The following is a 57,321-nucleotide window of genomic DNA, read 5'->3' on the forward strand; positions in this document are numbered from 1 at the left end:
GGCAAGTGCGCCTCTAGTGGATGCGGTTTGGATGAAACTAGAGGTCGTTTGTTTTAGTCGGCGCACCGTTGTTGGAATGTTTTACAACAAACGGCACGAGCGTGTCTTCTAATATGCCAGCAGCAGGGTGAACTATTCAAATTTTTCGGCTCTGTAGCCTAACAGAAGTTGTTGTCCTTTACACACCGCCCATGGAAGACTTGTTGAGCTCGAATCGAACAAGCGAAAGAAAAAATACTTCAAACATTTCAACATTCTGCTTCGGAATTTAGGTTGGGCTGTCTACGGTTTCAGCGCTAACAAAAAAATCCCGGTGTGCTATACAGTGACCGATGTTATGTAGTGGCCATCAACATGGGCAATAAAACCAACGTTCAGAACCGGACATCCAACAGAACCGGCCGGTGATGATTAACCACATTTTGTTTTCCAATTAGCCGGATTTAAATTTTCTTCTGCTCCTCATCAATTCTCATAGAGTCTTCGGGTCTTTCTTTGGATAGGATGAGACGGCAGTCTTCCCACAACAGACGGTGGATTGCAATAAAACCCGTACCACTCTTATGTGTGTATCGCTTTTGTGAGGGTATTTTGGTGTGTGTGTGTGCACATGCTTGCCAGGTTGGTGAGATGTGTGAACATATTCATCGTGAACGAGGGCATTGTGTGAACGCAGCGAAGAAGTTAGTTATGCGGCCCGTTCCGTTCTTCAGGCACTAAACCGTTTCTAATATGATTTATCTTTCCTATCGACCGCCTCCCACCTTGCAAACGCAGCCCAGTGTTTTGGCATGTGTGTAGAATTGGCGTGAGAAGTGGAGTAATTCCGTTTCGAATTTGATGCGAGTTGAACACGAACTTAAATTGATGGTATGCACGCAGTGCGAGAATGCCGCAAAAAGGCAGGAAATATCGGAAATACAAACAATATTGTACGCGATGTTTTTTTTTACCAAAAGCAACTCATAAACCACTCACAATGTTCCACTTCCTTTTTAAGCACACAATAAAAGAATTGTTCCAAACATCCAAAAATCAATCGACATCATTCCCCACGCATGATGGGATCGCGAATCGATTTCGGAATCCATTGTACACGCCTGTTAGGACGTTGTCTGACATTGATTTAACGTAAAATCTCATAAAAAGAACGGTAGCGTAAACGATTCACTTCTGAAAGTGTTTTCGGTGCGTTTTTTTTTTGTTGGAAATACTCGTACGTCGTACGTCGTGTGCGTTGCATGAATTATTGCATTAATGTTGGATTAATGTTTGACAAGCAGGATGAGACAGAGGAGTGAATGTGCTTAAGTGGATTTCACAGCCAAACGAAGAAAAAAGGTGTGACTTTGATGCTGATGGCGAAGGAATAAATTTGTTTCCCCGGTTCGCATATCCTGATGAGGCGACGTTCCGGCCAGCTTACCGGAATGGTGTGAAATTGTTTGTACGCCTGTTAATTCTCACACCTTACCGGTGCCCCAATCAATCCCGGTCGAGGTCCGTGAAGGAGAGTCATTCGGATCGTTTCTTTACGCCCGTAAAATTGTATCTGCATGTGGCTAACGACTCAACCCAACTCGACCATAATGATCATGCTTTTGTTTCATGCGGTGGGATGAGATGTGATGCTGCTGAACCAATGGACCAACACTGATGCGTCCTTACGTCAGCGGGCGAGGAAAGCACCCTCATTTAATTAATGATTTCCCAAACTTCCAACGCAAATCGTACGGACGTCGTTTCTTCCAAGTGTTCCTACCAACGAAATCACCTCCATCCTGCCGGGGGTATCGTTTCTTGCCTTCTTCATTTCGACTGTCAAACACTTGATCGTGGTGTGTACTAACGATCTTCAGTAAATCGTGTGGAGCGTTGTTTAAGCAACCGCACCAACAAAGGAATGGGGGATTTTGGTCGAATGAAAACTTTCGTTTTTCCCAGCGAAATGTTGTTGATTTTCTGTTTCCTTTCCATTTTTTGGGTTATTTTATTTGTTATCACCACATTCCCACATTCCCGCAGCATAGCTTAGGGCCACGACTTTTCACATTTTACGATGATTTACATTCGGTGGAAGTTTGTGTGCGCTGTTTTTCACTCACTCTCTCTCTCTCGCTCTCCGTCTTTCGCCCGATGCCGGTGAGCTTTTTCGGTGGCCACCGTTTAGCCTGCGGATGATTTTCGGTTTCATTTAATTGTTGGCTGGCAACATTCCGCATTCATTGTCAGGCAAATACATGCTATACATCCGGCCAGCGACGGGTAAGATAATGGTGAAGAGATAAACGACAGATTACGATTTACAGGTTGTGTTATCTAATAATTCACCTCTCTGAGCAACAGTACGGCACGAGGCTTGGGAAATTGCAATAAAATTTGAAGGTGTTTTAAGATACATTTCACTCGCTTTCTTAATGCGCTCGGAACGCTCGTTTGCCGGATTTTTTTCTTGTTAAGTGTTTTCTCCTTCTCTCGTGCATTTTACGATGGGATGCAATCGACTTAACGACCTGACCTGCTGCAGGTGATGCTCGTATAATTTCAGCTGCGAGCGCCGGGAAAATCGTCCTCTACCGGGGTCCCAGGGTGTACAGGTAGTAGATTTTCTCACTCACAAAGCGCATGACAACAATTACACGGTTGGGAATGAAATTGGGGCATAAAACCCGGACATAAATGGCATCAAATAAAGTCACAAAGTCAGTGCCGTCGGCGGAGGGCGTATTTCATATGACGGTGCCTAGCGATCGTTTAATTTCCTTGCGAGATTTTATTAGATCACTAACTCTTGTTAGCCCGTTATTGTTTTGGGTAAGAGTCCAAAACTCTTGCGATTTGCAACACCTCCTCTCATGGAATGGGTACTGTACACCGCCACACTAAGATCTTGATTTGCGCTTCCCATCGCAGGCATTCAACACGATCAACAGTGCTTCATTAGACGAAACGATAAAGAACCTGTTTACTTCGTGCAAACGGATCGTTAGCCGTGCGGACGCGACGCGTATTGATGGGCGTTTTGCGTGATGCGGCTGATCCGTGCGTGAGGAACTTTAGAACTCGCACAGACACACTCCGCTGGTGCTAAATTGAGGAATCGCATCGCAAACGCAGCGTATTTATGACTTCGCGACCAGCCATGCTCTCAGCGCCTTCCCAACTCAACGGCCTTGTTTTACGAGCTTGTTCGAATAAATTGAAAACTTATTAGGAAGGAAATAGCTAGGAACGGTGGGCAGTGACGGCACACAAACAACGAAAACTCATAACCCAAAGGCACCCCAATCAACGCGCCCGACGAGAGAGGGAGTTAAAGGGCTCGTGTTCAGGTTGGGGGATACTGACTAGACAAACTAGTGGCTAACGGCACATGATAATCAAATCCTTCCTATCGCGATACCCGATCGCCTAGAACGCGAGGAAGGCGTTCCGGGTACGGTCGGTGAGCCTTACCCATTGCCCGTCGTCATCCAATCAATTCCCAATCGAATTTATGAGCATCTAAAAACGAGCTAAAAGCTTTGACTGATTGGCTCGCGGGGGTGCTTTCGTCGTTCGTCTCATCACCGTCGCGTAAGTCTTTCCTGCAGCCGTGCCTTTCCTTGAACTCAAGGGTCAATGATTACCGCCTGAACCTTCTGATGGAGCCCTTGGGTGACCTTTAGATGGGGGGAAACACGATGGAATGGAATGAAGCAGACAAACAGTTAGTAAACTTAACCAGCGACACGTGAAATCGTTCGTCCCGCAGCAGAAATTGTGTTCAAATTGAAGAATTTTAGCTGTTTTTTTTAAAGCAACATCAACAGCCACAAAATGGTTCATTTAGTATTGCAGCTTGTTATTTATATATTTGCTGCTCAAACATTATATTATCATTTGGAAGGTAAATTGGGAAAGCTAATTAAGCTTGTTTTGTCTGATTTGGCTTTTTTTGCCTATCGCTCAACAGCTAACATCATTAACAAACTTCGTTTAGGCTTTATTAGCAGGCATCATCAATCTGTTTTAACTTATGTTGAGTATGACGAATTTAATGTTTGTACGTCCTTTGACTTCGTTTCAGCGCTAGATTAGTTACTTTCACTTTTGTGTGTGCTTTTTCTCCATCGATTAACCCCTGTCGTGTTTTGACCTTTAGTTACGTCGCACTGGATTTGGCCTCCCGAAAATATCAATCGAGTGTATTGCTAAATCGAACACGACCCCATACCCGACTGCATCTTGGCAAGAAGGTGAAGGGTTTGAAAGTAAAACAAAAACATAACCACACTTTTACTCTTTCACTGGGAAACTCAAAATCGAACGAACGCTTAAGCCATCCAACAGCACACAAAATGAAAGCTTAGTGAGACAGGAACAACACACACCGTGCAGATTAGCTTCCGGATCTGCGGCCGGCATTTCTTTCGTTCGGGTTTTATCCCGTGGGGAATCGGGTCGGAGCTTAATCAAACAAAATAAAAGCAAAAAAATGCAAACAAGCCCCCCCGCGCACGCAATCTTGCAATGCAAGATGCCGTTTCGGAGGATGCGAGCTTTGGTGCTTCTGGCGCTCGTTTTGTTGCGGGGTGAAAGTTGGGAATATGGACGGAAACTGGCGCCTTTTTCGTTGATGGATGATCGTTTCGAAAACGAGAGAACTGCCATGTGACCCGTGCGTTTCCCGGAAGCCACCGGCCGTCGGGTCATCATTTATCATGTCGACAGAAAAGGTTCATTTTTCACTCGCAAAATTTCGCCAACAATAGTATCTCGGTCAACGGTCTTGCGCAAGGCTTTCTCTTGGGTAAGACGGACAAAAGGGAGCATGTTGAATTGCAACGCCCAAACCCATGACAATATGCTGAGCCCGAACGTTACGAAGACAGCTATGCAATAATTCAAACTCAAACAATTATTGGAGATCATATCGTGGTGGTTATTGTGCCGCCCTTTCAATTGCCTTTCAAGAATAGAAATGGTCGTCGTCTGCTGCCTATCAAGCGATGTCTTCCGTCTGCTGTCAAATGACTGTCAAGCAACAGAAAAACCTTCCAGTGCGTCTCCAAATGCCGTGCCACAATCTGTTCAGCAATCCTGTTATTTGAATAGATTCAAGATTTGGCTAAGAAGAGATTGCGTTCACCACATTGACACGCGTATATGCGTTTTGTTATCGGTTTTGGTGCTGGAGCAACGAATCAAGGCTAAAGTTGCAAAGTCACCCAACGGTACGACCTGTTTGAAAAGCATACAAAAATCGATAGTACGAAGCATAAAACCACTTTTGTGTCGGTGTGCGTTTGAAATAGCTTCAGATGGAACTGGGACCATCTCGGACCAGAATCGATTGATTGATCTTGTATTCGCTCTTCCTCGCGCTCAATGGCAGAGGGTGATGGATGATGATGAAACCACGCAAAGATCCACACAAGACTAGCTGTATGGATGTGCGCACCGCAGAAGTAACCTTGAAGTTGCTGCAGAGTAGGATGTGTGTTTACCCTTCCTTCTTGCTGGTGTATGTGTGAGCAAAGATCTTCGACGTCATCCTGGCGGTAATGCGAAAAACTAGTTTTACGAATCGATTAATAATATATTTGGAAATCGAAGATCACAACGTCGGATTAAGATTGAATTAAGAAATGGATGATTGAAAAAAAAAAACTCAACCGATCTTCACTGTTAGTTCATGAGAAGATAGAGAGAGTTGGTATAGATTCTTCAGTTTCATTAAAAAAATTCCCATCGGTTTGGTCTATTATTATCTGAACTTTAGCTGCATGGGGTATGAAAGAGGGGGTAAGGGGCGGGAGGTGTTTACGCAATCAAACACACACCCGAAAGGCTGTGCACCAATTGGAGCTCGATCAAACCCCGATGCCGGAAGAAAAATGACCTTTTATCAGCGGTAAAACAAAAACTTGGCACCAAACAATAAATCATGCATTTGCCAACACGTAAACCTGTGAAACCGATGGGATGGCAATGTGCCAACGGGCCGTGGTGGTCATAAAACGGAAAGCGTTCCACGCTGAACGACAAATGACACAACGCGAAACGTATCTAACGCGCGCGCATAAAATCAAGATGTCCGCGGCTGCTGGTGTTCCTGATCGAACCGCACGATAGTAATGGGCTGTTTTTCTGCCCATCAAAGTGCCCATTGCGAGCGATATTGCGCCGGATGCGGCTTGTCAATCTGCAGAAGTAGGATAACAAACCTACCTATCTTAACTGCAACTATAAAACCTCGTCTACAAACGCCAAGTTAAAGGAGGTTTGTACGGCTAGGTAATTTGCATTTTAGATTGACGAGAGACACGGGGCAACGGGCGAACGGTTCATAAATATAGCGGACAAGCTGTAGGACGCAGGGATCCCCAGTGTTCATACCATTCCGGCGGGGAGAGATTGAAGAAAAGAGACATCAAATCGCCCACTTTCGCAGTGAAACCTACGAACAGATTGATGATAGTTGATCGCTCGGTCGTCTCCCAATGAAAGCGATCAATTAACAAAACGATCGAACGAAATTCCTCGGATGGGTTCGAGGGAGTGGATGATCAAACTCAAACCGTGGACCTTAGAGCGCCAGTGAGGTGATACAGACAAAATTCAAGGGATGGCCGTCATTCCCAGGGGAACCTTTGTCCATTCCGGACGGAGTTCTTTTACGAGCTGTTTTATGGGTTAATCTTAATTTGTTTCCCAACTGTCGGTTGGAGGAAGTTGGCGGTTATGTGCGATCGTCTCCATTCTTCGGCCCCAAAACGCAATGTGCCACCATCATTCTTTATCGCCCCGACCAATTTGAGTGCTACCGGGAGCTCCAAATGGTGTTTGATCGGGGGCAATATGCAAATGAAGGAAGACCTCGTTTCGTTGGAGAGCTCTCGATCTCAGCGGTAACTCTCGTGAGAAGTGAGCAGATTGAAGCTCAAATCGTCAGATGAAATACAGACACATCGTGTAGATTTTTGGTAGATTGCTTGAAATACCCTCCCGACCTCTTATTCGCCAATTAGCATTCTGGTCCAGTTGCTCCACTCGAGCGGCTTCTAATCGTGTGCGATGTATCTGCGTGTTGTTTGCGATTGCATAAAACAAGGATTTCTTCGTTGAGGATCATCAATTATAGAGCAGTCCTTTGCTTTTTTTTTGGAGGAATTTCATCACCAATGAAACAGTTAGGCATTTATGTTCACGGGAGTCACTCTATGAAACTATCGAAAATGGTTTTAGCATTCCACCTTCTGGAACTCTCGCAGAATAGTTCGGAGGGGGATCAGTGATAATCGGCAGCATGATTGATGATAAATATTTAAAAACTCTCGTAGCGGTATGCGACCGGTTTGAGGAAGGAGCTTGGCAGAAGGGCAGTTTGGGGTGAATATTTGTATTTCTTTATCGTAATGACCGCTCGAAATTATTCAAATGCTTATAGCGATATCAAATTTGACTGTTAAACAATCGAAGAGACGCTCTTAACTCTCCTTCGGAGGCGCACACACACACACACGAGCGCGTTCACATTCTTCGATCACGTGCTTTACTCGAGAGGTTTCCCGTTTCGTTTCGTTAATGGAATTTAAATCAACAACTTAGAGTTCCGTTGAACCTTCCGTACAGATAAAGCGCTTCACTAAGAACAAACAGAGTGGATAGCAGTTTTAAAACGCAGCGAAGAACCCAGCGGCAACACACGGGAAAACGTAAAAGCTTACATAAGTTAGAATTCGTTCGAGAAACAAGACACAACCAAAAACCAAGTGAAGTGACAAATTTGAGCAATATCTTACCCATAGTGCCGAGGGAGAAGGCGTAGAACGTGATGATTTCATGAGAGTGTTGATCGTATCGTACCGTGTTCGAAATAGCAGACCGCTGGAGCAAAATGACGGCAGGCGAAAGTCCCACGAAGTCAACGGTGCGGTTAGCGACATCAAACGCCTCACATCACAATGGTAATTCCGCTGGCGCGGCAAGTGCTCCGGTTGGCGGCGGTGGAGGTGGAACCGCCATCACAAAGCAATGGTGGAAGGTTTGCTTTCTGTACGGAGGCAACCAGGAGAAATACTATCGCCAGATCTATGGTAAAGCCGCGTCGGAACGATTGGCCGCTGCCAGTGCCAAGCACATGGCCACCACATCCGAAGTCGCAATGGGAGGTGATGCATGTAGCGCAAAAGTTCTTACCACCGGTAAAAGCATTCCGGCACTTCCTCCGACCAAGAAACAATCGCCATCGAGTCGGTTCCGGGCATCACCATCAGCGACCAGCTCAGCATCTCCAGCGTTGGAGGATAGCTTTCGGTTCCGTAAGGAGTCGCCGGTTATAAAGTCGGCTTCCTCCCGATCAAGTCTCGCCATGCCAACCGTACCGGTGCCCGGTGAGCGTTCACCACGACCGAATCTTCCCGCCGGCATCCTTCGGAAACGGGTGACAGTACTGGACGATTCGTTTCTTCTGGGCAATAGCGTAGAACTTCTCGGCTCTGAGTTGGAGGCGGAAGTGGACGAACAACGGTCAGACAGTGGCATCAATGTGGATGCCAGGCAACCATCGCCCCAGGTGGCCGCCGATGAGCAGCACCGCCTCGAATGCCATCGGCCAGGTATGCGACGCACGTTCCACCTGAGCGGCGAGGAACTGCGTCTGCTCAACTTTGACCACGAGCAAGACATTGCGGGCTCCCTGGCCTATGCCGCTTCCAACGGTACCTCGTCGACGGCAGCGCCGCCTGCCCACAAGCAACAAATTAGTGCCGCAAGCAATCCATCAACATCATCATCATCATCGTCATCATCGTCATCACCGTCAGCAGCAGCAACGACAGCAGCATCGTCATCGTCGTCGAAGATTTCCACCGGGAACTTGATGCGGCGCTCGGTACTAAATGCCGCTGGGAACGCTGGCGGATCGTTAGCGGGAACACCGATTACAACGGCAGCTTCCGTCGCAGTGTCAAGCAACAATGAGTGAGTAAATATTTGTGGTCACCAGCGAGTGCCGGCAGCGGCTGCTAAGCGGCTAATGAGCCAGACATGGGCCGGCTAGAACTCGTTCGCTTTCGGAAGAAGTGTCTCGTTGTCTCGTTGTGTTTTACGCTACCTCCATCAAACATCATCTCGTATGGCGTTTTTTTTGTGGCAGAAATTATGTATGCAAATCGTTTGTGGGGTGGGGCCGTTCCATTATTTATGTGTTTGTTTCGCTGTGATTGGACTTGGGGAAAGCTTTTCCCTGTACGCAAAGCGTTTCGCAAATAGTCAACCGTTTGAGGTAAAGATTGATACTTTCGGGGGGGGGGGGACAACAGTTGAGGGCCCCAAGAACCCCAAGAACTCAATTCAGAAGACAGAAATGGTTTGAAATAATTCAATTTCCCATCAGCATTCATTCTTTGCTTTTGCAGTTGCATTCGTGAGCCCAACTTGTGAGGCAACAAATTACTCTTTTCGGGACGACACGTATAGGAAGTCCCATTATCTTACGCCGAAGACGCAAGTAAATGATAGTGATTACGAAAATTTAAATTTTCTTTCCTCTCCCTCTTCGTACTGTTGGGCCAGGCATTGAATGCAGCGAATCTTAAATGCTTTCGGACACCAATTTTCTGCCCGGACAGTACCGTTGCGCCGGGTGGGACATTCGCGCCCAGTATTTCAATACGACAAAAAAAGGCAGGCGAATGAAAATAAAAAAAAACCACAACGCCAACAAATTACACGAATACGAGAATACTTAAAAAGTACAAGAAAATTGACCAATTTATGTTGGGGTCGTCTGTTTTTTTTCGGATGGTTGAATTCGCTTTTTCCGTTGCGCTTAATTTGGTTGGGCGCGTGAGGCACAATGGGCCCACGGAATGCTACGACGCTGCTTCATAATTGCACAAATCATAGGATTGTTATTTCGCGTGCCGTTTTCTCACGGCAGATCCTTTCCAATCAAAGGTACTACCAGCTTGTTGTGGCGTGACTCACACGGTGCGACGAGCGACTTGTGCGTTCGGTGCAGTTCGGTACACTTTCTAACGCTGTGTGTAACACGTTCGAACAACCTTCAACGCGACTTAAACAACCGTCGTTTTGCTTCAGTAAACAAGCGGATGGGTTCTTCTGACTGACCTTCCTGAGCGACGGACGATGCGTCGTTGAGACGACGCAAAAAAGGCACCTTCGCCGTCGTCACCATTGCCAATCAATGCGAATCAAGTAATGTTCGGGGTCGTAAATTCGGCATCACACACGGTTTTGCAGGCTGTACAGTTCGACGCCTCGAAGGGTTTAAATTTGCGGTTCGAATTTAATTAAGTGAAATCCTCTCGCCCAATGCACCGCCGACCACTCCACTTACTCCCGGCGGTACGATCCAACGCATTCGGCACAGTCTGGTGAAAGGAGCGCATTGGAGTAATGGTAATGTGTTTCTGTCACAAATAAAAAAGACCTGTGGTTGGACTTAACTCAACTCCCGAGATTACCATGCCCGCCAGTGCAATCGATTTTGGCGTGTGAGAAATTCCTTTTCTGGAGGGATTTTCAAGTAAATCCGGATTTTGTCAAATTAAACCCATTTGGGTAGCGAAAAGGGAAAACACAATTAATGGACTTGGAACTGCTGTTGTTGCAGTTGCGGTGGAAGAGTGGAGTGTCGGGCAATCGTTACGGGAATTGGATACGTACTCAGGGTAGAGATCGCAAGCAAAGAAAAAGTGAAATAATGAACCTGTTATAAAATGGGCATTAAACTCCCTTATCTTTCGTGTAAGATAAATGTAATTGGACAATCAAATTTCTCCTGTGTCAATATCGGGAACCCGTCAGAAACTAATTGTTCAATCAGAGCTAAACACATGGATCTCCAAGGATTCTTCTGAACAGAACGAATCAAGTGGTAATTAATTTCTCGCTCGTTTTCTTTCTTCTTTTCCAGGGTGTCACCGTTCATTCCATCAGTACAAATGTCGTATCCATACCAAAAATCTCATCATCAAACGCAGCCGCAGAACGGGCACCCACAGCATCAGCTGATACTTCAGCATCCTCATCAGCAACAGGATCACTCTCCACATCATCCCCACCATGCTCATCCCTACGGGTACGATGTGGGGCGAAGTCCACTGCGAAGTCCTCAATCGCCCCCGCTGTACAGTGGGAAACCTCCTGCCCCTCCACCGCAGTCCTACCACTATCAACAACCAACCCCCCATCACTGTCCGCCGCCGTCTCTGTCAGGACCACCATCCAGCATATCGGGCATTCCGGGACAGCAGCCCGGAATGACCCTTCCCCTAGGTGGTGCGGTCGGTGGGGATTGCTTTATGCTGCCACCTCTCCAACCCCAATCACCCGACTGTTTGCCAACGGTGTCGAACACCAGCAGTACGGCCACGAATGCTCCATCTGTACGATCGGTATACCCGCATCACCAAACGTATTCGTCGATCGGATCTTCCCATCATCCGTTTCAGTCACCTTCAACGGCGGCCGCCCTGATTGGGCCATCGATGCCGCAGCATCCCCATCAAATACCCTATTCTTCAATGCACCAACATCTGCTCGGGCCCGGCAGTGGTGGCAGTGGAGGCCCTTCGACACCACTCGGACCAAACTCGGTAGGAGGAGCAGGGCAGGGAGGACCGGGAAGTGTGGGGTTGATGGGAGCCGGTGGAGCTAGTGGGCCACTTGGTGGACCGGGAGCTGGAATCGGAGGAGTGGTGGGTGGTGGAGCTGGAGGTGGTGTCGGACCGGGTGGCGGTATGGGAGGTCATAACTACTCGCAGTCGGATGATGATAGTGGCTGCGCACTGGAGGAGTACACCTGGGTTCCGCCCGGGTTACGTCCGGATCAGGTACGTCCGAGATTGTATTTTTCCCCCCCTGTTTACTGCTGCAGTTTCTCTCTTCATTAACCCTTTAGTGCCAAACCGATCACTCAGTTGTAGCAGTAACTTAGTAGCAGCTTCTTTAGGCCTATGACAAAGTGACAGTTGACATTAGGTTGACGTTTCGTTCGACGATTGTACACAAACAGGATGGATTGTGATCGAACCGTTAATAATTCTTGCAATTCTTTACAAACAATTTATTTATGAGACTTCCGAGGATCTCCGATCACTTTTTCGCCACAGGTACACCGCTGTGGTCAAAGGAATTTCATAATTACACCCTACACAAACACACCGTGCTCGAGCACGGTTAGCCCTTTCGCAAAGCTCGCTCGATCGGCGCTTGATCTGTTGCTTTGCTTTTTTGTTCTTTTCCCCACTGCTTTTATTACACTGCTGCGCCTGCCCCCCTTGGCGAGGGTCAGCCTCTTCGGTGGTGGGTCCACGTTCACACACAAGGGAACTTGTAAAACAACGACCCCAAGAAGAGCGAACGAGAAGAGCGCAACAACAACAAAAAATTATAAATGGCAAGAAACTAGTTCGACAACGTAATAAATGCACTGCAGTGTAAAATTATGAGCGAACAGGATGGGTTGATACACAGTGAGCTGGTAAACATTTCACCTTGCGCCAGACGCTGTTGAGCGCGAAGGAGGTAGCGTTGGGTGAGACTTTCGCGTATTGGCCGTTTTTATTTGCGGGCCGGTGTCCATCCGTCGTCCTTCGTTGTTTTGGAGACATCCGTGGAGTGAGCGAACCGGAGCGACAGAGAAGAATGGAACGAATGTTTTAAAAATTGCAATTTTATGCCTTCTACAATCTCTGGAATGTCGTCGGTAAAATCGATTCATGCTGATAACATTCCGATATTGGGGCTTTCAGTAGGAACAAAAAAAAACTTGTCCTCCACAGCGACCGTGCGGCGACTGATGGAGAAATCAATTAAATGCAGCGTCCCCTGTCGTAAGAATAGATGTCTCCCTCCCACACCCACGAGATCGATCCCACAAGTCCCCTGGTTGTGGCTGCTTAAAGGATAAAGTTGTAAAGTGGGAATGGAAATAAATTGTAGCATTTTCAAACCAGCTTTTGAGTATTATCTTTTAATCGAACTATTACGCCCTCGTGCAATAAGAACACACATCTGCGTTGGGTGACGTTGGGGCCCGGGGTCCTTCTGGCGGCGGCGGCTTGGAGTGGCTAGAACGAGCGCAAATTGACGCTGAGGAGCAGAGCGGGCGGTGTTGGGTAGGGTGACAGTTGGCAGTGGTTAGTGTTGCAGTTCAGCAGGCAGTCCATTCACCTCCGTACGACGTACGACGGAGACAAGATCTAAGGGACTTATCAAGGCATGGTAATGGAGCCTGAGCGAAGAAGGGAAAGAAGCCGGGAATTATAATTCCAGTTTTTGCATCACCCGGCAGCGTTCAAACTCGCCCATAGCAGCAGTTACACACACCCGTACTAATTACGGGCTAGCCGTCAACTGAAGTGTTATTGCTACCGTTCGTCCCGTACGAGTACGCGCTCCCACTCTGGTACCTCGGTAACCACTCCGAAGTGGCCAACCGGTGCATCCCTTTCGGGTAATGGGTATCATCTGCTTCCGGTGGTGTACCACACACCCCCCAAACATCCGATCGCGGCCCTGCGATTGTCAATGGTATCTTCTCCGTAGTTTCGGAGCATGTTTCGACTATCGGGTGGTTTCGATCTCTGCAAAACGTCCACTTGCGAACCACTGCCCGATTTGGAGTTCCTTCGATCGTAATCGTGCCCGACCGGGATTGGATCGACCATGGCCGGTGTCGCGACATGTTTGCACGCGATTCTTTATTTATTTATGTTCCCCTTGCGGCGAGGCCCTTTGCCACACGCAAGATTACCATTACTTTCCACCCGGGGGGAGTGAAATGCTTCTCCAGCTTTGAATTCTCTCATGTGGACAGGAGTTCGCATTCTGTCGCCCTGCCCTGATCTAATCTAATGAATGTCTTTGGATTAGCAATAGCAAGCAGTGGGGCAACATGCAATCAAGCGCTCGGCTACGGCCCTACGCGACAGTCTAATGCACATCTTGGAGTTCTTGCACACAGCGACCGCACGTACGGTGGAAAGTTAATAAATAAAACCAACACCGTACCCCACACGGCTGTGTCCGCCCCATTCGATTATGGTCGTTTTGCAATGGCCGTACGAAGAAACGAAAGGATGTAATTGGAAATATTTTTTAATCGGCCTCCCGGTTGCATGGGCCCGGGGGGGTTTCGAGGGAATGTTGGGACCAGGAGGACCAGAGAATATCAGTATAATTCATATGCAAATGTACGTAACGGCCGCTATTGCTCAAAAGCGCCCTTCATCCAGACTGAGTGGAGAAAGCCTTCATTCCCCTCGTGCGGACCGTCCTTCGGATAGGAATTCGTCTTCGTCTCTTCGCCAACCCCGTAGCACTTCAATAATCGTTCGACGTTTTCACCGTCCGGCTCCGGACATGTTCGGTTTAGTTTTAATCACTTGTCTAGCTTGATCGAACACGTGGAACCGTTGCAACAACTTCCTTGTCGCGGACGGGCAGTTATCCTTTGTATCGTGTTTCTCTACTAACCACACACCGATAAGGTGTACAATTTGCTGCTATTGATCCCGTGTGTATGTGCGTCCGGTTTTGTTTAACATGTCTCTTTATCGTCCGTCCCTTTCCGCAGGTCCATCTGTACTTTTCCGCCGTCCCGGAGGATAAGGTCCCGTACGTAAACAGTATCGGCGAACGGCATCGAGTTCGACAGCTGCTTCAACAGCTTCCACCGCACGATAATGAGGTGAGTATTTGGGGGAAATACGGGGTAGCGACTTTGTCAGCCCTCGCGTATAACGTATCGTTTCATGTCGATTTCAGGTTCGCTACTGTCACTCGCTGACCGATGAAGAACGGAAAGAGTTGAAGCTGTTCTCTGCCCAGCGCAAACGAGAAGCTTTGGGACGCGGCACAGTCAAACAAATAACGACCACCTTAATTTGCGAGCGAGTAAGTGTGCTTGTGCAGTATTTGCTGGCAATGTTGCGGTTTTTTTGCCCACATTTTACAGTTTGTACGTCATTTTTGTTGATTACAGTGTGGAGAGTGTGCGTCTTCCGGTGACATGATGGTGTTTGCGTCACGTTTCGAGTCCAACACCTGCTGGCATCCGGCCTGTTTCGCTTGCTGCGTTTGCAAGGAGCTGTTGGTCGATTTAATCTACTTTCATCGGGAGAATCGGTTGTACTGTGGTCGACATCACGCCGAAACCCTTAAACCCAGATGCTCGGCCTGTGATGAGGTAGGGAAGGAGATAATTCAGCCTGCCGCTGCTAGAATTATGATGCTTACTTACTTCTCCTTGTTCTATTGCAGATTATCCTGGCCGACGAATGTACGGAAGCAGAAGGACGCGCCTGGCATATCAAACACTTTGCTTGCTTCGAGTGCGATAAACAGCTTGGCGGTCAGCGGTGAGATTCTAAATGGTCAGGTTTTTGTAAATATTTAGACTAATGTAACTGTCCCTGTTTTAGGTACATCATGCGAGATGGTAAGCCGTACTGTCTGCACTGTTTCGACGCCATGTTTGCCGAATACTGTGACTATTGCAGTGAACCGATCGGTGTGGATCAGGGCCAAATGAGTCACGACGGTCAACACTGGCATGCGACGGATCAATGTTTCTCCTGCAGTACCTGCCGCTGTTCGTTGCTTGGGCGTCCATTTTTGCCTCGCCGTGGGGAGATTTACTGCTCCATAGCCTGCAGTAAAGGTGAACCACCGACACCGTCCGACGGTTCCCTACCGGCTGTCCTGTTACATGGCAATACACGAAACAATCGAACGCTAGAAGAACAGCAGCACCGCGAAGATGGCAGAGAGTATGATCCCACGAATGCCAAATCCTACCGAAGCTCTCCATCACATCGGACCACCCGATCTCCGGAACCGCTTCGAAGTCCGGACCGAGGCACTAGATGTCTCTCGCCACCACACACCGAAACAAGTAATGTGGAGTCGAACTTTGATGGTAATGGAAACGATGAGATGACTCTTTCCTGCTACACGGCTGCCACCAGCATTACGACGTCGATGTCGGCTGCAACGGGTAATACCAGTACGACAGTTGCCACCACAGCCACCAACAATACCGCCAACACCGAGTCGGCAACTCCAGCCAACGATCACGAAGTACAAAGCCATGAGAGCACTAACGGTAGTAGCGATCGGGAACATCTGCTCAGCCCTGCTTCCAACACGACAGGAACGACGACGACGGATGTATCAAGTGGTGGCGTGGGTGACTCAAACCGACATCGCATTCCTCAGTGTTCTCCGGAATTGAACCGACTGCTACACAAAGATCGTAGTCGTCAACCGCTCGATTTGACCGATTTGGGACACAGTCTCGAGCAGCACTGGCAATCGGAACGTGCGGGAAGTGAGACAATCTCCGTTACTACAGCTACTGCCACTGTTCGGACACAAACAGCCACATCGAACGGGCCCGCCAGTGTGAACGCTGGACCAATTCTAACATCCTCCATGCCGGAACTCAACCGTTGTCTAGCACCGGGCAGTGGGTCGGCAAGTTTCAGTGGCACCAACAGTCCCACGCCTATGCCAACAGAGGACAGTGTCGTCGCGATGGGCGATGACGCGGATGAACAAAACCAAAACGCCTCGGATGCGTCGCATTCTATCGTGGAGCTTCCGACGCCACCGCCAATAGGTAAATAACGCAGCAGAACGTAACGATGATGTTACTAACGTAAAGGTTATTGTTTTGTATTTCAGTTATCAAGAAGGAAGTTCGCTTCGAAGGAGATTTCCAGGACTCGCTGCCCCGGACAAAGAGCTACTGTCAGCGTAATGGAGGACAGCGCAATCGGGCAGCTAAATCTTCAAAAAGAAGAACGGATTACGATCGCTACGAGCATGGTTCCTCTTCTCGGCGCCATCATCATTCGGTGTCGCAGCAACAGCATTCACACGATCGGCACGACCGCAGCGGTGATCGTCACAATTCTTCCTCCAGCAGACGTTCACCTCGTCGTCGACGCCATAATACCCGCGACGAGCAGCAGAGCCACCGAAGAAGCTACGCCTCGGATGATGATGAGCTGGCGGAGGACGAAACCGACAACTATCGTCGTCACCACCATTCCCATCATCGGGAACAGCGACCTGTAGATGATTCGGATACGCGTAGCGTTTGCTCCACGTGCTCATCCAGTTCATCCAGTGCCGACGACGATGTGTACGAGCTGCCGCTACGGCGCACCTCGTACGGTGGCACCCGGATACACTATATGCCAAACAACTCGCTGGCGTGTGCCAGAAAGCGAAAGCAGCTGCAAACTTCCGGTGTTGGTAATCAGCACTTCGAGAAGGACAATAAGAACTGTATCATATCGTAGGTAAGCAAGTACGTGAGTGTGTTGTGTTGTCCATTTGTTCCAAAACTGTTACATATCTCTTGTCTGGCGGGTTTTTTTTTTCCTGCTCTTAGATTTAGAATTTGAATGTGAAAGCAATAATAATAAAATAAGAAAAGAATGGTCGAAATGCATAAATTTGATCAGCACAGTTCGTTTGTTGTTGAATGGCAAAGAAAGGACCAGCGACCGGCAACGAATGATCACGTAAGTTCGTTATGTATCCGCATCAAAGCTTTTGATTCCAACGTTTCACAATAGGTGGCGCTCGTATCGTACCAAACGAATACGCTGTGAGCTTTTGCAGCTTAACTTGACATGTGATAAACAATTGTTATTTGGGTGACATACGCATTCCGATTTAATTTACGTACGCATTTGTTTACATCGGTGAAAATCTTTTATTACCATTTTCAACGTAAGTACAATGTTAAACTATACGAAATGAATTCCACACTTTCCAACAATCGCTGGCCTGGGTGCAAAATCGTTTCGTGGACCGTAATCTGTCAGATTGAAACAATTCCAGTTCCGTAGGTATCCTTAGCTAATCTTAGCTATCCTTAGCTTATGCTAACGTATCGTCCGGGTTTCGACCCGCTACATGATAAAGGACTTCAAACTTATGGCCCTGGATTATTGGCCTAGTTATCCTAGGTATGTGAGTGGAGAATATATCTCATTGTATAGCATGAGGCCGCACACTGCTTCGTGCGTTGCCTGGGTAAAGAATGGTTTCATAGTTTCGTTCAGTAAACCGGGTAACCTGAATATTTTGTTCACTTTTCCGGCAATTTGATAACGGGTTTGTGTGGTTCTTCCCAGTAAAGCTCGCAGTGTTCGATCAGGATGCTCTCCGAACGACGAAAGGCGCTACTCATTCGCCGAACCATTTTCGCTGGAAGCTTGCGTACCAATGCACATGATGCAATGACCGGTGATTGTACCAGGCGACTGAGTTTGTCTGCACTATCCACCTGTGGGCAGAAGAAATATTCAGTACAGGGAACACTTTGAGCAAAGCACCTCACTAGCAGCAACTTACCCTAATGATGTAGATGTCGTGTTCCAAACAAAACGCTTCCATCAGCACCTCCTGCATGTGGCTGCCACTCTCACCATGGTCCTCGGTCGGAGCCAAAAAGCAGAAATTGTACTGATCCGGATTGGCGGCCAAGCTTCGAATTGCGCTAGCCAATCCAACGACGAGTCGTTTGTCCTCCAGCGCACTTAGCAGTGCCTTCCGTGCACTCGAACCAATCCCAACTGTGTGGAATCCGTTCGTCTCTACCATCTTTCCCTCGTCCGATGCCTTCAGAACCATGTTGTACTTAGATCGATGATTAGATGAGGATGCCAGTTCGCACTCACACGTGCTACCTTTCCACGAAACGCTGGTTACTTTCACCTCCTACTGGGGCGGAAAAGTTGAACGAAGTCGCAAACGGCAACAATAACACACAGAAGCGTCGTTGGGTAAGGTTGTGAAATGATGATGGCCCACTTAGCGCCAATGGCCAACTCTTTCTCTTGTACAAACGAACGAAGATAAGAAATGTTTAGCAGACACACTCCACAGAACACAGTTCTTCAATTTCAATGTCTCTTCGCGAGCTTTCTTGTAAAGTAGAAACACTTGCCACACGGCTGGTACACACCGAAACGGATTACTCTCTCACGGTGGGTTGTTCGATACACAATGAATCAGCATTTGCTGTGGCAAGGTACTTTTATGCTTGTAATACTAGGTCGCGATCGGCTCACGACCACAAACACTCGGCACGCGCGTTCGGAATTTGCAATGTGTGTGATGTTACAACGAACCTCCCTTCGCTTCCATGAATGAAATCTAGGGGGTGTATTACTTGAGCGATGGCCGCACTTGCGCAATGGGCAAGCATTTTTATCAGCCGGTTTCCGATGTCGAACGGGAATGAACCTGTACGGACGTGAATCAGTTTCGGAAGCGGAACATCCTCCCCCTTTTGGCCCCCTCGATGGGGGCACGCCAGTAGAGCAAGGGGCTCGTGTATGAGACAAAATGATGCAACACGTTTATGTTTTTGCGGATGTTTTGGCACTGCAGATCCGTAAAGAAGCATCACATGATCGAGAAAGGAGAGCAAAAAGAAATCATCCCCTCAGCAGCACGTGAGATGAATGATTCACAATCGTTATGGTGAAGTTGTGTTTCATGTGAATTCAGTGAAATTTCAAATGCAAAGAAGGCATTGGTGGTTGCCAACGATACGCGTTGAACATGTAAAATGCATGGGAGTCCCGAAGAGTTCCCCATCCCATGTTCGAAACTGGATAGTACTGGATTCAGATAAAAGTCATTCAAAAGAATGCCGATCCAGTCCCGCAACTGCTGATAGTGAACTCGTTACCTGTATTTGTTATCAGGAATGTCTTGACGGCTATCAAAATCAATCGGCAATCTGTGTATACGGTGTTGCATTCTTTTCCCTGTTCGATAACCTTAAAAGGGTTTGTCCGAGTTAGCTTTGGTGGAATCCTCAAAAAAAGGGGACGAATGAATATAATATCCGGTGAAATAGCTCTTTTCGGCGGGGCACCCAACCAGCGGATAAGAACACTAACCATAAGTTATCCAATGTAATTCATTTATTATATTTCATTTGTTTCATTTGTTATTGAGATATTTTTATGCTAAACTAAATCGGTAGCAATATTTTACACGTGTTGGTGCATGTTATACACACAGACACACACTGTGGTTTAGCACTTTTCTTTATCAATGTCTATAACGACATCCTCCGGTATACGAGGCTTTGGAACACGGTTGCACGATAGTTCTTATGAATGTCTCTTGTGGATCACTGAGTGTAACGATTTATCAATGCAGAAGCTTTTGGTTTGGGGTCACTTTTGATCGTCTTCAAGCGATCGTACTTGATCCTTCACTGGTACAGTTCAGCGAAATCAAACGTTTGATATCTGCACCGTTGCTCGTACTCGTATGATCACACTTGCTCGATGTCGGTAAGATGCTTCGACTCTTGATATCCATCCGTCCGATGGCAATGAATCAAAGTACTGGAGCAACTCCGAATTCATCTCCTAGCAGCAGGGACACTCTGCACCATTGGCAAAGATTTGTTTTGTTTTTTGTGGGAATTTTCACATTATCACTTGGATACTGCGCATGTGGCGGGGTTACTTTTCCGGTAGCTTAACAATGGGCTTAATGGGCGATTCCCAGTGTTCCTCGCAGTAGTCCACGAGCTGGTCCTCCGCCTCGGTGATGGTTTCGTTGCATTCCTCGGACCAGCTCTTCTGCAGCAAGGCGCACGATTCAATGCGCTGCGTACCGAGCATTCGACTTAACTTTTCTGCGCTATCAACCTGCAAAGAAAAGATGGAGAGCAATTATTAGCAACGTACGGCAATGCTGCTAAATCCTCCGACGTGCTCCGGCAAAAACATTGTTTTTATTGCATCATTTTAGTGCCCAACCCAAGCGAAACGAAAATAGAATCCATCGGAGCGTATTTAATTCGATGTGACGGTGACGGTTCAACCAACCGTGCCGGGAGTTTCAACCGAACCTACCTTAATTATGTAAATGTCATGCTCGAAACAGAACGCCTCCAGCAACACCTGATGCATGTGGTTGGCCGGATTTCCCGAAGCAGCCAGAAAGCAGAAGAGAAAATCTTCCGGCGTCTTCGAGAGGGCGTTTATCGATTCGGACAATCCGACGACGGCACGGTCCTCACGGTTTGCGGCAACGAGCGCACGGCGAACGGTCCCACCGATCGGTTCCGGCACCATTCCACCGGTGGTGGTGTCCTTGTTGCCGCTCGAGCCGATGAACATGTTCGACAACTTGGCGTCAATGCTATCCTCAATGTTGCTGCTAATGCTGCTGGTACGAATCTTCGTCGCTATCACCATCTTGTTGGCTTGATTTGTTATCACCGTCGCTTCACCGGTTGTTGCCGTTATTGCGTAATTCAAAACGCTTGCTTGTGCGCTAGCTTCTCGCGGACACGATGGGGATTTTGCACGCGGCGCACGGAAACGTCACAGTAAAAAATGGCGTAGAATTGATACGGTCCGAAGCGCGAGACACACGTTGTTGGGGTACAGGTTTTATGCGTATGGCTGATTGTAAAATACACGAAGTAAAGTCGGTTACGCATGCTTTTATAGACGCTATCCCCACTCGCGGTGGGTCGATTCTAGGGCCGAACGCGAAGCACGACATATTCGCGCACAACACCCGATCGCGAAACCGCCCGAACGATTTAATGCTGTTACGCGTGCGATGCATCTGTGTGAGTTCGCGTTTGAGGCCGTCTGGGAGTAACCGGTTTCGCAGTTCGGCTGGGCCGGATAGATTTGTACTGGGAAAATCCAGAAGACCTCCGTAGCGAAACACGCATTCAACTTGTTGGGGAGTTTCGGTGCAATTGTGCCCGGGCGGAACGATACTGCGAGACGTTCGTAGAAACGAACCGGCAGAAAATCCATCCTCTACGGAAAAGTTCGTGTACCGGTCGATGGAAACTTTGCTGAATAACATGTTCCATTTTTGCACCACCTTCATCAGAGTTGTAGTCCTTGAGCCAAAAGGATGCAATGGGTGCTCCGGTATGTCAGGTCCCGGAACTTGTGCCACCCGCATTCTATGGATAACAGGTTCACAGTTTGGACGCACAAGACGCACTCTATTGGGAGGACACGTCATTTGACGTCAATGTACGATCTCCACAGCGACCTTTGTTCATATGTGGACGGTAGACACACTCTCTTTAGGCGAAACCGAACCGAAGATGCTTGATCAAAGTCCAACCCGCAACATGAAGCGATCGTGTGCGGATCTTTCGGAACACCCCAATATTTGACTACAGGCACAAGTTTCTCCATACGTTTGCAAGTCATCGTTCTCCGGGCAATGGGTCGTGAAGTTTCACGTTTCACAAATCCGGTTACCGCATAGTTCGCTTGGCATGAATGAACTCCATCCAATTGAGTCGATCATTGGGATGCCATTTTTTTTCGATATTCAAATGCATTGCAATCTGGTACAGGGTACTGGCAGAGGAGGGTCTTCGAGACCTTTGGAGTTAGCAACCAAAAAGATAAAAATAGGCAATTTTATTCGGCGAAATGGGAATGTGTAATGGGAATACCCCGCCCCGGTAGAATCGGAAAGTCTTCCGATAATACAAGCGAGTTTTTTCGCTATTTTTGTCAACAACAGTTTAATGATGCTTGTTTATTTCCTGATTTTTGTTGAACTGTGTAGAAGAGGAGGTAGCAGAAAACGAAGATTAAACTGACTGCCAAGCAAAGTTACGCTTGTTTGTGTCTGCAGGGATTGTTCTGGTGAACTAGAGCGCAGAACTGGTGGTCTGTTGTGGTGATGACGGTTGATAAAGGTACGCTTCCCAACGAAACGGGGTGGCGCAGCAGACATTAGAGAATGATTGTTTTTAAGACGTTGTTGTCGGCGCTACAAAAACACATCCTCACACGCAAGCAATTAATCTCGTTCGCTTCTTTCACGCTATCTCCATGCGTTGTTGTGTCCCCCTGCGTCTTTTCATCCATCCCCATAGCCGCCGAGGCAAAAACATGTCGCAGATCGCACGTCACGCGATCAGAAGTCAGATGAATGGAGCTGGCCTTGTCCACGTCGGTCGGAGGTTGCGGATGGAGCGTACTTTCCACACCACGACATGCAAGACCTCCATCGAATTTCGCACTCACGATGCTACTACAACCGGCACTACAAATACTAGCGAGTGTGAAAGGCTGCCGGTGGACCGATGCCGTCGCTATAGTAGTGCGACGAACCGCACCGATGGATTGAAGCCGTCGCGATCTACCCCTTCACCAGCAACTCAAGCCTCAGCTCGGTAAGTAAGCCACCAAACCCCAGATGGGAAATTTAAAAACTGATAATTAAACGCTAACAACAATGACTATGATGGCGTGTTTGGCGGGGAACTTATGGAAAGTTTGTGGCGCGAATATGGAATAAGTTAGATCAATTAACAAGTTCTAAAGTTTCCTGGCGATATGTAGCGAATGTGTCATTAGCAGGGAGTGAAAAGAAAACATCATTTGTTTTTTTTTGTTGGTATATTACGGAGCAACATTTTCTTGCAACGGAATTGAACCGTTTTACCAGTCGCAAAGCAGGTCACCGGTCACGTTAAGCGTAGGCAGCGTGGGCTCGTCTTTCACTTATCAACTAGTCGGAACTCATCATACCCTTGCCGCTGTGTACGCGCAGTTATTGTTTATTCGTTGCGCACCGATTAAACTGACCAGCCTAAGAATCGAAACCAATTGGGCGCGTAAATTGGTTCGCGCTGGTACGTCAACTGCACCGTTTCATGTTTCACGGTAGCCAACAGCAGTCCCAAAACGGTTGTTGTGCTGATCGAAAAGAACCAAATCGGCAGGTGCTATTTTTAGCATACAGCAATGTTTTGCCACACTGTCTATTGACCAATTCGAACGGTCCGGTTGCTACGTGGCTTGTATGTTTTGAACGATGGTGAACCCGTCGCAACGAACGCTCCCCAACAGTATATGCGGCTTAGTGCCTCGGAGTTCTGATGACCGGTTCAAGGTCCGATGGGACCAATTTCGCGGGAAAGAAGTAGCATGCAAACATGCAGGGTGTGATGAAAAAAAAAATCCTATTGCTGGAATGCACCGTTATTGTAACGATGGTCCCAATTTCACTTTCGACGTACTTGTCGCTTTGGGAACCCGTCGTCCGTTGTCCACTATGTGCCCTCAATTTCATGGGACACGTGAGTGATTGCGTATCATTGGAACATGTGACCACAGTTCGCAAACGTAACTTATTGTGTATTTGCCATAAAATGTTTGTTATTTTAGCAATTCTACTTAGCCAATGTATGTACACTGATGAGATAACCCCGGGCTTAACTTCGAGATTTTAAGAGGCTTTACTAAATAATCGACAATATGTCTACTGAAGCACTAGCAGGTATTAATAGCTGAGGTCATTGTACAGAACGCATCGAATTCTTTCCAGCATATAATTCACGTCGGCGATCATGATCACCTTTCCCGCTCTGTACGGACTCTTCGCTGTAGGAATCGGCGGGAAACATTCGTGACGATACATGACACCACGCAACTTTTTACCATTGAAGCTATTGCTGGAGTGATCAACGCACTGATAGCAAGGTTTACCGACCCGCCGTTATGCTTCGCAGCGATTTAATTTGATTTGAAGAAAAACTTTACCGAATCGCACAGTTCATATCATCTTGCCGACAAGATCAACTACCCTTGATCGGAGTTTGGCTGTGGTTGACTACGTGACGACGCTACCGTAATTGAGTACAGCAGGATAAGGTGATTTTGTGGGAATCTTGCTGACCGTAGCTACTTCAGGGTGGTCCAATGTTGCGTACGCATAGCATAAACTGCAATCGATGCCTTGCTTCATGCGGGTCTTTCGGTTGGACGTGATCGTTGAAGCGTGCGCATGAGGAGATGACCCAAACGAAGGACATTCCACGAGCGCAAGCGGGGTACTTTTGATCACACTTTAATGTTCGCCCGCAATTCCTCCTGTAATAACGGTCAAGGGGAGTAAACTCGAACGCGGGGTCGGGTTTTACCCGAAAAGGTGTCGTTGTTTTTCAGTGCACCAAACTGTTGCAATTCTGGGATTTTCGCTAAAATGTTGAATTTACTTTTCTGTTTTATCATTCATAAAGCATCGCGCCTTCATCGACCCGTCAAAAAAGCGTACGGACGGATTTGGATATGATAAGCGTGCGGCAAAAGATCTTATCGAACACGGTGCTATCGCGACAGCACATGACACCGGAAATCACACTGCACCTTATAACTCCCGATTGTGCCATCTACCATCAGCCAGTTGGCGCCGGCAGCAATGGCGCCGATACTGGTTTCTCCACGGATCCGTTTTGGGGATTTTTCTGGCCCGGAGGTCAAGCACTAACAAGGTGAGAAAAGGTATAAGAGTGTCGTGAGTGGCAGCATGGCGTGTGTGGAATTTTGTTTGATCGTATCGCTGATCCACTGTGACGACGCACGCTTTCGCGTACAGGTTCATTCTTGACACGGCCCACGTTTTCCGCGGGAAGTCTGTGCTGGATGTGGGCTGTGGCTGTGGAGCTTCCGCGATTGCAGCACTGATGGTCGGTGCGAATCGTGTTACAGCGAACGACATCGACCCAGGTACGCTAATTTACTTTGCAAACCCCACAATTGCGCGAGCTTATTTATTTTCCAGATCATTTTTCTTTATCTAATCCACCACTGGGGGCGGTTTGGCTTACTTATTATCAGTCGCTTTGCAGGCCACATTACTGAACGCTGAGCTGAATGGGATCACGGGTAATCGGTTGGTGGTAAGCGGCGATAACTTTATCAGCAATGGCGCCGACACCCAAACAAGCAACCAGTATGAAGTGGTGTTAATAGGCGACCTGTTTTACGATACCGAGATAGCAGCTGATCTACACCCATGGATACAGCGGCTGGCACGTGCTGGGACGGAGGTAAGACAGATGTCGGTTGTTTGGCAAACATTCGACACTTCCGATTAGCGCTAGATTCCTGTCTTGCGCGATACATTCTACCCGAATGAAACCCGAACTAAGGTGAGGGAAGAAGGAGTATTTTGCCATTCTTTACAATGAATGATCATTGCAGATTTTCATCGGTGATCCCGGACGGCACGGAATTACGGAAACGGGTGTGCTGAGCGATATGGAACTGTTAACCCGCTACAAACTACCTGACAATATTTGCCTGGAAAACAGTGGATTTTCCTATGCCAATGTTTGGCAGTTTCGTTTACTCGAAGATGGCAAATGATGGACAAAACGTGATCGGTTATTAGCACAGGTAATGTACTGGATGGGTCCATGGGCATCATTTGTTCCTATCGGTAATTAATCGAGTTGGGTTTAGTTTAAGAGGCTTATCGTTCCGAGCAGTGATACGATACGTGCATGTACCTGTAGGTTACAATAATGCTATCTTATGGTATACCTTATCGAAGGGGACGAATTCAATGTTACAGATTTACCATATAAGTCAATGTCGTGATGGTAGCAATAATGAATTGTGCTTTTCATGTTATCAATGTTTGTGCCAATTCATAGTCACAAGTCACCTATTTTGTGAATCGCGCTTTTTCGTGTATATTGGGAATTCTCGAAGATTTAGTTCTGTTTGAAAGAAAACTGTTGTAAAATACAGACATTCAAAAACTCTTCTCGCCTTAACACATTTTTAATAATTGTGTAATTAATATGTGAGGCTTTGTATCTATTGTAGGCTACCAGAGTTTCATTTGAAACTAGCAAAAGGTAGTGTCGCGTAATTTAAAGGTTAGAACCCAAGTACTGAAGGTTTTGTATATTTTGAAATGCAACAAGATGTAGAAAAAGAACGTTTTACAAAAAAAAAGTGGTACATCTTGTACTTCATAAACATTTATTTACAAATATAGAAGATGTTTACTCCTTAACTTGTGTTTATAACAAGGTTCATTATTTATAAAAGTAATAGATAACGGAATGAAATAAATGCTTTGATATTTTTCTGCGTTTTCCCCATAATATCTAATTTAAATAATAGAAATTTTAAATTTCCAATTCCAGAAAAAATGAACCACCTTGTGCAGAAGCTCTCCGAGGCAATGTGGTTTGACAGTTGTTCCTCAGTTGTCAAAAGGTGGTGCAGCAACTGACACGAGACCATAGGAGCGTTTCATCATCTTTTTCACCTAGCGACTGCGTTTCTGTGTTTTTTCGTGCCTTTCTGTTCGGTGGTGTTGAAACTTCTCGGATAATTAAGAACCACCGACGAAAATCCGGGTGTTGCGAAGCGGAAATGCGTTCAACTCCCGAAAGAAGGGCCGAAATTATTACTACACAATGGTGGTGAAGTTGTGCTGAACTCGCGGAAGAAACATCCTACAATCGATACCTTCTGTCTCTTCGTCGACCTTGAAAAAACGTGTGTTCGTGGGAAGAAATTGTGAGTCTGTGTTCTGTGTTGCACATAAAGACCATCGTTTATCGGGGAAAAGTGTACTGGCCAGTGGTGGTGTGAAGCGGAAACCTCTGTAAACATCAACGGAAATTGCAATACACAGCAAAATGTGCAATATGTTAACTTTTCTGAAGCAAAGTGAGCAAGTGGCAACTACTACTACTTACGAAATCCGCACCTCGCACGGGTTTACGTCATATCTGACCGCCCTTATCAGTCGCTAGATGGGACGGTGTAGTGTTGTGGCAGCAGTGGTAGCCGTTTTTTTGTAGCAGTCCGGATCGTCGCAGCCACGCAGCAACGAAACAAGGCGAGCAAATTAACGCGCACTTACTTCCCTGCCAAAGACAACCCAGCAGCTGGAGGTGGTCAGGAGAAACAGCAGGGTACACGAAGCAACAGACGGTCTGTGGGTTAGCAACAGCATCACGAAAGCCAATAGCCGTCGCAGTGTCTTACGGTGAACCGGATGTATGGCAGAACGGCGAATCTGTAGTTGCACGGAACAGACCTGGAAGTAAATCGTGACTCGGTTGATATCCGCGTTGTATATAATGTATATAGCAGTCATCTTTCTACGATCCTTTTCCTGCCTTATTTCTGATTCTGTGCTGTACGCCGACGTCTAGTCGCAATAGCAGCAGCAACACCTATTCCTCCTCGTAACAATAATTTGTCAAACCGCCTGTTTCTGGATCCGAGATCCGGTGCAAACACAACTCATCATCAACGAGGTGACGAACATTCACGAATTTGAACAGCTGAATTCGTGACTCTACGCTATAAGTATAGTAATAGTAATTGCTGATCGCGAAGAAACCAAACCTGCTGGACAAAAGTGCGACATTGTGCACGATAAAGAAAGGTGCAGCAAAACGTCTAGTGCGATAACTAATCCAGCAGCATGGCTTCGACCTTGAAAAATCATAAGACAGCTGCGGCCGCGGCAGTAGCCACTGCTGGTGCCGCCGGTGCCGGAAAGGGCAACTTCGGTTGGCTGGCCCACGTGAAATACGAACATCTGATGGCTGGCATTTCCGGTGGGGTCACATCAACACTTCTTCTACATCCTCTGGATCTGATCAAGATCCGGTTTGCCGTGAATGATGGACGAACGGCATCGGTGCCACAGTATCGTGGGTTGACCAGCGCATTCCTAACGATATTCCGCCAGGAAGGCTTCCGCGGGCTGTACAAAGGAGTCACCCCGAACATGTGGGGTTCCGGCAGTGCGTGGGGATTCTATTTTATGTTGTAAGTATTGCTCAACAATCCGATGCACCTTGTGGACGAATTGCCACCTAGCTCACCTGACCGGTTGATTCCTTTTAGCTACAATACGATAAAGACATGGATACAGGATGGAAATACGGCGCAACCCTTAGGACCTACGCTCCACATGCTGGCGGCAGCCGAAGCAGGCGTTCTAACGCTTGCCATGACCAACCCGATCTGGGTGGTGAAGACGAGGCTATGTCTGCAGTGTAATGAGCGCGTTACGGCCGGTTCCGGTACCGGTTATGCCGGTATGGTTGACGGTCTTACTAAAATCTACCGCACGGAGGGCATTCGAGGACTGTACAGGGTATGCTGAGGCTAATAGCATTCTATTTTCCTGTTTTGTGAAGATTATAATTATTGTGTATCAATTCCACAGGGATTCGTACCGGGAATGTTTGGTGTATCGCACGGAGCACTCCAGTTCATGACATACGAGGAAATGAAGAACAAATACAACCAGCACCGCAAACGACCGATCGACGCCAAACTGGTAACAGTTCTCCCTGTTGCGCCTAGAGCGCCGCGGGAGTTGAATGCGCCTGTCCCAATATCTAATGCCTTGATATTATGTTTCTTTTCATGTTGTGCCAATTAACCGATTAATCGATGTAGACGACATCCGAGTACTTGACATTTGCCGCCGTTTCGAAATTAATTGCAGCCGCCGGTACCTACCCGTACCAAGTAATACGGGCGCGTCTGCAGGATCAAAACCATAGCTATAAGGGCACCTGGGATTGCGTGAAGCTCACATGGAGGTACGAACGGGTGTCAGGGTTCTATAAAGGTCTCTGGCCGTACTTAGTGCACGTAACGCCCAACATTTGCCTAGTGATGTTGATCTATGAGAAGTTTACCAACCACTAAGAACAGAGCGTAACGGCGGACTGAACCTCCGCTGCCTACTTTACGGGTGATACGATCAATCGTTCGGTCCGGTTCAATGTGCTCACCCCAATTCCCCTCGTCTATCCCCGTCCACCGCGGTCGATGCGATCGATTTGCTCCATTCCTGCTCTCGAGAGCGTCCGCCTCTCGGAATATCTTCTTAAGCCACCTGCACGTATGCCCTGGTCTCAGGGCTCGGGAACGATGCTCGTTTAGCGTGTAAGTCGTTTCAATTCCATCGTCACTAATGTGTTGTGTGCGTCGTGTGTGTTTGTGCAATTGGCACAAACAGCACCTGCATGTCTATTTATTTGTATCTCTCGTTGGCTTCTCACATTGGGCGTACACAAGCTCTAGTGGTTAGGATGTGGAAGCGGCCACTCTTTGCATCAGTAATTATTATTACTATTACGATTGTTGTTATAGTTAACGTTACTTTTACCTCTATCTTTAGTGCAAAATTTGATACAGCACCACCTAAACACACAAACAATACAACCATAGATATTTCCGAGAAAAAGAAAATATAATGTTTAAGACCGGCTCAGATAGCTCAAAACTCAAATGAAATATGTTTGTTTAAACATTGCAAATGTTTTAAAAGCGCCACTCATCTTTTCATCGCTCTAGGCTCAGGTTGTGTAATGAATGCTGCAAACCATGGTGTGTTTTTCTATGTCATTTGCGTTGTTATCTTGTGGTATGATAAATTGATTAGCACAGTTTATCAAGTGATGTGCGCCTATTATTTCGGTTGTCGTCTTATCTTGTCACAATGTGCAAGACAGTATATAGTATTGGTAATGGCATAATGTCTATGACGAGCCTGTGTGCTCTCTCGACGACGAATGTGACAAGTGGAAAACACAACAAGCGGAATAGTGGTTGAATTTCGGTAGATTTCTATTACCAAGCAATACAACAATAGGACGCAGAATCAGATTGCGAACTGAAACATAAACCTTTCTTGAACCGGGAGAGAAAAATCAAACTGAACAACTTTTAAAACAATTAGATATTAATCATATCCGCAAGAAGAGTAGTTACTACTTAAGTGTATTCCAACTTTCAACTTAAAAGGTCGCTAATGATCATAAAACATTAAATAATCCATAAAAAAATCAATAATAAGTGGGAATATTCAGAAAAAAACAATTGGATTATCTATGACGAAGAACCTTAAAATACGGAAAAGAACAGAGAAAGGATATCTACGTATCAGATTAGAAATACAAAGCACTTGAACTAATTTCAAACCTCTATAAAACTCCAAACGGATTCCCAAACGGTTCTCATTGGTTATCAGCCGTATGGCGTGTCTCTGCTGGTCGTTACCGATAATGAGTACGTTGTGTTGGTTGGCGTCTCTCGGAGCAAACGCAAAAAGATGAACAAAACCCTATTGGATTGTTATGAATTTAAATTGCGACGCAGGCCACATGATTGTTGAAACGAAAAACACTGAACTTTCGAAAGCGATAAGAAAACTCCGAATCTTGTTGGTAGGATGATGAAATGCCACAAAATATGGCGTGTGCGATGAAAAACCTAGGGCAATATTAATTGAATATCAAACGATCGCCTACAGCGCGCAAAAGCGTAATTTTACACCCAAACTTAAGCAATCGAGGCACGAAAAGAAACTACCGCTGTAAGGAAAAATTCGCAAATGTTTGTCACGTGAAGAGCAATTAAAACAATGGCGGTGTTAATTGTTGCCCGGGAAGGTGTCGGGTATTTTGTTTGCTAGAAGCGACAACAAAATATTCTCTCCTAATGCTTACTTTACTCCCTGCGTTTAACTTAACGAGCAAGTATGTCCTTCTCTTCCTTACTTCTCCACTTGTTTGTCTATTCTTATTTTTCTGATGTACTGTTTTTTGTTTTAGAGTTCGAACTGTAAGGATATAGTAGAAAGTAACACAGAACAGATCGATGAAACAATCTATTTAATAAATAAATGCAATTGAAAGATGCCACAGTGCAAAAGAAAGACTTGTCCGCAAAAAAAAAATCACAGAAAATGGATGAAAAAAGTAATGTTTTCCTTTTTTTCTGATCTTTTTTTCTCCATCTCAGATATGAATCGTGGCGCGGATTCTATAAAGGTCTCGGTCCGAACCTGACCCGGGTCATCCCGGCGACGATGGTTACGTTTGTAACGTACGAACATGTATCACACTATCTATTGGATAAAAACAAAGCCAGGAGCAATGCGCACTAAAGCATGGGAAGTGGTCCCCTTGTTGCTCCTTCGTTCGGTATAAGTGTTGATGCCCGTTATTATACAGCTTCGTTGACGGTTATGATATATGTTTACTGCACAAAATGGGAACGCGAAGCTAAATGCCATTAATCATTTACGCGTCTAGAAACTACCAAAAATTAGGTGTTGATTATCTATAAACATATAAGCGCATATCGTGCTTCTAGTTCCTTCCTGTAAGAGTTCTTTACAAAGTATGCACGAAAAATGCGGCTTATAGTTACAGCACCGCGATATCCTTTAAAGTGCTCTACTGTTTCAAGAAGGACACTTCCTTTTCGTTGTACCCGATTTGACAAATATGGTCATCTTCTGGGCTGGATCAATTTTACGGTATAGTATATCAGTGCTAAGGTGTTATCTGGACGCGCTCATCCAACTGTGCAGCAGCAAAAGGAAACTACAGTCATACACATCTAGGTTAGCAAATATATTTCCTACAAAAGGACTGTTGGATTATAAATGAACTACAGTGTCGCTGTATGCCAGGAGCATGCGGAAATGTCCGAAGTGATATCACATTCAATATAACAACTTTAGGACGGCAACGGCGTTTAGGAGTACAGTGACTAATATTGGTTTCCACTGGTTCCATGGTTTTTTTGTCGGCAATGGCATTGTGGGATGAGGAGGCGCTCTAGGCGCATGTGTCGGAGATCAGCAATCTATAATTGACAATGTTCCGGACGCGAGGAGGTACAGTGATTTTTGTAAATCTCCTACCTCTCAATATTGATTCATAATCAGGGTTTGGGTTGTTCGCTAACTACTCCAAGCTAAATGATAATATGTTAACAGTACTCCTTAAAGAAGAAGAATTCGTCGTTTTAAAATTGTCTGTTTAAACATCTATAAATTGACTCGGTATCAGATGATTATTTTGTACGGCACTGTAACCACCAGTGCCGCCGGTGTTCGGAGTGTAATCAAAGCAACACACATCGTTACCCCCAAAGGGATTAGCCAAGATTGTGGAATGAACAACAGAAGGGACACGATTTGTCATGAATCACATCGACAGGCGGCTAGGATAGTGCACGTGAAGTAGTGTGTTTAAAATCAAGCAAGCTGTCTGTCGCTTGTGGTGTGGCAAAACTCCTGTCTGGTAGTAGCGGTGCCACCGTAGTTAAAAACTGTGATATCGTTAACGAACTGTATCCGCACTGATTCTTCACTGACTCCCGGCAGGATGGTATCTTCGGATGGTTTACATTACATCAACTCCTCCAACAAGGTACGTATGTTTGTGAAAGTAAAATACAAATAATCATTACTTTTAGGTAAAGCTTCGGGATATCGTGTCAGATGGGATATGAAAATGCAGGCAGTGTCCTTAGGAATGGGACTGTTGTGTCATAAGCACCTGGCAACCGTACTAATCCAATATTGGCCGGAATGTTGCCCTAATTTCAGCCTAATGCTTCGTCGGAAGCGCCAAAACTATGGACATACGTGGAGGACGCATCGCTTTTTATGCTTACGGGGTTCGCTTGGGAGTGCATTCCGTGCGTTTGGGGAAAGGGGAAGATAAGATAGTGAGCTGCCGTGTACGTGTAAGGACGGGCAGTTGGATGATAGGGTTGCGTGCCACGACGCGAAACGTCAGCGCGATTGCTACAAACGGTGGTTCTTTATCAGTTGGCTTGTCACTTTCGCTTTCACTTACGAAAAGTTCTATCTGTCCTCCACTCTACTCCATCCCATCCTGGTCCCTGGTAGGTTACTATGGACGTGTTGAGCATCGAAGACTCTATGTGTGGGATGCGGATCATGGCCTGGTCATGGTGTGGTCATAATGGCGGAAGGCCTGTCATATGCTCTGTGTGTGTGTGTGGCACGTGCGAAGGGCGAGGAGAAGCACGGGAGCAGGGAGAGATGACTCAAAGCTCGCTCGGGTCGCTAGCGTGGACTCCATCTTCACCAACACAGAAAGCGTAGGCAACCGTCAACCTCCGCCGTCTTAATCTCTTATCAAACGCGCTTGGTTCCCGAGTGGCTGCCAGTGTGTGCAAGAGTAGCGTACGCTTCACTAGTGTTTGTTCGCGATTTGTTACAACCCGTGTGTTTGGTGTGTTGTGTGTCGTGGCTGGCACGGGTGCAACCTCGGGTGTGTGGAAACAGTTTGGTGGCAGTCGCTAAACCTGCTCCGATATTATTCTACACTTCCCTATCCCTTGGGTGTTGGGTGTACTTGTGTTTCGGTGTGGTCACATCTGCTCACATTCGCCCGGGTGCACACATCGTAGGTTAGTGGACACCAGTGGTCAACGAGTGCAGCATTATCCTGTAACCCATCATCAACTTGTGCATGAGTGTGTGTGTGTGATTGCGGGTGTGTAGGTGGTCAACAACTTAAATCAACACATATCTCTCCGATCCCTTCGCTGCAATATCTATCCGTCCAGGAATGATCCTTCCATCCGTTCGTTGCTCCCCGTACGCTCGATCCGATAAGCGTCCAATGTCAGCCTGTGCCTGTATGCCCGCCAAGCGGGTTTATTTGCGTGTTTTCTTGCTGAGGCGCCCAAGTGTAGCCGAGTATGGAAGCGCTTTACATTTCCACGATCGTGCGCGCCACTGTCGCTTATCTAGAGAATAAACAAACCAAGCCAACCGCGTCTATTGTGGGAATGCAGCAGGGGCTGAATCTAGAACGCGTCCGCCACTTGCCCGGTGTCTCCGTCTGCTGTGTTGTCCCATTGCTTAGGGCAGTGCTGGCCCGCAAGGTATGCAAGTGGCTGTAGGCGAGGCTAGTGCTGTGCGCAAAGACGATTCAAGCGGCGCGACGAACGACTGGTCAGACTTTGCGGGAGCCCTTCGCAGTCAGTTACTAGCGATGGTTACGACCGTTATCACGGCGGTGGCTGCAGCAAGACGCCATACTAATTGTTCCGAGGATAACTGTGAGGATAACGAAAGTGGCCCGCGACTGTCCGGCCCGTTACGAAGGCTGCGTAGACAGTCGTCCCGACTGCGGAACCTGCTGCCATTGCTCAGTGGAACTGCCAGCGGTGGAAAACTGGAGAAAGTGCCCATCGAACAGGTATTGCCCGTTTTTTGCAGCGTCTTCGAACGTTGCAGGGAGCGCGCGAAGTACTGGGAGGTGGTATTGTTGTTTTGCATTCAACCACCGCATCCAAACAAAGGCAGGGGGTGAAAGGTCATACCCGCATGACGAACGTCTTTTAGACTTGCAATTAGATTGGTTTGCCGTTAGAATGAGTCACACCGTCGTACTTGATTGACGCATTCGTTCCTGCCAGAACCACAAGTTAGACCACATTGAAAAACGGTGCCGCTATAAAGCATTGCTAGTTTGCAGTGAAAACGGAGCGATATCTTTACTGCTGCTCATGCGATAGTCTGCGCAAACAAGCAGCCGTGTGATAAAACCCCAAGAGCAGCGCCTTTAGAGACTTTCTCCTCCAGCGTAGTGCTGCGATCAGTCTGCCAACAGAGATGCAAAACGATATCGGTCGTGTTTGTCATAGGCGAACAGGAATGACTCACGTGGACGAATGCTATTTTCAAAGTGTCTACAACGTGCGGCAGAGACGGAACCCGTGATAGATGTGTACGTGCTGGAGGAAAATGATCTGTTTTTTTGTGTTCTTGATCGACCATTTTTCTACTTGGCACAATCAATAATTGCGTTTTCTGTGATGAAGATTTCATTCCGTCTGTCGTTATCGTTGGTTTCCGGTAAACGATCGAACGTAATCACATGACGATGAAATTCTTTAGCGCTGAAATACGCTCCATCTAGAAAGATGCTTCCGTTAATTAATCTAAAACCGGGCGACCGTTAATCCATGTTCCACAATCTTGGAGGAGAAAAAAAAATCGATCATCGTGAATGTTGGCGGCTTTCTGTGGCCAAATCGGTGGCGAACGGTTTATTTTTCAAACCCCAAACCCTTGATTCTCTCTAACCCTGTGTGTTCGTGTGTGTGTTTTTTTGTCGATCGAGGATGAGGTCATGGCAGCATGATTAAGAGGCTGTAAATACATTACCGATAGTAAATGGGATTGTTATAGAGTGACAAAAAACAACGAGCGTTTGAAGCACTTGATAAGCGCCCGAATGATAATGTCAAACTAAGGTACCAATCCGGTTGATGAAATGCCGAGAAATGTCGAGGATTCGGTTACTTGACCATAGCCATCGAACGTTAATGAAGGTATCATAAGCTACGGCAACGGGAGTCCGTTTTGGTGTAATGAGAACGATGGAGAAGCTCGATGAGGCATGACGAACGGACTCCTCCCTCCCCCATATGGCAGGAAAAGCCCCTTTTAGCGGTTCCGCATCGGCGACCGACTAGTCAGCCGACCAGCCAGTCGACCAGAATTATAGGAAGGTAATTCGAATAAAAAGACCCGGCCCGACACACCGAGGCGATGGGGATCCTTTCTGAGGCTTCTCTTATTAGCTGGCACAAATGGAATCCTCGAGGTCAAGAAACGTCTTACAACTTCATAGGTGAAAAACCGCCCTGTAGCATGGGCTACATTTGCCTGGTGGACACAATTTCTAAACATTACACCGTTCGTGTGTGTATTTGTTGATTTTCAAAACCCCCGGTGAGAGAGGGGACCCCACTATCCCCCACTGGCTTCACCTGCCCCATACAGCTGTGGAACTAATGTCGAATTTCAACACCCGTCGCGCAACCACCGACAAGGTTTTTTTGTGTTGTGTGCGAGCGAACCGGCAAAGGGTTTGTTGTAGTTTGTGGTAAAGAAACCTGCTTCAATTGACTTTAGATATAATTACAACGGCCGTATTGAGTTACGGACACCTTTTTTGTTTATATTGCGTCGCGTTGGTGTGCGCACTGAGGTGTGCATGACGGGCGCAGGAATTGCTACTCGGCTCCTGGTGGTGGAAAGCCCTTCGGGTGGGTGGTTTTTTTTTTTTGGGACACCCGGACCTGGAACTGGTTTAAACCTCAACCATGAGAAATGGGTTGATTAATACGAGTGGCTTTGAGACGTTTTACGATGATGGTACGTTGCTGTAGTCACGCACAATCAATGGCCAAGCCGCTCCAGTACTCTAGATGCCAATTGTAATCGTAGCAAGATGATGAGATGGAGGGAGGTCCCCTTTTTTGTTCCATCCTTGGAGAATCCATCATCCTCTGAAGCATGTCGATGCCGACAGCATTCGGTTTCGGTCGAAGCGAAAACCATTTGGCTTCAGTTTCGTCCGTGGCCGTGTATCGCTTGCTGGCGGAACGCTTCGTCAACAAATTGGAATGATGGTTTTTGTTTGTGTCGCCAAGATGAAAAATCCTTTTTTGCAGTTTCGGATTGGGATCGAGGTAGCTACATTCCAAAGATCGAGGCCATTGATAAGGCTTGCGCAATCGCCGCAAGAGTAATGGGAAGGCAGCAATATTCGCTTGATAATAATGAATGCTGACCGGAGGGCGACTGGCTGATGATGCCAGCGACATGTCGTAATGTTCCAGAATGGATGAGAATCACCATGGGGCTTAAGATCAGAATCGGGGAGCTTGGGATTCGCGTACTGCGCTCGCACAGCATCGAGCAGATCGCAGGGATGCGCTCGAGTTAGTCTTGTCGTGCGATCGATCGGAAGCTGAAGCGCTAAGAAGAGTGCAATAAGATTCCCAGAACTCGGGGAAAACGTCGAGAAAAGCGTTGACATTGTGGTGTGCCAGTAGTGCGGTGCGTGTGCAGTCGTTCTCAAAGTTGACGCGACGTGAAATTGGACACCGGCCGATCCGCTCGCCGCCCGCCGCTCCAGCGGAATTCGAGGGTTTGCTATCGAAAGAGGACGTGTACCGGAACGGAACCGAAGGAAAACAACCGTTCTGAAACCTGTTCTATAGCAGCCGGCACGGAACGGAACGGAACGGCGGCAACCTACACCTCCCCTCCCCCTCCCGGCCACGATCACAGCCCCACAGTTCGTTGCTGTGGATCTTTCGCTTTCATTAGTGTTGCGAAGTGTTTTGTTTTGGTGCGGCGGCACACTCTACGGACGACAGGTGTCGTGGGCGCAATTCGTTCGCTCGGCTTGCTAATCGAATTAGACCCGACGGTCGCAAACAAACGGCCCGCCTAGCGAACACGGCCGTTGCTGTTCTCGCTGGCTGCTGGACGTTCTCCCGCGAAGGCACGCCATTCATATAGCCGAATCCTAAGTGAACGGCGGATCGCGACCGCCCATCGAGTACGGGATAAGAGTCCGCGCAAAACATGGAGCAGCCACCGGCAGCGCGGCGACTAACGCGCGACGAATCCGAGGACAGTCCGGTCGAGTTCGTGGTGGTGGAGTCGGACGTATCGATGTCCGATGCGGGACTCAGCTCGCCGGAGAAGAAACCGAAGAAGAAGCGCAGTGGCCTATCATTCAAGAAACTGCGCAGCAACGCGCAGAAGCTTATACCGAAGCGAGGTCGAAAGGATTCGTCGGCGAAATCGTCCGAGACGAGCTCGCTCGGTGGTGATTCGGGCATGGTGAGTGGCGGTACGGATGACTTGCTTCCGGCCACCCCTTCCCCACCTCCGCCTGCTTCACCAACGGGGACCGAGGCGTCTTTCGACACCGTACTGAAATCGACCGAAAGCCTGCCGGCAATCAAGGAGGATCCGGTACGTGAGGCCGCACTGCTTGGTGCACGCTCGGACGAGGACATACTGTTGGATGGAAAGGACAAACAGCGGCAGAAAAAAGCGCGCAAGCCAAGCCGTGCGGCTAGTTTCATGAAGAAGTTGGCTGGACGTTCCAAGTCGTCGAAGGTGGCGCCAAACCCGGAGGGATCGCCGGCAGCTGGTGGAGCTTCCGAGGGTGACGAGATATCGTCCGGAACGTTGGAGACTCCGCTGAGCATCAAGCGCCAAACGCCGGAAGGTGCCATGTTTGTGTCGGGTGCCGAGCAGTACCAAAATGGTGACCGGGACGACGGAACGTCGGTGGATCCACCATCGCCGATTTTGGTGCGGCAGCTCGATTCCGAACCGACGGCACTAAGGGCCAAACGGACTGAAATGAAAATCACGCTCACACGCAGCCTGGCTAAACCGTCGACCTCACTGGAAACCTCGCTGGACGGCGCAAACACTGATGTGAACGATGCGATGCGAAGCAACGATGGCGGTGGCATGGGCAATGGTAAGGCTTCTTCCGGTTTTTAGTTACAACCCAACCGACGAAGCCAAACCGACTTCGTTCGGTTGTGGTGACCGTCGGTTGGGTTCGGAAACTCGACTGGTTCGGGTACGACCACCATCAAATACAGGGTACAGTGCGCTGATGATGATGTTGATAATTCTCTCCCCGCAGGCCTGAACGTCACTCGGAACGCGGTGGCTGAGAACAGCAGGGAGCTCGCAATCGACTCTAAACCAATTAGCTCAGACATCGTTTCTGTTCCGACACCGAGGGTATCAATCGGGATTGAACAATCGCCGCAGTTGATCGCAGCCGTTCGTACGCAACAGTCATCGTCATCCACGTCATCCGTTGATACGCGTCTGTCCAGTCTGCTGAGCGGCGACTACATCGCGGAGATCAATAAGTTTTCCATCGAGAACATTACCAACGCCGGCGCGGGTTTAGTAGCAGGAGGAGCAGGAGGAGGAGGAGGTGGAGGAGTAGGAGGAGCAGAAGCAGGAGCGGGAGGAGAAGGAGTAGTGGAATTGCCACCATTGCCGCAGCCACGTGCATCGTTGTCGATTCGGGAGCGATTCTTCCAGCAGCCGGTAGTGACGATCGAGTCGGCCCCAAACTTTGATTCCCAGGACGTTGCACCACCGTCGTCGGTTGTCGTCGACGAGGAAATAGACGGTTTTATGAGGAAAGCGAGAGGAGCGAGTTCGGCCACCGGATCCGGAGGAACAGCGCGTTCGAAAGGGGGCAGCAAGAGCCCGGCGACGGTTGACAAACCTACGGCGGGCGCCGCCAGTGGGCAGCAGCAAGACTTGTCGTCGTCGTCGGCCTCATCGTCGACGTCGGCAAGTAAGGCAGCTTCTACGGTACGTACACAGGAAGCGGCTAAGCCATATCAGCTGGGTAACAGCCTAAAGAATCCCAACAATTCTGGATTTAAATCGATCGAACAGCAGCAGCCGGCCGACCAGCAGCAGGATCCATTGCCAGTGAACGTCAGTGTGGACAGCAAGGGGAACGCGGAGAAGCAGGACGAGCAACAGGGCGACACCATCCCAACCGAACCGACAATAGTTTTCGATATCGGAACACAGGTACGCCCGGACAGAACCTCCACTATCGTTAAGCCTGCTGGTGGCCGCTCAGCGGCCACAACGCTTGCCGTACCTTCCGCGGGACTGGAGAGCGGTGCCCAGTCGGGGACATTTGCCTCGATCGGTAGCACCTCACGCTCGCTTGACGAGCTGATCGGCGTTGGAGGTGGTGGTTCGTACGACGACAATAGTCAAAACAACACTAGCGAGGGTTCGCTACGGCGCATTGCTTACGTCGAACAGCCGACCTTCTACACGCCAGAAGAGGAAGAGCTGCTGACAGGCAAGCCGCCACGATCCTCCTCCTCCCTGCTGTCGAGCGCGCTCGAGTCCGGCGAGTATTCGCTCGAGTCGGAGGACTACCTCGAGAGCAAGATGTCCCCGCACGGTGATCTGCTACTCGAGAAGGGGGCCTCCGACCAATCGGTAAGTGTCGTTGGCCCCTGTCCCTCGATCCTTTCTAGAACTCCAATTGTTGTGCAAAACTTCCTGGAGCTCGGCGGTAGTGGAAGTGATCGAGACCACTAGTCGATATGTACTACCAACCTGATACGGACTTCTCATGAATGAAAACATACGGTGATTGTGAACTCGAGTTGTGAATGGGAACAGATCATCGTTCAAGTGCGTGTGTGACTTTAGTGAGACTTTCTTGGTGATGAAATTTTATTTATTGATATTTCGAAGTGGACGATTATCCAATGATCCTAGGGTTAATCGAGGATCTTGGTGATCTGTTTTAAACTAATTCAAAATCCTGATTGATACGTTTCATTTATATATTACATCGTTTAGATCAGTTGATAATTCCGCTGTGTTGCAATATTCCGCGTAGTTGAGAAGGTTGAAAGTTTGTTTCACCATTCAAGCAATTTGTTGCATATCTACTTTTCTCCATATGCATCTTCATATTTGCATACCGCAGGTACTTCAGCGGATGCATCCAAAATATGAAGCAAATGATAAAATAAGTGCAACGTTGCCAACGAGCCGTGGTGCTAGTAAATCATCGTTATCAGATTCGCGCTATCTCTCGTAGCTAGTTGTTGGTTCTAGCAAGAGTGGATTGCAACAATGTCCTAACAGGTTCTGAACAGTAAACTTGGTGCACCGCACCCCAGGCCGTTGAACCTGGAGCGAAATGGATGGAATTTTGGGATAACCGGCGGATATGATATGACACGAGTGGGGGAAACACGAAAATCATGCTGTGTTATCTGGTTCTTGCCAAAAAATACGAACAATCTTTCATTCCGTACCACTACAGGCAACTATGGCGACTGGACAGGCCGAGAAGCGTGAGCATCTCTACAAAATTCTCGTCATCGGCGAACTCGGCACTGGCAAGACGTCCTTCATCAAGCGGTATGTGCATCAGTTCTTCAGCCAAAACTATCGCGCCACTATCGGAGTGGACTTTGCGCTCAAAGTGCTCAACTGGGACCAGAACACGATCATCCGCCTCCAGCTGTGGGATATTGCCGGTAAGAAGATTGCGAAGTGGAGACGATCAGTCAGGGTTCTGCAAACAAGCGATGGGTTCTTTCAATTTTAGGGCAGGAACGGTTTGGTAACATGACCCGGGTATACTACAAGGAAGCAGTAGGTGCATTCATCGTTTTCGACGTCACACGCAGTGCCACATTCGACGCAGTGATCAAGTGGAAAAACGATCTCGACTCAAAAGTGCAACTTCCCGATGGCAAACCTATTCCGTGCATACTCTTAGCCAACAAGGTACGTTCGCTGCAACATTGCACAGCACCGATTCCGATCGCTCATCATGCGATTTTTTTTCCCGTAGAGTGACCAACAGAAGCAGGGAATAGTGACGACACCCGCCAAACTGGACGAGTACGTCAAGGAGCACGGGTTCGCCGGATGGTTCGAAACATCGGCAAAGGAGAACGTTAACATTGAAGAAGCGGCCAAATCGTTAGTGAATAAGGTGACTATTGTTTGTGGGAGGCCCCTCTTCTTGGAAGGGTAGCGCTTAATGTTGCTCTGCGTTTGTTACAGATTTTAATGAATGACAAACTGTTAAACACGGGTGAGGTTATCGATTCCGAACGGTTCGGCCTGATTGGCGCAAAGACGGACACGAGTCAGAAGAAATCCTGTGCTTGCTGACCAAACCCCAGACCTCAAGCAGCCTCGTGCCCCAACACACACTCACACAAGCGTCCCAGACCTTATTTGTTTATAACTGTGTGTTGCGGCGTGTCGTTTATGTGTGTGTGCATGTGTGACCGTACTGCAGTTATGCCATCGTCTATTATTTGCTTACGTTTGTTTGTTTAATTTTTAATTGTTTTTTTTTTATCATGTTTGACTTTCCATTGTCCAATCCCTTCTCCATTTCTAACCTTACTTACGTTTCTTTTTATTACTTTGATACCCACTAACTATTATACTACTCTAAAACTGTACGCTACTCCACAACATTGATCATAATCGCGTTGTTACTAAAATACTAGACCATTAACAGAACCAAAACCAAGTAATGTTCCCCCTTTTCGCGACCATTCATCAACTTTTGTTGCACACGATTCGTGAAGTTTTCGGCTGCTGTCGCCTCAGTGCAGATGTCTGCACACAGATGCAGCCAAGGAGGATCGACCAAGCCGAGCACGCTGAAGGGTGAACCGGGATGAAACCGAAACCATCCACAGATTTACGGAAGCAGGAGTGATGTTATAAAACCTCTCCCACGTCCACCGCTCTTGGGGTGGGCGATCGTTTGTTATTGTTAATGATGATGAAGATCTTGTTGGCGTTTAAGATGTATGCGAGCAAAGGCCATTTTAATCGATGGTAAATTAAATGCACGTTGATCGTAATAAGAAACCCGAAACAAATTGTAGGAACACGTGTTCAAATATAAAAAATCTAACCATGAAAGTCCAACAGAATATTTACCGCTTTCGTCGATACCGGCTTTAAAACACATGAAACATGTTTCGGGCTAAAGAATCTTAAATGGAAAAGGGATATATTGTGCAGCAAACAGCTCGCCATGGCTGGGGATGTCTTCGCAAGTGTTCCGTTTACATTGTGGCCTTCACCACGGTCAACAAAAACGCTTCGTCCAGCTGCCAAATCCAGAACCGTAATACAACGCCACGATCGGCTTAACTTGTTGGGGGATAGTTCGTGTGCGACCCAATGCAGCTGTAAGGACACGCGTATGATAAAGCGATAGGTTAGAGAACAAGAGATAAAATGTTTTAAACGAGGAAGAAATGTAACCTTGCCTAACTTGTGAAAGAAACCAACACACGGCATGTTTCGGATATTAAAAAAAATGTAGCAACGTATGGCAAAAACACACAGCACTGCTTGCTGGTAAAAGTTCATCAATTGCCATTATGAATTATTTTCTGTTTTCCGTACGCTTTTAGATTCATTTGAGGTACAAGAACCGAACCATAGTATCGAACGAAAACGCCAGGATAAGTAGAACTAGCTCTCGTTCTGGTTGATTTCCATTTCCGCTGTGCAGCAAACCAGCTGTTGAGCAGTTTGTGCTGGAAAACTAGAAACGTTTTTTTGTGATGTTGTTGAAGGGCATCACACCGCTGGGAGAAATCGTTGGATTCGGGTAAGTACTTGAGTTTGAATATGTTTATTTTTAATGCTACGTTTCCCGGTACGAAAGAGACCTGCAGGAGCGAAGAAGCGAAGTGTGTTCTTGTAGGGGAAACATCGATGATGTTGTGGGCAAACGTGGGTGATTATAAAGTACTTGCATTATTTGTTGATTCGTGAGACACTAAGTTCGTTGAGAGACAGAACAGGATCGTCATCAACAGGTTATCTGTACAACGTGGGATGACTTGTTGGAGGTAAATTAGTCGTCGGGATCTGACAAGAGTTAGGCACTTCACAACACTGAGACCAATACCGTGCGCCTGTTTTCCAGTAGTAATACAGTACACAAGGATAAATTTTCCCAGTTTGACAATGTGGCAGCACAAAGCCAATTCATTAACCCTAGCATAGAATAGAAAATGTATCAAATAAATGTACAATCTTCTCCACTGCCGTTGGCTTGTGGCGCCCAATTTAATTGCCCACACTCCATGAGGGAGTGTTCCCAAACACATACATTAGTGGGCAGAGCCAGGAAAAAAATAGACCTACACGTTTAAGTACTAGAAACCCACCCACCCGTACAGGTGCAGACCAGGTAACAGGTTTCGTAAAAGAATCCATTCGAATTAAAACCGGAACTTCCGCGTGGAAGGAAGCGCCAGAGGCCCAATCAAGTGCCCGCACTTACACGCTGCCTCGGCCAAAATGAAGATCTCAAAACGGTAGCAAACGATGCTGATGCCCATTTTTCCCTCTCCGATTATAGTCGGCTATTTACGGCTCGATTTTGGGCACGCGTTTAGGCCATCTTTAGGCCCCGCTTTTTATGTTCGTCCCTTCCCCACACACACACACACCTTTTCCTGCTGCGCGCGCCCGTCATCTTGTCTTCTTGCGATCCACCTGAATTCGCCTGATGGTGTGGTGGTACCGCGAATGTGTTTCTGTTTTAACAACTAGCACAGTTTAACGTACAATTAATCCATCGGGAACGCTACGCAGCAGCCACATGTATCGCGGCCACACAACAGAGCAAGAGGAGAAGGATAACAGTGTGTGGTGCACACATACACACACACACAAAAGGCGCGAGCAAAATCAATTAGCCTAAACCGCGATGGGAGGCTGATGGGGGTACAGGGGTTGCTGCTGCCAGCATCCTCTGCTTGGGCATTATTAAAAGAGTACATGAAAGCACCATCGAAAGGGTGCGAAGAAATAAAAACGGAGAAACACACACAACATAACTGCACTCTGTCTCTCTCTCTCTCTCTCCCCCCCACCCCCACCCGGGGTCGACGTGTTCAACAAAGCATAAATGGCAAAGAGATAGAAATAGGGAAAAACGCACACCCAAATACCCAAAGTACCACCCCGGTACCACAAAAAGTGCCATAAACAACACCGATTAGCGAAGGGAAAATCTGGTCAATCTGGTCTGCCGCAGTATTTTTGGGCCGTAAATTATACGCCTATTTTACACATACACACACACGCACTAATTGTGAGGCGAATGTTTAATGATAATAATCGGTGGCTTGCTTCGATGTGCCTGTGTGCCGTTGTCGAGTGTGCTATAATTGCATTATAACGACTTCATTTGCGCGGGACCTCTTTTCTTTATTTTTTTTGTTGGAACCTCAAGAAGTGACCGCTTTGCAAGATGTCCTTAATTGTGATCGTTGCACAAATCTTCTACAAAGCTTGGTTTAAGCTTGTTGGAGGTGGAGTACTCACGACGACTCACTGTAGAGTTCTGTTTCCACTGTACGCTCCCCGATGTTGAAGCCCACCCAAAAGGGGGGCTCGTGCAAAAGTGGCCATTTCCACTTTGGAGAGGAAACAGTTTTGCGGATGTAGAACGGAAGAATGTTTCTAAAGTAACTCACGCCTCCACGGTTTATGCCGCGTGCCAGATGAAAAGCTTATGTCGATAGAAAAAATGTTCTACATAATGCTTTATGCTATCTATCGATTCGGCTTAGGATAAGCCCGTGTGGAGAAATGTTGTCTGATGGAATTCGTACATGAAGCAAACTGTAATTGCATTTTTTTTTTTGTTGTTGCTTGTGTTTTATTGTGCGTATGGAACATCTCTGAAGACCAGCTGAAAACACACACACACACACCTTCTCACGTGCATTCCAAGCGTCCAGTCCCCTCGCCGAGCCGTTGATGGCCGACGGAGGCTTTGAATCTTCCGATTCCGGTTTCCAGGCGGCATCTTCTTTTTTTTGGGCGTTAATGCGCTAAAAACTATGGAAATAATTGTTTTCTCGTTTAATGTTGTTACCTACTTGTTTAATGCTCTGGCTACACCGGGCCGCGGGAGATGCTTTTCTCGAAGTGCGCGATGTACGGAATTTTCCTTGGAAGTCAAACTTTCCAGACGGTCCGGTTCCAGCCCTATGACCACCGACCGGCCAGATGGGGGATAAAGGATGAAACAAAGGGGGAGAGGGGGGGCTAACCGATCGTAGTGAAGGAAGCTTTACATTACCGTCCATTACGAGGAAAGTGTTGATCGAACAGAAGGATTGGCGAGTGTAAGAAAAAACACGAATTTGAGTGTACATTTGATGGATGCATCCTGCAACGATGCTGTGCCGGGGTAAATGGTGCGCGATACGATTACAGCTGTAAACATTTATTGCCCACCAATAACCGTACCTCCCTCTCGTTTGGACGAACACGTAGATCAGTAGAATCCCGCCTTGCGGACAAACTTCCGCAGCAGCATGTACGCCACCAGGTGTACCAGGACAATTTGTACTGCCATGACGAGATAGTTGAGATGGAGTGCCTCGTAAGATGTCGCGTATCCAGCGTCCTCTAGGACGGCTTTTCCGTTCGCTAGGCAGGTGGTGGTTTCGTTGCCGTTCGATGACTCATTGCAGGGGATCGACTCCATCGGCAGCCAATAGTAGACGGAGACTCCCTCGCTGGCGTAGAAGAAAAATGAGAGGTACTTGAGCAGCGGGAATGCGCGCAGGTTGAGATAGAGACCACCAAGTAGCATGAAGGCGAGAAACACGATATTGCTTGTCTCGATGGCCATGTTCATCGTGCCGGTTGTGCAGGACAGCAAATAGCCTGAAATGTACCAGCAGCAGCAATGTTAGCTTGGTGCGTGAATGAAGTCCTCAGAGAATCTGTATCCCATACCGTAGGCCATGGCCAGTATACTCGCACCGCTGGACACTAGCGACATGCAGCAGTACGTGAGAATGTCAGTCGTGAACCCGACAAATGCGTACACCACGCCAATGAATAGAAACGACTCGAAGAATGCCCGTGGTACACTGTACAGGACTTTGTGGACATAATACACGGAGAGGTTATAGCTCTTCTCGCCCACCTCACGGCGGATCAGTGGCATCTCGGAGGGAAACGTGTAGAACACACCGTAGCTGATCGTGTAAACCAGTTCGCTTATCATCAGAAACAGTGCTCCGCGAATGTCCTGGATTGAGGTTTGTGAAGCTGGACGTACTTCGTAGTACAGGGACGCTATCACAACGCTGGTAAACTGCATGGGAATGGAAGAAAGTGTCACGACGTGGGACGTTACTGTTGGGTATTGGGACTACTCACCAAAAATATAGCCGTCACTGTAAGATACTCGCGCACATTTCGAAAGCTATCGAGAGCCGTACGATGGAGCAGTATCGTGAGCTGTTTGGCCCGGCACACGCGGTGTTTGTCGTTGGCCAGCTTCTGGATGATCTTTGCCTGATGGTACCGGGTCATGAGACACTTTCGAGCGATATTTTCCCGACACGCCCTGCGCACGATCTCGTACCGATGAATGGCTTCATCGGCTTCACTGGCCGCGAACGCGATCGCATCGGGACTTACGAGCTGGAAGTAAAAGTCGGCAGGATTTCCACTCGCCGGCAGCTGTTTGCCAATGCTGCGAAGACACAATTTTTCGTTCTGAATGCGCAGGCGCGTGAGTAAATCGTGCAACAGGGACTTACGAGCTGAAAAAATCCATCCGATCGGCCGTCGGTCCCTGATAGAAGACGGTTCCGCCGTCTTGCAGCAGGATAACATCGCTGAAACACTGAAACACCTGTGAAGGAGGGTCGTGAATCGTGCATATCACCGCTCGCCGACCGTTGGCACACAGACTCTGGAGTGTTTTCATTACCGACGCAGCATTGAAGCTGTCCAATCCGGTAGTTGGTTCGTCACAGAAAAGAATGTCCGGCTCGGTAAGCAACTCGCCGGCCAAATTCACCTTCTTTCGCTCACCGCCCGACAGCTGAGCGATCCGCGTCCCCCAGCAGCCCTGCAGTCCCAGCTCGTTGATGATGCGCAGCACAGCGACATATCCGACATTTTTAAGTCTAGCCTGTAGAGTTCCAGACAAAAGGGGCGGACTTTAATCAAAGGTTAGTTTCGTTCGGACCACCCCTAACCTGCACTGGATTGTGCACTCAGTAGCACGGGGTTTGTTTTGGGCAAACAGAGTTGTGCGCCGTTGGTCATTGGAGAGCGAGCTACAATCACAAACTGTCTACAGGACCTACCACAAAGGTTAGATGCTCAGCAACGGTCAGTGTCTGTAGGGCGATCTCGTACTGTGGCACGAATCCGGTCAGCTGTTTCATCTGCGTCCTGGTCACGTACAGACCGTTGATAAGCACCTTTCCATGGACGGTGGTGGAGCCGGTGATTCGCATTGAGATGGCGGCCAGTAGCGTTGTTTTGCCAGCACCACTAGCGGGGAATTAGAAGCAGGGGTCTGTTTATAGTTGTGACCTGATTGTGACTGTATGGCCGTTGAGCCGTTGTAGCGTTTGGAGATTATAACGCTTGGAGAGGCGTATCCACATTGAAGGCATGGGCGAATGTAAAGTTCCGGCTTGTTAGCTAGGACACTAGGAAACGCGCCACCTAGGACCATTGGGGCCTACTAACAAGATGTTGGGAAGTTTGTCAGGACAAGACGAGAACAAGGAGTTCCTTGTTTGTAGGTAAGTCCAAACAAGAGAATCGGTAAAACTTATTAAACACGGGACGATTATTTCGTGGAAAAAAGGACACACATGACAGATGGTACAAAAAAAAACATGTTTAAAAACGGTAGCATACTCTAAGTTAGTTATCGTTCTGCACTCCGAAGGGGATTTTCTGTACAACCATCGATCGTTAACACCGAGGAGGTAAAGTGGTGGTTCCAACTCCGATTGGCTGTTGAGCTAAGTTTCACACGCTCAACAAGAATGTTTGCGGGTTTGTGTTGCGAGGACACCTTGACTCTACTAACCTTGGGCCCATAATGGCCACCAAATTGTCGGATCGTACTGCACCGCTGGCTGCAAAACAGACAACAGTTAGTGAATTTTTCCTTCATCGCGTCAGGGGCGAGTTGCAACTTTGTCACAATCTGCTCGAAATGACGATCGTAACGATCGGTTCGGTAGATCAAGGTTTGCGCACAAGCTATCACTATCAGCACAGGCCGAGCGCGTCGTCGTTTCACCAAACACAACGGAAGCGATTTGCGTACCATTTCGAAGCAATGTAATTTCTTTCTTTTTTTGATGTCCTGGCCGACCATGCCACTCGTTTGCGGATGCCAATTGTCTGTCGGATGATGGCTGCACACTGACGGTTAGATTTTTCCATTCAAGCAGTACGGCACTGCTCAGCGTGCTGGAATTCGGTTTGTTTGCACTCATTTTGTCGCAAAACAACGTCACTTAATCCACGCGTGGAGCATCGCCTCCGTAGTGGAGAAGATGTTCAGAACTGTGAAATATATATGCGAGAGAAGATCGACAACTGTGCGCCAAACGATTAAAATGAGTTCGGCGGGTTGCCATACGAAACTGTCCACGATCGTTGTTCGGTTGTGACTGATGTGATCGCATTCCTCGGAAGTCTGGAAGATACGCGCTGGGGCCCCGACCAAACGCCTATCAGCGCTGATAAGGCAAGGCGTGCTTGCCCATTTGCTGTCGTTTAGTGCCTCTAGCCTTCCGGAGACGCTGCTTCAATGTAAACCATAATTAATGTGCCCCACGCTAGAAAACCCGAACCGCCCGATGCTTCCGATTGTGTACCATTTTTGCCAACCATAACGCAATGGCAAGGTTGTTCTGGCGGAGCGATGCTGAGCGTTTGTATGGTGAACAATTATTTGACCTATTGATAAGATGCCCGTGTGACTCAAGTGATGTCTATCGTCTAATCGAAGGAAAAGGAACCAAAACAAAACGGCATACGAATGCTCTGTGGTATACTTGTCAGAAGCTGAAGCTTGATAACGCGTATAGTTTAACGCACGTGCCGGCGTATAGCACTATAGCACTAGCCACGTAACTCCACAAGAGCCACATATAACTCCACATGAGCAGTAAAGTATCATGTGATGCATTGATAAATAACAAGTCGCTATTGTAATGGAAATTTGTCAGCAAAAAGACAGGTCAGACTATAGAGCAGGTGTAGAAACAACAGAACAACACCGTTGCCTGGGATGAACCGTGTAAAAGAGGCTGGTGTGCTAGTAAAAACAAAGAACCATAGCTGGAGGCTAGTCCTGTCCTGATCGTAGCGCAGGTAGCCAACGAAGACCATCCAGTACCTCGAAGGATATTCTTAAATTCCACCCCAAAGATAGAGACACTAGAGACAGTTGGTTCGGAACATCGAATGTCAGGTAGCAGCAGGAGCGTTAGTTTTTATACCTGACGTTAGCATAAAACTTGCCCAGAGTAGGATTTAAGATGGCCTTTAAACAAGTGATTACCCTTGGCCGCGGAAACCGACCGGTCTGCCATATCGAAACGGATTAGCAAACACACTCTTAGGCAGGCAAACGGTCCACGAACCACGCTCTCAAGGACGGCCCTAAAACTACTTGCAGCATAATGCCAGAAAAAGCCCTGCACAAATACAAAAGCTTGCAACCGTCTTGGAATGTACCTGCTGTGTCTGTCTGTTGTCCGTAGATGCGTGATGCAGTTTTTAAAAGCAACAATATCTTGAACACTGTGAAGAACGGGGCCATGTTTTTTTTTAGCATTAGCTATGCCTGCCAGCTGCGGGATGGCGGGATAGTTTGAGCTAAAATGGGGGAAAATTATAATGCCTCACCTAACGAGAACAGTAAAACTCACCTCCCCTGAAAGGGTGCAGACTGTGTTTTGGGATAACATCCGGTGAAAAACCACCACCATCGTTGGTCATTGGCCCTGCAACACTGCAAAACCAACCCCCCACCCCCACCCGGTCCACCGAAGTCCCTCGGAGCAGGTTCTTTTTTGGGATAATTAGAACGAGTTAGAAGATTTTCCCGTGTGTGTGTGTGTGTGTGTGTCTTCCGGCTCTATGTTTCCTCTAAAGAGCTCAAATCATCCCTACACAAGTACTTCCTAAACTCGTTCCGTGCTACGGCACGGACTGTCGGCGCACCCACCCGGGAAAGGGATCGTTAGCCGAAGCGCGAGTGAATGGCACAAGCGAGAATTGTTTATCGAGCGCACGATTTTCCTCGCTCATAATCCAGACCACGCTAGTAGTTGGTGTTAGTCCGTTAGAAAATGCCCGGATCGGGTGCGGGTGCGGAACGGTGGCTGGAGAACAGGGTGGGGGAAGTGGAAAAGCAAAAGCTTCGCGCGCGCGCACCGTGTGCGTCGGATATCAAAACGGAAGGAACAAACGGAAAAGAACGTTTGATGTGATTGATCGATTTGAACGATCGATAGATTGAGCAATTTTCCAGCTCCAGTTACCGAACCTCTTTCTTTTTTTTTTTGTTCGTTCGGTACATGATGGGGCTTTTCCTTTTCTGGTAGTGAAACGTACGTTGCGTACCCACTTTACGGGTGTGTTGTGAGCTGGCTGTGTGTTTTATCTGTGCAGGTGATTTTGAAGATATGAACCTTTGAGTTTGCCAAAGCATTTCTGATCCTTCCCATTTCTCGGTTGGGTTGATATGAATTGAACATTTGAATTGTTCAATAAATCATTGCTTCAAAGCGGTCCCATTCTTCTGTCGCAGGACTATGCAAACGTTTGGCCATCCAAAAACCCGCTGACGCTCGAAAATGATCGGCCATTTTTCTCACGCCACCGATACCTTTTCGGAGCATTCTTAATAAGCACCTTCACGTGGCAGCAACGGCAAACAATACGTGCAGCTCAATTAAAATTGTTCCAATCCATCGATTAAGGCGAAATTTTCCTTGCGCGACCTCAATAAGTTTTCGCCATTTCCAACGACGGCCGGCTGGAGCATGGTACCGGGGCGGCAAAACAACAGAAAATCAAATAATTAGACCATTTTCCACCCCACCACGCCCCGTTCCTCTGCCAGCCGCTTCCTCTTGATGGTTAATCCTCTCGACGCGACGCGGCGCGTGTGCGGCTTTTCGTTTGAGGGAAAGAGTCTAGCTTTTATTGAGCGATTACGATCCTTCCATTTGCGTGTGGCGGGTATTTCTTTCATCGATTCACCCACCGCGGAATGGGGCAGGATCGCAAAAAAAAACGTGTGCAATTTTCCACGCCAGTTTTCCGTTCCGGGGCCGGTATAATGTGGGCCCGATTATGCTGTAGCCTGGATTATATGAGCGATAATCGAAGCGGCAAGGCGAAAGCAATGGTAAGTTAGCAAAATAAGCCAACATTTTGATGTGTTTCTGTAGTGAGCACATGATGCCGGGCCTGCAGAAGTGGTTAAAAATGACAAAATTCATCAGTGCAATGGGTGCTTGCTTTATACAAAAACCTAGCATTATTCCAAACAGCTACTCCTCACTTATTATAAAATATATTCCAAAAACTGTTTCACATCTTCGACATTATCCCTTAGGCTTTGTTTCATTGCAGCGAAAGGAGCAACGGCGGTAAACCAAACGAACACTCGCAGAAAAAAAGCACATCATCGACCTTCATGAACGAGGATTGAAAGTGTAGGATAAAACCTTTTTGTCCCTTCTGTTTTTTTTCCACCAACGAACCTCTGTTTCTTGACGAGCAATTCGCAAGGACACAGAGACGACAGACAGGCACACCTGGTGCCATCCTACCGAAACACAATTCGTAAAAATGCTACAGAATAGTGTGGTGAGGCACACCCAGTACGATCCTTTTTGCATCTAATTTTGATGTTGTGTTGTGGGAGTTGCAGCGGGAAAAAAGGACAAAACCAAAGTGTCCGATAAGCAATGGTTGCAATGGTCGATGGGCAAATCCTAAGCTGCGGCTGGCAACACTGCCAACAACAAGCTCAGCCAGCACTTGCCTACGATGGTGGATGTACTTACAGCAAATGTTCGTTCGTGTGTCGAAAATACGGTAAACAAATAAGTCCGGGTTTTTTTTCTTTTGGCTCTCCTCCTGTTAAAACCCCTTGCCTTCTTCCTGCCGTTGGCCCATGATTCACCACGGCCTTCTTCAGATGTGCTTTGTGTGTGTGTATGTGTCTCTATATCCCTCTCTCTCTCCCTCTCTCTATCTATCAGCCTACCACCGGTGGGCAATGCTTTGCTGTGGGTCAATAGAGTGTAATTGTGGTGCCTCTATTGGTGCCTGCTCGTCTCGCTCCTGCGCGCTTTTGTTCAGGTGATCCGGTCTCTTTCCCGTGTGCTTACTTGCGTCGGTTACGGATGCTGTATTGGCATTGTTATTTTCGTTACCCTAGCCCCAGCCCGACAGCTTCCTTCCCTGGGCCCGTCTTCCTGTCCTCTTTTGTGTACCAATATATCCTACCACCCCCGGGCATGATCTTCTGTTGTCCATCATCATCTGTTGTGGGGGGGGTTTTTTACTTTACATTTTTTTTCCGAACTTTCGTGCGTTGGTCTGTCTGTGTGGTTTTGTTTGCGTGTGCGTACACCGTTCAAAATGCGTACGTACGTGTGTTGGTACGGCTGCGGAATCCCAAATTCCGGTGCCTCGTTTTCGAGGGAAAATCAATTTTTAGTCATTAGTAATATTTTATTACAAGCGCACCAGTGATCTGGGAAGGAAGTCGGCACACAATCGGATAACCCCCCTCCCCGGTGGCAATCTGTGCGAGCGAGAACGGACGAACGGGCTTGAGTTCGGATGCCGATTGCGTCGGTGGTTTGATCGCGCGTGCTGCCAGTGGAAGATTATGGCGTGAAAAGCATTGATCACGGTTTTTCGCGCACTGGCCCCACACACTCGGCCTGGTGGGTGATTGTGTGTGCGGGATTGTTTGTTTTCATTCACCCCACCTTCCAAAACGCGCGATTGGTTTGGTGGTGCGCGGCGGTGATCGACCGATCGGTACGGTGAAAGATCACACTGCAGCAGCCTCCGTCGGTCCGGGCAGGTGCGTGTCTCCGGGACGTCTCATTTGGTGCGTGGCTCTGGTCGAGCGCTGATATTCGGTACCACAAGTATGCAAGCGGCACATGCTGGCAGTTCTGGGACGTGAATGACGCAAAGTATGAATCAGTGCCGTGTATAGCCGACAAGTACATCCGGATTGTTGCAATAGCGCAGTGTGTGCATGTGTTTAAGGCGATGTCCTACGCTGCCCTAAGTGATAAGATACTAAGTTTAATGTGATATAGTTAGAGGCCGTATCGTACGGAAATGTTCGCCGTGCTAATGAGTGTGTGAAATCGTGCAGAAGATTGCTAAATCATCACCCTGCGTTGGCTCTGTACCATGTCGAATTGACGATAACGAGACAAATAGCAAATACTGACAGTCAAAAATTACTTCACCTTCCCCCCCCCCCCCCCCCCCCTCCCCAACGCTCCCGCGCGTTTTGAGCATCTCCGACGAATGTGTTTGGTTAGCTCGTCCCGAGAAAAAAAAAAAATAAATCTTCCCCCATCATCTTCGCTGTATGTGTGCGCAAGTACGTGTACGTGTGTACTATATGATCTTCAGAAAAGGTGCTAACGGACATCGTAACGCGTCACCGACTGTAACTAGGGAGAGCCATTTCAGCCAGCCAGTCCATTCCGTACCAGAGTGAATCGGTTGCAGATTTAAAAAGTCATCCAAGTGTGTTTGTGATTATCGATTAAGAATCGTCCACTCGGCACCTCTCCCGACCCAAAAGGTAAGCGGTTCATTCGGCTGGAATTGATGGATGTCCTATGGTGAGCTCATTGTTTAACGATTTCCGGCCTTTAAAGCGAAACAGAGATACAGTGTAACGGAAGAAATCGTTCGCGATTGTCCGACATAGCTCCAAACACTGATAAAGCGATTAAACATGCGCGCGTTTTGCATATGGCAATCAAAAGACTACAATGAAAAGATAAGCGACGAACCCGGTGGTGTGGAGTGTTGGTCTTCGTTTAAGATGCGCGTTTCGTGTTGCTCGCATCTCATATCGATGCGATCGTACGCTAAACCTGAATGATGAACTTGTTTAATACAACCACGGCTCTCCACGGTGGTTGTGTGTCGCTGAACTATATCATACGTTTTGTGCAAATATCTATGCTACCAGCATTGACCTGCTTCCGTTCGGTGTAGTTTTGGGCCGGACCCAATCAAAACCCGGGGCAGGCGTTTGATAGGCAAGGATTCTTCAAACTGGTTATATAACCTTTCGCCGTAAATATTGTCCACAAAAATGTTTCGCTCAGTTCGGGCGAAATGCCACATTCGAGCCACTGGAGCGCATCAGTTTTTTGCCACTGTCTCGATCATTCGAGGCAAAAATTATAATCTCGCATATGATTTTTTTCTGCTTGCTTGCTTGGGTGGTTGTTTAGATGCTGATTATGAAGGTGGAAAAAGAAGTGGGACAGTATCGATTAATTACCATACCTTTCGGGGCAAACAATCAGCCGAATATGTAAAATTCAGCACACACAGCCCAAGTACGCGACACTTGTACGCGACACGCAGCAGAGGGAGCTAGTGCGAGAGAGGGAAAGAGCCAGAGACAGTAAGTGTATTTGCCTCCCTCTGCTCCGCTTCCTCCCTCCTGTTGGCTGCCATCGTATCGTCCGGGATCGTCTTCTGTGATCCGATGGCCAAATATTAAACGTCCGAGGGGCGGATGGTGGCAACCCAATGCGACTCGAGAGCGACTCGCTACAGCCCTCTTAATCATGTCCGATGTGAGATTTTTCGACGCTTCGTCGACAAAACAAAGCCGAAAAGCACTCGACTAGAGCGACCGGTCGGTGATGGTGGTATTAGTAGCAGTTGGACGTGATTGGGGACCGAATAGCAGTTTGCTCACCACCCGGTTTTGGGGGTTTTGAATTGAATTTAACTTATTCACGTACCCTCTAACCTTCACCAAATTAAACGCACTGAGAAGATCTTGTTTGAAAGCCTCGTAACGCTGCGTACACATTCGAGTACAAATACCACCCTGTCTCGCTTTCGTGCCCCCTTCTGACGCCGATGCCTTAATCCTCAAAGACGAAAAAAAAAATCGTTCCATCTCAAGCCAAAAAAAAAACCCAACAGGAGACTTGAACGGGCCAGCGGCATGGTTCGACGAAACCTGCGCATGCGGTATTGAATAAATTCGATAAAGATAATAACAGAAACTACACAAGCATCAACCACCACCAAGACCATGCCACAACATCGGCAACGGCAGCATCATCATCACTCATAACTGACCGGTACATGATGACGATTGTTCATAATTGTTCCTCTCGGGCCAAGGGGGGGGTAGATGCAGGGTGTGGTATGGTACTTGCGTTTGTGTTGTTACTTGATGCTCTTAAAACTTGCGCCCTAACACCACCGTCCTCGCGCCCAACCACACCGGGGTGTAAATCTGTTCCGTAAGGAGAAAAAAAAAGTTGTACGTAGAAACGACCCCCGATCTCTTTAGGCGTTTATCTCAACCCCCTGTGCCCGTTGCGTACGCCCCGATCACTAGTGTGTGTGCGTGTGTGTGGTTGAATAAGAAAACAACCCCCAAAAATGTGCCTCCCGATCTTCTATTGAGCAGAAATGCTTCAATATCTTAGCTGGTGCTGGTTCGAGCTACGATCACCATCGCCCTATCTCGGTCTTACGAACTTCGCAGCTCCTCGCAACACCTTGCCCGCACTGTCAATCCTGCAACAGCATGTGTGTGCGTGTGTGTATTCCTACCTGCCCTCGTGGTTTCTTCTTCGCCCCGTACCGAGGGCGAGGGGTAGTATTTTGAAGAGGCTGAAGGTTTTTAAGCGCGCGTAAGTTTATTTAAAAATAGGAGAATAAAGGAGGTAATAATTAGATATTCGATTGTACCACCTTTGCACTTACCCCGGGGCCCTGCCGGCTACCTGCCCTTCCCTGCCGTGTGTAGGAGAAAGACCGTGGCACTCACTGTTTCTTTTCCTCTCACTGTACCCTAGTTTGGCCGGTACTTGCTTTCCGACCGACCCGGACTCGGATTTAAAAGATGGTTATGTTAAGGAGTATGATTATTATTACAACAACCACTAAGTGACACACATGTGCACACCGGAGCGTGAAAGTAGCAAGTGAAAAACGACCAACTGACTAGTTTCGGCACAGTTCTAGCTTGCATCGGCAGCGGCACATATTAGGGTGAGTTCCAGTGGCATCCAGTTTGACTCCTTTGCTGAACCGTTTTAGATGATGGACAGGTGATAAGAACGTGCCGTTGATTAGGAAAAGAAGTGTTTGCAAGCGGCGGCTCAGTGTACCGAAGCGGGGAACGAT

At 47.7% G+C, this 57,321-nt stretch overlaps 7 protein-coding genes across 8 annotated transcripts; 4 read left to right on the forward strand and 3 right to left on the reverse strand.

Annotated features, from left to right (window-relative positions):
- The first annotated feature begins 7,882 nt into the window (after nucleotides 1-7,882).
- On the forward strand, nucleotides 7,883-17,327 carry LOC128715961 (protein prickle-like). Its single transcript, XM_053810885.1, has 8 exons — nucleotides 7,883-8,967; nucleotides 10,928-11,846; nucleotides 14,594-14,707; nucleotides 14,785-14,913; nucleotides 15,002-15,205; nucleotides 15,280-15,377; nucleotides 15,441-16,639; nucleotides 16,705-17,327. The coding sequence occupies exons 1-8, from the start codon at nucleotides 7,883-7,885 to the stop codon at nucleotides 17,325-17,327; spliced, it is 4,371 nt and encodes a 1,456-aa protein (XP_053666860.1).
- Nucleotides 17,328-18,124: 797 nt separating this feature from the next.
- On the reverse strand, nucleotides 18,125-18,669 carry LOC128714863 (uncharacterized). Its single transcript, XM_053809743.1, has 2 exons — nucleotides 18,391-18,669; nucleotides 18,125-18,322 (listed from the first exon to the last, which is right to left on the reverse strand). Exons 1-2 carry the CDS (start codon nucleotides 18,667-18,669, stop codon nucleotides 18,125-18,127), a joined length of 477 nt encoding a protein of 158 aa, XP_053665718.1.
- A 1,856-nt stretch (nucleotides 18,670-20,525) lies between these two features.
- On the reverse strand, nucleotides 20,526-21,266 carry LOC128714032 (uncharacterized). The gene is made up of 2 exons (XM_053808908.1): nucleotides 20,922-21,266; nucleotides 20,526-20,714 (listed from the first exon to the last, which is right to left on the reverse strand). The coding sequence occupies exons 1-2, from the start codon at nucleotides 21,264-21,266 to the stop codon at nucleotides 20,526-20,528; spliced, it is 534 nt and encodes a 177-aa protein (XP_053664883.1).
- Nucleotides 21,267-22,943: 1,677 nt separating this feature from the next.
- On the forward strand, nucleotides 22,944-26,216 carry LOC128714867 (electron transfer flavoprotein beta subunit lysine methyltransferase-like). Its single transcript, XM_053809749.1, has 5 exons — nucleotides 22,944-23,236; nucleotides 25,088-25,339; nucleotides 25,444-25,574; nucleotides 25,686-25,897; nucleotides 26,052-26,216. Exons 1-5 carry the CDS (start codon nucleotides 22,953-22,955, stop codon nucleotides 26,214-26,216), a joined length of 1,044 nt encoding a protein of 347 aa, XP_053665724.1. The 5' UTR covers nucleotides 22,944-22,952.
- A 2,089-nt stretch (nucleotides 26,217-28,305) lies between these two features.
- On the forward strand, nucleotides 28,306-31,806 carry LOC128711836 (mitochondrial folate transporter/carrier). The gene is made up of 5 exons (XM_053806721.1): nucleotides 28,306-28,655; nucleotides 28,734-28,986; nucleotides 29,059-29,172; nucleotides 29,295-29,440; nucleotides 31,650-31,806. The coding sequence occupies exons 1-5, from the start codon at nucleotides 28,306-28,308 to the stop codon at nucleotides 31,792-31,794; spliced, it is 1,008 nt and encodes a 335-aa protein (XP_053662696.1). The 3' UTR covers nucleotides 31,795-31,806.
- A 6,261-nt stretch (nucleotides 31,807-38,067) lies between these two features.
- On the forward strand, nucleotides 38,068-42,204 carry LOC128710972 (uncharacterized). Of its 2 annotated transcripts, XM_053805837.1 has the most exons (7): nucleotides 38,068-38,983; nucleotides 39,155-39,457; nucleotides 39,506-40,500; nucleotides 41,342-41,558; nucleotides 41,630-41,811; nucleotides 41,879-42,022; nucleotides 42,094-42,204. In XM_053805837.1, the coding sequence occupies exons 1-7, from the start codon at nucleotides 38,068-38,070 to the stop codon at nucleotides 42,202-42,204; spliced, it is 2,868 nt and encodes a 955-aa protein (XP_053661812.1). The 2 variants fall into 2 exon arrangements, with proteins under 2 accessions (XP_053661812.1, XP_053661813.1); XM_053805838.1 differs by having other exon boundaries at nucleotides 39,155-40,074.
- A 4,162-nt stretch (nucleotides 42,205-46,366) lies between these two features.
- LOC128716397 (protein brown) lies at nucleotides 46,367-49,358 on the reverse strand. The gene is made up of 7 exons (XM_053811316.1): nucleotides 49,187-49,358; nucleotides 48,944-48,992; nucleotides 48,204-48,393; nucleotides 47,649-48,025; nucleotides 47,263-47,581; nucleotides 46,834-47,197; nucleotides 46,367-46,761 (listed from the first exon to the last, which is right to left on the reverse strand). The coding sequence occupies exons 1-7, from the start codon at nucleotides 49,356-49,358 to the stop codon at nucleotides 46,367-46,369; spliced, it is 1,866 nt and encodes a 621-aa protein (XP_053667291.1).
- Nucleotides 49,359-57,321: the final 7,963 nt, after the last annotated feature.

Source organism: Anopheles marshallii, chromosome 3, assembly GCF_943734725.1.
Source record: "Anopheles marshallii chromosome 3, idAnoMarsDA_429_01, whole genome shotgun sequence".
NCBI lineage: Eukaryota > Metazoa > Arthropoda > Insecta > Diptera > Culicidae > Anopheles > Anopheles marshallii.

Excerpts from the sequence above, each read along its gene's own strand:
- LOC128715961 (XM_053810885.1), top strand. The coding sequence starts at position 7,883 with ATGACGGCAGGCGAAAGTCCCACGAAGTCAACGGTGCGGTTAGCGACA. Across the intron at positions 8,968-10,927 it reads GCAGTGTCAAGCAACAATGA|GGTGTCACCGTTCATTCCAT; the intron begins GTGAGTAAATAT and ends CTTCTTTTCCAG. Across the intron at positions 15,206-15,279 it reads GATGCTCGGCCTGTGATGAG|ATTATCCTGGCCGACGAATG; the intron begins GTAGGGAAGGAG and ends GTTCTATTGCAG.
- LOC128714863 (XM_053809743.1), bottom strand. The coding sequence starts at position 18,669 with ATGGTTCTGAAGGCATCGGACGAGGGAAAGATGGTAGAGACGAACGGA. Across the intron at positions 18,323-18,390 it reads ACGACATCTACATCATTAGG|GTGGATAGTGCAGACAAACT; the intron begins GTAAGTTGCTGC and ends TTCTGCCCACAG.
- LOC128714032 (XM_053808908.1), bottom strand. The coding sequence starts at position 21,266 with ATGGTGATAGCGACGAAGATTCGTACCAGCAGCATTAGCAGCAACATT. Across the intron at positions 20,715-20,921 it reads ATGACATTTACATAATTAAG|GTTGATAGCGCAGAAAAGTT; the intron begins GTAGGTTCGGTT and ends TTTTCTTTGCAG.
- LOC128714867 (XM_053809749.1), top strand. The coding sequence starts at position 22,953 with ATGTCGCAGATCGCACGTCACGCGATCAGAAGTCAGATGAATGGAGCT. Across the intron at positions 23,237-25,087 it reads GCAACTCAAGCCTCAGCTCG|CATCGCGCCTTCATCGACCC; the intron begins GTAAGTAAGCCA and ends TCATTCATAAAG. Across the intron at positions 25,898-26,051 it reads TGGCACGTGCTGGGACGGAG|ATTTTCATCGGTGATCCCGG; the intron begins GTAAGACAGATG and ends TGATCATTGCAG.
- LOC128711836 (XM_053806721.1), top strand. The coding sequence starts at position 28,306 with ATGGCTTCGACCTTGAAAAATCATAAGACAGCTGCGGCCGCGGCAGTA. Across the intron at positions 28,987-29,058 it reads GCATTCGAGGACTGTACAGG|GGATTCGTACCGGGAATGTT; the intron begins GTATGCTGAGGC and ends TCAATTCCACAG. Across the intron at positions 29,173-29,294 it reads GACCGATCGACGCCAAACTG|ACGACATCCGAGTACTTGAC; the intron begins GTAACAGTTCTC and ends TAATCGATGTAG.
- LOC128710972 (XM_053805837.1), top strand. The coding sequence starts at position 38,068 with ATGGAGCAGCCACCGGCAGCGCGGCGACTAACGCGCGACGAATCCGAG. Across the intron at positions 40,501-41,341 it reads AGGGGGCCTCCGACCAATCG|GCAACTATGGCGACTGGACA; the intron begins GTAAGTGTCGTT and ends GTACCACTACAG. Across the intron at positions 41,559-41,629 it reads CCAGCTGTGGGATATTGCCG|GGCAGGAACGGTTTGGTAAC; the intron begins GTAAGAAGATTG and ends TTTCAATTTTAG.
- LOC128716397 (XM_053811316.1), bottom strand. The coding sequence starts at position 49,358 with ATGAGTGCAAACAAACCGAATTCCAGCACGCTGAGCAGTGCCGTACTG. Across the intron at positions 48,993-49,186 it reads AATTACATTGCTTCGAAATG|CCAGCGGTGCAGTACGATCC; the intron begins GTACGCAAATCG and ends TCTGTTTTGCAG. Across the intron at positions 47,198-47,262 it reads CAGTGACGGCTATATTTTTG|TTTACCAGCGTTGTGATAGC; the intron begins GTGAGTAGTCCC and ends ATTCCCATGCAG.